This window comes from Candoia aspera, chromosome 17, assembly GCF_035149785.1.
Source record: "Candoia aspera isolate rCanAsp1 chromosome 17, rCanAsp1.hap2, whole genome shotgun sequence".
In the NCBI taxonomy this organism is placed as follows: Eukaryota; Metazoa; Chordata; class Lepidosauria; order Squamata; family Boidae; genus Candoia; species Candoia aspera.
Genome location: NC_086169.1, coordinates 10,119,513 through 10,184,943, shown reverse-complemented (window position 1 = coordinate 10,184,943; position 65,431 = coordinate 10,119,513). Strand labels below are relative to the sequence as shown.

The 65,431-nt window shown below is 51.5% G+C and overlaps 9 protein-coding genes across 9 annotated transcripts; 7 read left to right on the top strand and 2 right to left on the bottom strand.

The window, feature by feature from the left end:
* Positions 1-10,016: 10,016 nt before the first annotated feature.
* On the bottom strand, positions 10,017-13,820 carry LOC134506504 (intelectin-1-like). Its single transcript, XM_063316723.1, has 6 exons — positions 13,676-13,820; positions 12,085-12,332; positions 11,811-11,969; positions 11,266-11,392; positions 10,871-10,974; positions 10,017-10,414 (listed from the first exon to the last, which is right to left on the bottom strand). Exons 1-6 carry the CDS (start codon positions 13,818-13,820, stop codon positions 10,262-10,264), a joined length of 936 nt encoding a protein of 311 aa, XP_063172793.1. The 3' UTR covers positions 10,017-10,261.
* Positions 13,821-14,393: 573 nt separating this feature from the next.
* On the bottom strand, positions 14,394-15,515 carry LOC134506503 (interferon-inducible GTPase 5-like). Its single transcript, XM_063316722.1, has one exon. It carries the CDS (start codon positions 15,513-15,515, stop codon positions 14,394-14,396), a length of 1,122 nt encoding a protein of 373 aa, XP_063172792.1.
* Positions 15,516-20,918: 5,403 nt separating this feature from the next.
* Positions 20,919-22,160, top strand: LOC134506502 (interferon-inducible GTPase 5-like). The gene has a single exon (XM_063316721.1). The coding sequence runs from the start codon at positions 20,919-20,921 to the stop codon at positions 22,158-22,160; it is 1,242 nt and encodes a 413-aa protein (XP_063172791.1).
* A 2,261-nt stretch (positions 22,161-24,421) lies between these two features.
* LOC134506501 (interferon-inducible GTPase 5-like) lies at positions 24,422-25,663 on the top strand. The gene has a single exon (XM_063316719.1). The coding sequence runs from the start codon at positions 24,422-24,424 to the stop codon at positions 25,661-25,663; it is 1,242 nt and encodes a 413-aa protein (XP_063172789.1).
* A 2,262-nt stretch (positions 25,664-27,925) lies between these two features.
* On the top strand, positions 27,926-29,167 carry LOC134506500 (interferon-inducible GTPase 5-like). The gene has a single exon (XM_063316718.1). The coding sequence runs from the start codon at positions 27,926-27,928 to the stop codon at positions 29,165-29,167; it is 1,242 nt and encodes a 413-aa protein (XP_063172788.1).
* A 2,262-nt stretch (positions 29,168-31,429) lies between these two features.
* Positions 31,430-32,671, top strand: LOC134506499 (interferon-inducible GTPase 5-like). The gene has a single exon (XM_063316717.1). The coding sequence runs from the start codon at positions 31,430-31,432 to the stop codon at positions 32,669-32,671; it is 1,242 nt and encodes a 413-aa protein (XP_063172787.1).
* A 2,261-nt stretch (positions 32,672-34,932) lies between these two features.
* LOC134506498 (interferon-inducible GTPase 5-like) lies at positions 34,933-36,174 on the top strand. Its single transcript, XM_063316716.1, has one exon. It carries the CDS (start codon positions 34,933-34,935, stop codon positions 36,172-36,174), a length of 1,242 nt encoding a protein of 413 aa, XP_063172786.1.
* A 2,262-nt stretch (positions 36,175-38,436) lies between these two features.
* On the top strand, positions 38,437-39,540 carry LOC134506497 (interferon-inducible GTPase 5-like). The gene has a single exon (XM_063316715.1). It carries the CDS (start codon positions 38,437-38,439, stop codon positions 39,538-39,540), a length of 1,104 nt encoding a protein of 367 aa, XP_063172785.1.
* A 1,819-nt stretch (positions 39,541-41,359) lies between these two features.
* LOC134506496 (intelectin-like protein) lies at positions 41,360-45,599 on the top strand. Its single transcript, XM_063316714.1, has 7 exons — positions 41,360-41,420; positions 42,021-42,146; positions 43,491-43,738; positions 43,854-44,012; positions 44,431-44,551; positions 44,849-44,952; positions 45,409-45,599. Exons 1-7 carry the CDS (start codon positions 41,360-41,362, stop codon positions 45,559-45,561), a joined length of 972 nt encoding a protein of 323 aa, XP_063172784.1. The 3' UTR covers positions 45,562-45,599.
* The last annotated feature ends 19,832 nt before the right edge of the window (positions 45,600-65,431 follow it).

Below are 65,431 nucleotides of genomic sequence, written 5' to 3'. Positions count from 1 at the left end.
AAGGCTCTGTGCTGAAGGAAGATGGCTGACCATCCCTTCCTTTGGGAGAGATTTGCTGAGATTACTCCTGTCGCCTCAGTCTTACCAGTGTTTGCCTTTATAAATATTACAATCTTCTTATACAGTTTTTTTTATGTTGGACACTGAACTAGAAATAAACTTTTGATTCAACGATTGTTGCTGTGTTAAAATTTATCTGAATGCTTCGTGTAACGGTCAGCATGCAGAGTAAACCTCTCAAGAGTGATGTTCCGATTAAATGCCCAAATGGTGTGGTTTTGAATGTAACTTGGGCTGCTTGTGTTCTAGAAATGGTTAAAACGAAGAAAGGCTGGAGCATGGTGTCAAATGAGGTGGCAAAGGGCTGTGTGTGTGAACATCCTGTCTTTCGGGGGGCGTCCCTCTCTCGTTCGCAACCGCCCTGATTTCTTATCCTTTTACAGTGTCCATTCCAAGCAAGGACATCAGGAGGAAACCCGGCGGTGGTGGGGGGTGCTTTTCCAAAGTTCGGCCCTAGGAAAAGAGGTTGAGCAGGTCTCCTTGCCCTGGAAAAATCCAGAAAAATCAACAAACTTGTTTCTCTCCTCTGCCCTCAAAATCAGCCCAACCCACAATCTATCTGAATCAGTTAATAAACTGAAACAATACAGTCTTATGATGACGCAACACAGTTCTCCCAGGCAAGTTCCAAAATGAAGGAAGTAGGACAAAATGATAGCTTTTGGGTGCAATTGCCCAATTTTGTCATTTGTCTCTTTGTAGCACAGCTTTAAAGTGGAATTGGTTCATTTCAAATTACATCAACATTACAGGCTGCGAGGTATAAAATTGACCTGAGCTACTGGGAGAGTTTCTTAGAACTCGGGCTGTATGAAGATGACAAATGTCATAATAAAATTGGCAATATAAAATGGCATGGGTCATAGTTTCAAGTGCTCCATGCTAACAAGGCATAGTTTCTCTGCCAAAGGAAAGGAATTCCTTCCTTCCTTCCTTCCTTCCTTCCTTCCTTCCTTCCTTCCTTCCTTCCTTCCTTCCTTCCTTCCTTCCCTCTCTCTCTCTCTCTTTCTTTCTTTCTTTCTTTCTTTCTTTCTCTCTCCTCCCTCCCTCCCTCCCTCCCCCCCTCTCCTTCAACAAGGCTGAAGAAGGAGCACAGAAATGGGCTAAGAGGAACACCCTGATGTCACTTAACATATCAACATATGTTAAGGTAATGGATATATATTTACAGACCTCTTTAGAGAAATGTAAGGAAAGTCCATTTAAATAGCTCCGTAATTTAAATAGGCTTTCCTTACATTTCCCTAAAAGGGTCTTAAAATACATATCCATTATCTCCCATCTTATTACCTCTTTTAGCTCTGGGGAGAATCCAAGGATTGCAGGACTGTTGTTAGTCTCCAAAGTGATCCTCCAATTGCGTGAAAGGCCTCCTGTAGAATCAAGAGACTAAGTCCTCCGGACAGGATGCAAATTTAAGCCAGTAAATGATCTTGGTTACTGTGAAGATGCCGTAACTAAAGATGAAGCAGGCATGGAAGCGGAGTGGACAAAAAGCCAGGAATCTGGTCTAAAATCTTGTTTCCTTCTTATCTACCAGGGAGGTAGATAAGAAGGGAAATAAGTCATTAAGGAAACAAACACAAAAATCTCACCTTAACTACACAAAGGAAGTTGGGCTGAGCAGATGGGAAACACCCCAATCCCAGCTAATCAGCAAAGCAAGAACTTGGGGGGATAAAAAGGGGTCCTGAAGCCCCCCCCTCTCCTGGAGTCGTCTTTGGGTCCAGACTTGCCGGCTTTCATCCCTCTAGCTCAGTGTTTCTCGGCCTTGCCGACTTGAAGATGTGTGGACTTCAACTCCCAGAATTCCCCAGCCAACATGTTTTCCTGGGGGGGGGGGAGTTTGCCTCTTTCTCGCCGAAAACGGTGAAATCTGCGTATTTGATTGGCAGTCCCTCTGGCATTGCCGTTTCTCTGTGCTCCGCCGTCGTTGTTGCCCCCCCCATGGCCGCTCGAGGGACCCTGTTCCCCGAAGGTGCTTGGTAACGCCCATCAGCAAACTTAATCTCTCTGGTTCTCCAGTTGATGACTGGGTTTTGCTTCACGAGCCATGGGATCCCCAGTATGAGTAGGGGTTGCCCCACCGGTGCCACGATGAAAGCCAATTTTTCCTCATGGCTGCCGAGCCTTAGCACGGTTTCTCCAGTGTATTGGGTGACCGGGTCCCCTCCCGCTGCAGATCCATCGAGCTGCGAGAACACCAATTGGTGCTGAAGTGGATAGCAGCGGAGGTTAAGCGCGGCTGCCAGGTCTGGGTGCATTAGGCTTTTGGAGCAGCCAGAGTCAATTAGTGCCCAGACCTTTTCAGTTTTATCCCCATGGGTGAGGGTGACACGGATGTAGAGGGTGGGGCATTCCTCACTCACCCCTTTGTCATTGCGCCTGTCACTGTCCTCCACCTGTCCTTCGGCGCCCCTTAGGCCAGGTGGTTGTCGTTTCCCGTCGGCTCGGGGTTGCTTCCCTCCTCCTCTGAACTGTAGGGGACGTATCTGCGTCGGTACTCCCCCTTCACTGCTGGTCGCTTTCTTGGCACTGGGGTTGGTGCGGTTTGTGCCCTCCTCGGGGTCTCTCTGGGTGTCGATTTGGGGCATGCTGCTGCTTTGTGATCTTCCTTGCCGCACGTGAAGCACTGCCCTTTAGCGAAGCGTCTGTCCTGTTCCTCCTTCCATAGTTGGGGTCTCACCTTCCCCTGCCTTGTGCTAGTTCGTGGGGGTCTCGCTGCCTCCGTCTGCTGCGTTTCCCTCTTTGCATGGAGGAACGTGTCGTGAGCGTTCTCTGCTTCCCCCGCCAGCTGGATCCATCCCGTCAGGGAGTTGGGGTTGTCTCGGCCGAGTGCCCACCGGAGAACGTTTAAGTTGAGCCCGTGTTTGAATTTCTCAATCAGAGTCGATTGAGAACAGGTGTCCACTTTTCCGGCTAGGGCTTGGAACTCCATGGCATACTCTGCCACGGAGCGCGGGCTTTGTCTGAGTGTTTCCAGCACCCTTTTCGCTTTTTCTTGCTCCAGGGGGTCCCTGAAGTGTAGCTCCAGTGCCTGCAGGAATTCTGTGCTGTCCTGCAGCGCCCGTGCACCTGATTGGCACAACTGGACGTACCAATCGGTGGCCCGACCTTTTAGCTTAATGGCTAGGGCATTGACTTTGCCCCTTTCAGTTCTGAAACAGAGACCCCATTCCTCGAGGTAGTACCTCGCGTTAGTCAGGAAAAAGGAGAGTTTAGAGGGGTCCCCGTCAAACTTTATGCCAAAGTCCTTGGCAGCTGTCCTGGTTTGGCTCCCGATGCCCTCTGTGCCATGTCTCGGGCTCTGCGGGGGCTGATGTGGGTCGGATTGTCTCCAGTCTTCTTGCGGTGTTTGTGCCTCTCTCTGGGTCTCCTCGCAAGTCCGTCGACCCGCCGTCCGGGGGGGAGGGCGGGGCGTTCTCCCTCGGTCGGGCTCCTGGATCCAGGCTCCGCTGTCACCGCCGCTGTACGCCGGGTCGTCCCTCCGCCTCTCATCCTGGTGCGTCTCCAGTCGTCGGGTGGGCTCCTGGGACCGAGCTCCGCCGTAGTCACCACCGTCTGGGTATCCGCTCCGTCTCACATCCGGGCACGCCTCCGATCGGTGGGTGGGCTCCTGGGGTCGGGCTCCGCCGTAGTCACCACCGTCCGCTGGGTATCCGCTCCATCTCTCGTCCCAGTGCGCCTCCGGTCGTCAGGTGGGCTCCTTGGGCTGGGTTCCGCCGTCGCCACCACCACGCTCGCCCCGCCGCCGCTCGTACGGGGGTGCCTCTGCGCTGTTTCCGCCTCAGGGTCCCTGCGCTGCCGTCAGTTGTAGCATCAGCCGCATCGCCTGCATCCCTTCCTCCAGCGCGTCGAGCCTCGCCGCCGTCCACAGCTTCCCCCTGGGGTGCTTGCCACTCCGCTCGTCCTCGCCGGTGGCCGTTGTGGAGGACGGACCTTCCCTTGGTCCCTCCACAGTGCCAGGCGCACCCTCGCCTCCGTGCGCCCAGGGTGGCGGTTCGTCTCGCGCTTCCTCCGGGGTTGCCTGTGAGTCTGGAGAGGGTCCCCTCGTCTCGCCCCTGGTGCCCCGCGGGCTCCAGGCCGCCGGGGTGGGTCCCTCCCCCACCGCTTCCCCCCAGCTGGGTCCCATACTTACCGGGGCGTTACATCGCCCGGACCTCAGCTGCATCCCGCCCAGTGGGAGCGGGGCTTCGTCGCCGGGCGCCGAAGGGTTGCGCCGCCTCGTTTCCTGGTTTTCCATACCTAGCTGGGTCCCTCACAAGCTTGTTGGATGGGTGCTAGGTGAAAAATTTTTTGGGTTCCCGTTTTTATGTCAGGGTCAGTCTCGCTTCGCAATAAGACACAGACTCACTTAATGGGTATTAAGGATTTCTGGTTTATTGGAATGATAGCTGACAGAACGAAAAACGGGAACGGGGTTGGTGGTGCGGAGGTGCCCCTTTTATACCCTCTTGTATTGCCCCGGGCTTCCCCACCCTGCATTGTCCCGATCCCTCTTGATGGGACCCTTGATGGCTGCCTGGGCGTTTTCCCGGTGTCTTCCTTTGTCTCCCAGCGTCGGTTGTGTCCTCCGGGGCACCAGGTGCGGCTTATCTCCGTTCCTCCGACGCCCTTCTTTTCAGCTGCCTATGGGTCCATGGGTGTGGGTGCTTTTGGGTGCTTGTGTTAATCCCTAGTTTGATTATCTCCTTCCTCTATTTCTTAATGATCATGATCTACGTTGTGAGGCTCTTTGTGCCTTGCAACGAGGTCATGACACACTGATTTTTCTGCATGGTGTACACATGATTTGGAACAAGTTTTTGTTGTGCCCTGTGTTTGGTAGAGCTGCGAAAAATGATGCCTCTAGCTCAGTGTTTCTCAGCCTTGGCAACTTGAAGATGTGTGGACTTCAACTCCCAGAATTCCCCAGCCAACATGGCTGCTGGGGAATTCTGGGAGTTGAAGTCCACACATCTTCAAGTTGCCAAGGCTGAGAAACACTGGGCTAGCTTGTACCTGGCCGCCTACTTAAGAAGGACGTGGGTGAGTGTGTCTGTGTGCGTGTGCGTGTGAGAAAGAGCAAATGTACAGTGTAAACGGTAAAGTTTTGCGGCTACTTTAAACTCACCAGGTCTCTCTCTATTCCAGAGAACCTGGGGTGCTTCTGTGCTGGGTCGGAAGGGATTTGTGGCTCTCCCTAGTTATTATTCCCCGGCTGCTGACCAGGGCTGTGCGTCTTGCCTGCTGGAGCCTCCCCTCTCTGGAAAGCCAGGCAGAAAGCCAGGGGGGCTGACAAGGTCCGCCTGCTCAACAGGCTGTGAGTGTGCAAGTGAGTGGCCATAAGCCGAAGCTGGGAGTGTGTGTCACAACAGCACCCCTGAACACACCCCAGTGTTATTGCCATTGGAGTGCCCCAGTTGTTCACACGAGAGTAAATGGGATCTCACACAGAAGAAGCTCAAGGTTGGACTGCAGGACCCCCAGTAAGGACGTCAGAGCCTGGTCCAAGGTTAAAAAACCTTCCAAACAATGTAGAGCCCACGATCCAGAGAGAGGCTGGGCTCCCCTGACCAGATTGCGTCAGCCTTCCCAGGTAGACCAGGCAGGAAACACGGCCAGATGAGCTAATGCTACGTTATTGTAAGGCTACGTTGACAGAATCTTGCAAGTCTGAAAGTACAAATCTCCCGCCGTCTCCTTTACGGCCTGAGAAACCAGGGAGGGTCCTTCTGAGCCTCTTGCTTTGCCTGTTATGCAGCTGCAGGCTAAGCCCCCTCTTACCCGACCGTTCCCTCGGCAGCATCTCTTCGCTGTTGAGGTTTTCCTACTAATAGATTAAGCTACTATTATACCTAATCATTTGGCCGGGTGAAAGGTTGCAAGTGATTGTCTCCTCTCACGTGCTTCATGCAAAATAGCCTGGGGGGAGGACCTGCCCGGACTTGTTCCTCACTTCCTTTTTTTCTCTCTGCTGGAAATGTAGCTCAGCAAGGCTTGCTCCAAAAAAGGGAGCTAGGTCCTTTAAATGTTTTGCTTTTGTTTTTGTTTTCTGTAAATAAATTATTTTTATAGAAATGCTTGGTGTGTGACTTTTTTGACCTCTCCTGGGCTAAAGGCTTTCCCAGCATTCTGCAACAGGTTATGTGCCCAGTAAACAACGCAGTAAAACCCAGAGAGAAAAGAGAGGTCAGCTCCACACCTCATGCACAATTTAAAGGCAGGTAGCAAAGACCTGTGAAGATTTTCTTTGGAGCCACCTGGAGATTTTCCAGCAACTGCCGGTCTGCAGGACTTAGAAGCTAGCTGAGGTGACTTGCAAAAGAAGGAAGAAGCCATGGCTACCTCCCAGCCCTCAGCGATGCCTCTGGAGCGCCTATCAGAGACCAACTATTTGAATTGGGCCCTGAAGATGGAAATGTATCTTCGCAGAGAGGATCTTTGGCTGCAAATTGGTGAGCAAACCCCCCAAAATCCCAGTGCTGAATGGCTGAGACAGGATGAGCGGGCTAGAGCCACCATTATCTTGGGAGTTGAGGACAATCAGCTAGTCCACGTGCGAGGCATGCAGTCTGCAAAGCAACTTTGGGACGCTTTGAGAGACTTATATGTAAAGGCAACAGCAGGGAGTAAAGTTACTCTGACGAAAAAGCTGTACAGAGCCTACCTTGCAGAAGGAGATAGCCTTCCTGAGCACCTGCATTATATTCAGCAGCTGTTTGTTGAGTTGCAGGAGAGAGGAATGGAATTTACACCTCTCACAAAATCCTATATCCTCCTCTCCTCACTAAATGCAACGTGGGACACGCTGATTTGTACCCTGGAGGCTATGCCTGAAGCAGACCTCACCCCATCGTATGTTACACAGCGCTTACTCGCTGAATGGGAGAAGAGAGAGGAAAGATCCCCCCCCATCTCTTCTGGAAAGCTGCAAGACCAGAAAATGAGGGAAAAGAAGGGAAAGGAAACTGAGGCCACAGCGCTAGCAAGCCAGCGATGCTTCACTTGTGGTTCAGCTGGACATTTGCAAAGAGACTGTGCCATGAGACCCAAGGGTAGAAAGACAGAGCAGAAGAACACAAGGGCAACACAGAAGAAGGCTCTTCAGACAACCCAAATTGCACAGGTTGCTGAGAAGGGTAATTCTGATGTATGGGTGATAGATTCTGGGGCCAGTTGTCATTTATGTAATTGTAAAAGCTCTTTTGTGTCACTGTCTAAAACTGAAAGACAAAGTGTATCTTTGGCTGATGGGTCTGTGACCAAAATTATGGGACAAGGTGACTTGTATTTATCCTGCTTAGGAGAAACTGTAAAAGGTGTGTTGTATGTGCCAAATTTACAATCAAACCTTTTATCTGTGGCACAATTGGCTGCAACAGGGTATATCATAACATTTAAGAAAAATGGTTGTGAGATACGTAAAAATGGGAAATTGTGTGCTACTGGTATGTTAAAAGACTCCTTGTACATTGTGCAAAATGCAATGAAGCCAAGCTGCAAGGCTGCAGTTGGCAACACTCCATATCATGACCAATGTGTACACCTGATGCACAGGAGACTTGGTCATGCTAATTTCAAGTATATAGCACAAATGCCACAGCTGTGTGCTGACCTAAAGATAAAACCCTGTAATAAGTACTTAGACTGTGTAGTTTGCAAAGAATGCAAAACACTAAAAGCTCCTGTGAGTAAGCACAGTGACAGAGTTACAACTAGACCTTTGGAAATTGTACACTCTGATATTATTGGTCCTTTTGCTCCAAGTCTTGGACAAGCAAGGTATGCAATGACCATCATTGATGATTTCTCAAGATACACATTTATCTACATCTTAAAACATAAAGATGAGGCATTTGAGAAATTTAAAAGTTTTGTGACATGGGCAAATGGAAAATTCCCTAGGCCTGTATCTGCACTCCAATGTGATAGAGGAGGAGAATACCTTTCTCACAAATTCAGAAGGTTCCTAGTGGAAAAAGGGATAGAACAAATTCTTTCTAACCCGTACACCCCTCAGCAAAATGGTGTTGCTGAAAGAAAGGGCAGAACCTTGCAAAATGCGATGGAATGCATGTTAAAAGATTCACGATTATGTTTTAAGTTCTGGGGAGAAGCTTTAACGACTGCTTGTTATGTTCAGAACAGGTTGTATAACTCTATGATTCAGGACACTCCATTCCATTTGTTTTATGGTGTGAAACCAAAGGTAAGCCATCTTAGAGTGTTTGGTAGCACTGCATGGGTTCACATTCCAAAACAGCAGAGAAGGAAAGGAGGCCCCACAACAAAGAAAGCCATCTTTGTTGGCTATGAACAATGCCAGAGGAGCTACAGGTTCATAATGGGAGAGAAATTAATAATTAGCAAAAGCGCTTCTTTTGCTGAACAAAACTGGGGGAGATTAAATTCTAGCTCTCCAGTTGAACTGACCACCACAAGAGAACAGCAAGGACTTGCTGATGGTGATCTTTTGCCTGATGAGGACATTAAACCAGAAAAGCAAATTGAAGATCTGTCTGATGAGATAGATGCTTCTCAGGAAAGTGATAGGAGTCAAAATTTAAGCCCTGTATTACCTCGCAGATCTCAGAGGAGTAATAAAGGCGTTCCTCCATCACGTTTTCAGGCTGAAACAGTAAAGGCTTTTCACATATTTACAGAACCTGAGTCTTTAGAACAAGTGAATGCTTTACCACCTGAGACTGCACAAAATTGGCATTCTGCCATGCAACAGGAATTAGCATCCTTGAAAGAAAATAAAACATGGAAACTGGTAAATCTACCTCCCAATGAACGCTGTCTGGGTTGTAGGTGGGTTTTCAAACTGAAAAGGGATGCTGATGGCAAAATCCAAAAATATAAAGCAAGGTTGGTTGCAAAAGGGTTCACTCAAAGGAAAGATTTAGACTTTGACAAGACTTTTGCACCAGTTACTAAAGGTGAATCAATTAGATTACTGTTAAAAGTTGCTGCACTCAAGGGAATGTCAGTTAACCACTATGACATTCAAACTGCATTTCTCTATGGTGATTTAGACCACAGATTATACATGCAGCAACCCCCTGGCTATGAAAAAGGGGAGAATTTAGTCTGTGAACTGCAGAAGTCAATCTATGGGTTAAAACAAGCTGCTAGATCCTGGAACCAAAAAGTAGATGAAAAACTGCAGAATTTTGGTTTTGAAAAAGGAAAAGCAGATCCCTGTGTATATATGAAGAAGGACAAACAAGGCTGTATGTATCTGTGCATTTATGTTGATGATTTGCTGCTATTCACATCAACAGAAAAACAAAGGCTTGATTTTGAAGCCTGCATAAAAAGCCATTTCATATTAAAAAGCCTTGGAGTTGTGACCAATTACCTAGGTTTGGAAAAACACAGGAAGAAGAATGGTAGCTTTCTGTTAAACCAAAGGGGAGATAATGGTAAAGTAATGTGAATGGAAAGACATATAAAGTCAGAGAAGATTGGTATGCATCTTAATCTGTAGTGTAAAAAGGGGAGTGTTGAGGTTTTCCTACTAATAGATTAAGCTACTATTATACCTAATCATTTGGCCGGGTGAAAGGTTGCAAGTGATTGTCTCCTCTCACGTGCTTCATGCAAAATAGCCTGGGGGGAGGACCTGCCCGGACTTGTTCCTCACTTCCTTTTTTTCTCTCTGCTGGAAATGTAGCTCAGCAAGGCTTGCTCCAAAAAATGGAGCTAGGTCCTTTAAATGTTTTGCTTTTGTTTTTGTTTTCTGTAAATAAATTATTTTTATAGAAATGCTTGGTGTGTGACTTTTTTGACCTCTCCTGGGCTAAAGGCTTTCCCAGCATTCTGCAACATTCGCCCCGTCTCCCAAGGTCTTTCCCACATACCATTACACGTGCACGCAAAGGGGGCTCTCGACCCAGGACTCACCACTTCTCCATCCAAAGCCCCTGCGTCTTTAACTAATTTGCGGTGGCAAGCCCTTGTCCCTTATTTGGAACTACTGGGGTCGGCACTAGCAATGCCACCGGGATCATCTCGAGGTGACCCACCTTGGAAGACCGTGTCCCTTTAACTATTGAAAAAACAGAGGCCAAACTTTAACGCGGTGCTTTTATTTTTGTTCTGCAGCCTTGTGGCCCTGCGTGTTGCAGTAGGTTTCTCTGCTCCTGGAAAGGCACCTCCGTCTCAGGTGACAGCCGCGCGTGGAGGCACACGGTCCAGCCCCTCCGGCCCTCGATCAGCGGTAGAAGATCAGGACAGTGGAATCCACCATGGCTTTGGAAACGCTCCAGCCACGGTGGGTCCCGTAGCCGTCCCAGTCAAAACTTGTGAAGTCACCACACTGGTGTGGGGATGCTTCTGCGAAATATCCGCCGCCCCCAATGCAGTGCTAGGGAAGGAAAAAAGGGGTTAAGCATCCCATGAACATCCCACTGGGAAGGTGCCGGGAGAATTCCCAAGAGTGCTGTGTGCGTGGGTGGCGGGGTGCACCACCGTGACGCAAACAACATCCAGCAAAGGCAAAACTGAATTCTGGGAATGAAAAGCGCAGCTCAAAGGGATGGAAAGGGTTCGGTCATGAATTCTGCTACAAAAGAATTTGGCTATCAGTTCCCGGCAGACCCTGGAAAGGGATGAACACGAGCATCAAGCAAAGCCCAGCGTTTCCATGCGCAACCTCGGCAACCCACACCCCCTCCGAACAGGGCGTGCTCCAAAAAGTGTTAGGCAGACAGGATAACGCAGACGTATTTCAAGAGAGGGGAATTCTGGGAGTTGAAGTCCACACCTCTGGAAGCGGCCAGAGCTGAAAAACACCGTCCTGAGGGGAGGCCGGGATACTCACATGTTCTGTGTTGCACCCGGTGACTTTGACTCCAGAGCACAGCGCCATGGCCGCCTTTTCATTATTAAACACTCGGAACTGGACAAAGCCAGCGGTAAATTCACCTGAGAAAAACCAAAGAAACAATTGAATGCAGTTTTGGGGGACTGCAACTATTTCCGCAATCTTGGCAGATGACAATCAGCAGAAGAACAAGCCTGGCTGGGTGAAGCTGCACCCAGAGGACTAGCTGGGTCCACGTGACATGTTAGGTCAATGTCCTCCCACCTTGGCCTTCCTCCTTCCTCGTCGTCCTCCTGAGTCTTCATTTACTCAGCTTCAACCAGTTCCTGCCTAGGAGCCTCTGGTAGTTCAAACACCCTCATCGGGTGGCCCCACCTGGCCGAGGAGAGGACCCTTATCCCGTCCGTGGGGAGAGTAATACTCCGAAGTCTTCTGGGCATCGCCGGCATCATACACAACAGGGATGGCAGGGCCATTATTGGCTAGGCAGGTACCAGCATTGTATTTCACAGGGTATTTCTGAAAAGCAAACCACAGCTTGATCATTTCCGGGCACTGATGGTCCCTTGGCAAGGACACAGAAGGAAGGTGAAGAGGTCTTATGGGCTCCTCTCTGACCCTGCGGTAGGACTCTGAGGAGAGCCGAGGCTCAGTCATCAAAACTGAGCATAAATCGTGGTGCCTTCTTGGACACCTCCTTGACGTTTCCTTGGCAACCGCATGGAGGGCGCTTGCCTTTCCCCTCTTCTGAGATGTCGTCTTAACCTCCCAGATCTAAGAGACAGCTGTGGGATTGCTGGGGCTCTCTCAACCAAGCACTTACTAGGGGTTTAGCATTGTAAGATCAGCCAGGTCAGACGCGAGAGACGGTGATGCTCCCGTTCTCTACCGTATTTGGAGAGTCAGCAGGCAGAAAGGCCAAGCCAGTTTCCCTCACCTGGTAGAGCCGGAGAAGGTTGCCCCCTTCCTCGGCCAGGAAGCCTTTCTCGGTGTGGTATCTCAGGATGGAAGCGTCCCGCCATCTCTTCATGGGGCTGTTGTTGGGAGCGTGCCAGATGGAGATATCCTGTGCTTGAAGAGCATAGTAGCCTGGGTTCTGGAAAAGAAGAGACATCCTTGAGAGAGGTGGAAGGCAATTTGAGGGCCCAACAAATGGCCCAATTTTTTCAAAAAATCTCTTTTTTCCCCCCTCTCAGACTAGTTCTTCTCACCTTGTAGTCATCGCTGGTTGCTGCTATGGCTGACCCAAAGGTGGTATTGCTGGACCAGTTTCCATCTCCGTCGGGGTAGTTGGCATCGTTGCCTTGCTGGCTGGACCAGCGATCCCCAATGGTGCATTTCCCAAAGATGTTGTTTTCATGCACGCTGGCCACCAAAGTCCAGCCCCCTCCATGGGTGGACATGTCACAGAAGGTCTGGTAGACCTCACCGTCTTCGCTGGTCAGGAAATACAATCCATCTGCCGAAACCCAGACAGATCGGTCGATTCTAAGTCACTGGCATTTCCAAATAAGCAATTTACATCAATGGTAAAAGATGATGCCAGTTTTAACGGTAATGGTAAAAAGAGTTATAACGATTCCGAGGTATATAATCACATATGATCAAGATCTACGTAGGCTATGCATCCAGTCACTTAATAGAAATTAGGGTTACGAAGATCGAGCCGGATGACGTCTGTGGAAGCTGAAGCGAACCCACAGGTAAGAATAGTGCAGTATTGGTGGTGTGCGTATAGGCAGACCTCAGAGCTTGTAGAATAATAAAAGTGTTGATGACAAAGAGCAGTGGAAATTCCCCTGGGAGCTATAATAGTTTTCTTAGGAATGAATGACTGTGCTGCGACTTCAGTGATTCCTGAAGCTGGTTGCGAACTTAAGAGCAGCGGAAGTACGGACAGCTGAATAGTCCAAAGGAGACAGAAGAAGAAACACAGAGAAGATTCACTGGGATGTTAAACACCGGCCTTTAATTCCATGTCTTAAATGAACACAGTAGATTGGAACAGAGGCTAAAGAAGTAACAATAGTTTTAGAAGTGAATGCTGTCGGCTTTTGCTGTCGGCACGATAAATGGGGCCGAAGGAACGCCGACCCTGCAGACTTGGGCTGCCTTCAGTATGTGGGAAAAGTCCTGTGAAGTTGGGCAGGGCCTTGCCTTAAGGGAGGAGCAGACGGAGCATCGCAGGGTGTCCACGGGGAGGGGGCTGCTCCAGTCCCACATGTGTGGCCACCATCCTGACGTGTTTGACCCTCTCCCGGCTGACATCCTGCCGTGCTCCCAGCGCACACGTTCTCAGAACACTTGACTGGACTCGCCTGCACGCTTCATTCAACACGGGGCTTCTTCTGGCGAGCTGGAGGAAAGGGAGGGGGAGCATCCTGCAGTGTGACATCACTTTGCTTGGACTACCTGGGCCTGCCAAGGTCACCTGCAAAGAGCCCTGGGGACAGCTGCACACGCTTACCCTAACTGGCACGAGCGGGAGGGGGGGACCCGAGAGGAGAAGGGGGGGGCGAATTTGAAGTCACTGGAGATGTTTAGTGAGGAAGCAGCACCGGCTTTTCCAGTGGCAACTTTTCCTCCTGTACTGGATGCTACCCACCAATAAAGAGAATTCTCAGTAATTACTTATGAGTCGGATCTCATGGGAAGCTGACTATTATTATTGTATAGGCGGGATAAGGCGGAACAAGGACACAGGGTTCATCCTGAATATAAAGGACGAGCAGCAATATTAAGAAGCCGAGAGATTTGACGGGACTGAGAAGCCCTCCTGAGACAAGCTGCAGTTTTGCTCACCGGCAGCATCTGCATTCGAATCCTTGATATCTCGGCAACTGTCGGGGTCTGGATGTTCCCAAAAGCAGGGGGAATCTGCTTCAGATTTTTCCAGCTTGTTGGTTTTGCTGTTGCAGCTCCTGCTGCCTACTGATACAAGAGTCATTCAGCGTCAGAAGTCTTTCCAAAGAGACAATAAAAGAGCTACGGAGGAAGCAAAAAGACCAGAACGGGTCCTCCTCTTACTCACCCATCCCTCCAGCCACCACCTGAAGAGGCCTCACTGCCTGTTTTTCAGGGATGTGTCCTCACCTTTCGTTGTTCTACTGTTAAATTGGTGTTTTTGCTCTTCTTTTTTAAAATAAATTTTTACTGAAAGTTTTTACATACATAAAAGACTACAAGCAGAAAACACTACCCTGATCAAGGAACTGCCAAGGAGAAAACCACACCCACCCACCACTGGTGAACCACCAAGCTCAGAGAGCACCAAGGTTTCCACAAGACAGTGCTACTCCGCATCAGGAGACCGGTTTGTGCATTGATTCAAAGTGTGTCTTTTGCGTATCAGGATTGCACTCGGGCCCCTTTGCTCCTCACCTCTGGCACTCAGCCTGGCTAGCCCAGAGGGAACGCTTCCCCTGCTGACCCTGCCCTGGGAGGGAGCCCAAGGCCGCCTGTGGATGAGGGAACGCCCGTCTTCTCCCACAGCCCGCTTCCCACCGAGCCCACCCGTTCTTCACTCACACGAAGGTTGGTCTCCTGCGGAGACAGCCAGGAGAATTGTGGCCATGGGGACAAGCTGCTTGGGCAGCCTGGGGGCTTTGCTGGCTGCTTGGATGAGCAGCTCCACCACCCGTCCTTTGGTGATTGCAGGAGCCAGTGGGGACCTAATTAGGGCTTTCAACCGTTCAAAGGGCTGCTCCACGTGTTGGGCGGTCCTCCTCAAGGAGTCCTCTTCCAGGCCAAAGCTGAGGCAGAAACCTTGCATGGTCCTGACGAGCAGGTCCACGTCACACTCCACTGAGATCTCTGGGACAGCTTCCGTCTGGATCCCACAGGCCACCAGAGCAGCCAGCCACAAGTGTTCGGTCATCGTGTCCTTCTTCTTCTGCAGGATGCGATGGGAGATGTTGGGGGTGGCAAGGAGGAAAGAATGGCTCTTTTGTAGGTCCAGGTTCTTCCCAATCGTCTCTCCCAGGAGGTAGAAGTCATACTTGCTGAGTAAAATGTTGGAAATAAGGAAGATCTTGGGGGACGTCACTTGCTCAGCTTGAAGGTCCGGCACACAGCCTTCCCGGACCTTCTCCAGCGTGGCAGTCTCACTGAAGCTGGATGGACTGTTCTGATGGGCCGATTCTAGATCTGCATCCACTTTGGAGCGGACAAAATAGCAGTCTTTGCTTGCTTGCTTGATCTTCTCAGCCAGCTGAGCATGGAAGGCACTGAAGTGCTGAGAGGCAATAATTAAAAAGAAGTCATAGCAGGCCACATCCATCTGCTCTACGTAACTTTTGGCATCGAAATCTGCGTTCCCAATATTGGGCAGATCCCAGAGGATTACGTTGGGATACTTGGGGTGTGGATGAGCCACAGCAGTTCTATTGGCATCCACCTTTCCAGAAGGAGCTGCCCCTTCATCTTCCTCACAGAGGTCCCGAAAGGTGTTGATGAAGGTTGATTTGTCTCCTTCGGACTCTCCAACGACTCCCACGTTCAAGCGGACGTCCTCCAGCGAGCGAAAAGCTTCTTGCAGGCGTTGCGCCAGCTGAGCAAAATTCCCTGTCTCAAAGGCAGTCCTGAGTTCTTGGATTTGTTCTTCAGTTAGACTAATTTTGTTGCCCTCATCCTTCGCTGCCATTGCTTCGATAACTTGCCTCTGCGGGTCAACCTAGGCAAAAAGATCTGAAGAACCAGGTGAAGAACACTGCATTAGTGGAGGCCTTGGGATAAAACAGAGGCCTGCATGTATATCTTTTTCACAAGCAGGTTGCCCAACAGTGATCTTCTAGCTGGGTGGCCTGGCCTGGATGGCCCCCAAGAGGCTCACAGATGTCACGTGAACCTCCACCAACCAGAAGACAGGGATCCTCATTCGTTGGCCTTCCCCAGAGCAGGGGTTGATCACTTTTTCAGGTGCCATTACTGACAGTTGGACATAATTCTGAAAATGCCAAGGGATTGCAGTAATATCCCCTCCAAAATCTCATGAGACTTCAGAGTTCTCACTCAAAGTCCATGAGATGTTGACGGTCTTGCCCGAAATCTTATGAGGATTCAGCGTTCTTCCCAAAGTCTGAGCAGAGTACCAGGGCAGGGCAAGACCTGGTGCTCTGGACAGATTGCAGCAATGGGATGGTACGTGTGTATAATTGGAGGCTGCCCACGAGCGAAACATCGCAACCTTTGCCAGAGTGATGAATTCAAGGCGATTTGTGCCACCGGTCCAGGGAGTACCTCCTAACAATGTTCTATGGCAAAAGTGACAGGCAGGCCCCCAATGGGGGGGGGGCAAGCGGGGCACGTGCCCCGGGCACCGCATGGGGGGGGCGCCAAAATGGGCACGGAATCCACCTCTGCCCCTGGTGACTCAGACCCCAGTTGCGGGCCTGGTGACAGGGACGTCCCGTATCCAAAGCGACTGGGAAGCTGCGCGTCGTTATGATGGCCAGCAACGACGCTCTCAAGGGGTCCTTCGCTGGCCTTAAGCAAACCGTTCCTTCCAGGACCTAATTAGGGCTTTCAACTGTTCAAAGGGCTGCTCCACGTGTTGGGCGGTCCTCCTCAAGGAGTCCTCTTCCAGGCCAAAGCTGAGGCAGAAACCTTGCATGGTCCTGACGAGCAGGTCCACGTCGCACTCCACTGAGATCTCTGGGACAGCTTCCGTCTGGATCCCACAGGCCACCAGAGCAGCCAGCCACAAGTGTTCGGTCATCGTGTCCTTCTTCTTCTGCAAGATGCGATGGGAGATGACACACAGCCCTGGTCAGTTAGGGACACCCACAAATCCCTTCCAACTCAACATGGAGGCACCCCAGGTTCCCTGGAATGCACAGAGACCCAGTGAATTTAAAGTAGCAGCAAAACTTTACTGGCTGCAATGTACATTTGCTCTTTCTCACACACGCACACACAGACACACTCACCCACGTCCATCTCAAGTACAAGCTAGAGCAGTGTTTCTCAGCCTTGGCAACTTGAAGATGTGTGGACTTCAACTCCCAGAATTCCTCAGCCAGCCATATTGGCTGAGGAATTCTGGGAGTTGAAGTCCACACATCTTCAAGTCGGCAAGGCCGAGAAACACCGAGCTAGAGGGATGAAAGCCGGCAAGTCTGGACCCAAAGATGACTCCAGGAGAGGGGGGGGCTTCCGGACCCCTTTTTATCCCCTCAAGTTCTTGCTTTGCTGATTAGCTGGGATTGGGGTGTTTCCCATCTGCTCAGCCCGACTTCCTTTGTGTAGTTAAGGTGAGATTTTTGTGTTTGTTTCCTTAATGACTTATTTCCCTTCTTATCTACCTCCCTGGTAGATAAGAAGGAAACAAGATTTTAGACCAGATTCCTGGCTTTTTGTCCACTCTGCTTCCGTGCCTGCTTCATCTTTAGTTACGGCATCTTCAGCCTGGTCACACAGGAGAAGGCTTGCCAGCATTCCTCGGAAACCAGGCTTCAATCCGGAGTCATCTCTGCCAGGGCAGAATTAAAGGGAGCCTTTAGACACTTAGCTCGAGTAACTGCCTAAACACTAAAAGCCAATTAATCAACTGGGAAAGGCTATATAAAAACATGAATTAAAATGGAAAAAAACAGAGCTTTGCCCCGGTGAATTGGGAGCACCTTTTTCAAGCTATAAGGAGTACGAACACCTCTCTATTCTGGATATTGATTCCCTGCTCCAGTTTCCCAGTTGGAGATTTTGAAATTAATAAATCAGTTGCAAAGCAGGAAAGCCCTTGGCAGTGATCAGATACCACCTGAGTTGCTGAAGGGGGACGCTGGCCGGTGGGCTCCTGACCCGGCCTCCCTCTTCACCCACATTAACAGCACATTCCAAATGCCAGGGGATGGGAACCTGTCCATAACTAGAGTCCCTATCCCTGAGACAGGCAACAGGACAGATCCCCTCCATTACCATCCAGGTGGCCTTCTTTCTGGCCCGCAGCAATGTTGGATGGGAGGGTTCATGAGGGAAACTGCTCCCGTGGCCAGAAAGAACCTGGGATCTTCGTGCGCATATTTCTGTGCTGTTCCTTTTGCGAGGACTTATGCGCTGACGGAGCCGTACCTCCTTCTGATCAGGGACAGGAAGCCAAGTTCTGCTTCTCCGACCAGAACCCCTGGATCACGAACGGAGACACCGAGTTCTCATTTATTTATTTCTCTAGCTCGGGCTGGCTTCCAAACAGAGTAACGATGAAAACCGTACCACCATACAAAAGCGTCAGACATAAATAATGAGAAAAAATGAAAAACAAGAACATAAAGGAACAAAAACTTTAAAGAGCTCTTGGACCGGCTGGCCGTCCGCTCATCCTTCTCCTAATTCAGTGGTGTTTTTTGAGGCCCTGTTTGGAAGTTGCAATCAAATAAGGGGCAGCTGATAGAAACACGCCTTTCTTTTCCAGATCTACATGCTCTGGAACCCGCCACCGTTGCAGCACAGGGGCATGCCAGGTGAGGCTGTTCCGAGGGCCCAGGATCCCCAAGGCTGAGACAGCAGAATCCAAACTCGGCAATCTGTGCTTCTTACTGCAATCCTGTGCCGCCTTGAGTTATTTATAAAAATAATAAAGGTGGGATGGGATAATAAATAAATAAATACATAAATCCTGAGCAGCTGGTAGACCAGACTGATCAGTGATTTGGCTCTTTTTCAAGCATAGCCCTTGAGGAGGAACGGAAGTGTGGGAAGCCACAGAGCCTGCAGACCATTGGAGAATATTGTGCAATGGAAGTCACACTTCTCCTTTCAACGAAATGCGGAAAGCATTTTTGTTTTCCTTGCACTGAGTAAGAATTGCAGAGAAAAAGGAGGAGAGAATTTCTTTGCGGGTATTCTCCTGAATCTCTGTTTTTTTTATCCTACTTGGCTTATTTTTTTATTTTGGAGAAACGTGGCAGTCTTGGGCAGAGATATTTTTCTGCCTGTCTTTTCTCTTTTCAAAATATTGTGTTACGGTATTATAAGATGCAAGTAAGACATTCGATTCTTTTGCCTCTCTTTTCCATCACACATCAAGAGTGATGGATGTGCTTTACTTTCAGCCTCCCCCAACCCCAGCAATGCTTCTGGGCTGTAAAGTATGCAGATCTTCCTCATTACTTCAGCTGGCTTTATTTCTGCTTATGGCCTCATTGCTGACATCACGCGGGGAGAGTCAGCTTGGCCACCTGGCTTTCGGCATCAATGGCAGCCACTCCAGAAGCAAGGAGGCATTTGCGTCCATCAAGCCAAAGAGCTATGAACTAAGTTGGTCTTCCCAGGACTTCGCAAGCACGGTGGCCACCTGGGGCCTCAGACATGGACTCCCGGGGTTCTGGGCCATACACAATCAGGCAAGGACGTAAAGCAGGTTTGGGTGCTGCCCTGGAAGGTGGGGAAAAACCAGGGGAAAGGAGAACTCGGGTGAGTTATTCCTATCAGCCCGGTTACGAGTTCCGCTACTGCCTTCCTTCCAGCCCCGTGTGTTTGAACGAGCCCAGTCGAGCGGCCTTGCGCTTTTCCTTGGCTGTTTCGCACATAAATCTGCTGCCAGATGTCAAGGGGAAGCTAAGTGGAGCTGAGCAGAGCCGTTTCACTCACTCACTCAATGGTCAAGTGGCAGGCAGTGTTCAACGTGATGGCGAGAGTCCAGAGCGCCTGCTGGAATGGGCTTCCTGGTGCGGAGTGGCGATTGATCCAACGCAGCCCTGGGGTGCAGTGAGGCCCCTGGCTCTGTGCCATTCACACCCGTTGCGCAAGACTCTTCCTCAGGCTGCTGACCGCAGCTGGTCTGCCTCAGAGCTCTGAGAAACCAGCATAGCTGTTGGGAAACCCAACGCTGCGAGCCCAACACAGAAACTCCCCTGTGGGGAAAGCCGCCCCAGAGGAGAGAGAGGGCACAGCTCCCCTTTTCGGCCTCTGGATTTTCCTCCAATAATGCTCATACCTGGGAAAATGGCAATGGGATTACAAGGAAAGGTAACAAGGAAAAGAGCTGAGCTGAGGGTCCTGTGGGAGAAAGTCACTAAGGCAAACATCCTTTCATCCGGGGTTTTAGAAAGCCCAAAGCCTGGGACCAAAAAGGTTCTTCATCCTTGTGGTCCGTAACAAAAACAATAATACTCTTTGTAGGGCATTGTACGTGCCTAGAAGGTTTTATACCCTCACCAGGCGGGTCTGCCATGCGTATGGCAGGACCGAGACCTGGAAGGAATGGTTTGCTTAAGGCCAGCGAAGGACCCCTTGAGAGCATCGTTGCTGGCCATCATAACGACGCGCAGCTTCCCAGTCGCTTTGGATACGGGACGTCCCTGTCACCAGGCCCGCAACTGGGGTCTGAGTCACCTGGTGCAGAGGTGGATTCTGTGCCCATTTTGGCGCCCCCCCCCCATGCGGCGCCCGGGGCACGTGCCCCGGTTGCCCCCCCCCATTGGGGGCCTGCCTGTCACTTCTGCCATAGAACATTGTTAGGAGGTACTCTCTGGACCGGTGGCACAAATCGCCTTGAATTCATCACTCTGGCAAAGGTTGCGATGTTTCGCTCGTGGGCAGCCTCCAATTATACACACGTACCATCCCATTGCTGCAATCTGTCCAGAGTGCCCTGCCCTGGTACTCTGGTCAGACTTTGGGAAGAACGCTGAATCCTCATAAGATTTCGGGCAAGACTGTCAACATCTCATGGACTTTGAGTGAGAACTCTGAAGTCTCATGAGATTTTGGAGGGGATATTACTGCAATCCCTTGTCATTTTCAGAATTATGTCCAACTGTCAGTAATGGCACCTGAAAAAGTGATCAACCCCTGCTCTGGGGAAGGCCAACGAATGAGGATCCCTGTCTTCTGGTTGGTGGAGGTTCACGTGACATCTGTGAGCCTCTTGGGGGCCATCCAGGCCAGGCCACCCAGCTAGAAGATCACTGTTGGGCAACCTGCTTGTGAAAAAGATATACATGCAGGCCTCTGTTTTATCCCAAGGCTCCCACTAATGCAGTGTTCTTCACCTGGTTCTTCAGATCTTTTTACCTAGGTTGACCCGCAGAGGCAAGTTATCGAAGCAATGGCAGCGAAGGATGAGGGCAACAAAATTAGTCTAACTGAAGAACAAATCCAAGAACTCAGGACTGCCTTTGAGACAGGGAATTTTGCTCAGCTGGCGCAACGCCTGCAAGAAGCTTTTCGCTCGCTGGAGGACGTCCGCTTGAACGTGGGAGTCGTTGGAGAGTCCGAAGGAGACAAATCAACCTTCATCAACACCTTTCGGGACCTCTGTGAGGAAGATGAAGGGGCAGCTCCTTCTGGAAAGGTGGATGCCAATAGAACTGCTGTGGCTCATCCACACCCCAAGTATCCCAACGTAATCCTCTGGGATCTGCCCAATATTGGGAACGCAGATTTCGATGCCAAAAGTTACGTAGAGCAGATGGATGTGGCCTGCTATGACTTCTTTTTAATTATTGCCTCTCAGCACTTCAGTGCCTTCCATGCTCAGCTGGCTGAGAAGATCAAGCAAGCAAGCAAAGACTGCTATTTTGTCCGCTCCAAAGTGGATGCAGATCTAGAATCGGCCCATCAGAACAGTCCATCCAGCTTCAGTGAGACTGCCACGCTGGAGAAGGTCCGGGAAGGCTGTGTGCAGGACCTTCAAGCTGAGCAAGTGACGTCCCCCAAGATCGTCCTTATTTCCAACCTTTTACTCAGCAAGTATGACTTCTACCTCCTGGGAGAGACGATTGGGAAGAACCTGGACCTACAAAAGAGCCATTCTTTCCTCCTTGCCACCCCCAACATCTCCCATCGCATCCTGCAGAAGAAGAAGGACACGATGACCGAACACTTGTGGCTGGCTGCTCTGGTGGCCTGTGGGATCCAGACGGAAGCTGCCCCAGAGATCTCAGTGGAGTGTGACGTGGACCTGCTCGTCAGGACCATGCAAGGTTTCTGCCTCAGCTTTGGCCTGGAAGAGGACTCCTTGAGGAGGACCGCCCAACACGTGGAGCAGCCCTTTGAACGGTTGAAAGCCCTAATTAGGTCCCCACTGGCTCCTGCAATCACCAAAGGACGGGTGGTGGAGCTGCTCATCCAAGCAGCCAGCAAAGCCCCCAGGCTGCCCAAGCAGCTTGTCCCCATGGCCACAGCCGGGTTGTCCTTCGCTGTGGTGTACAGCATGCTGACAGCCTTCGTGGAGGATGTGGCCGCTGACGCCCACAGGGTGCTGGTCAAAGTGTTTATGAGCCACAAGGGCACGCGGGAGTCCAAGGCCACCCTGTCAACAGCCTTGGAGAACCAGGGCCATTCTTAGCGGGGTTCCAAGGGGCTTCACCTCCAACCTGGACCACCGAAGCGTTCTAGAACAAGGAACTGCATCAGATCCTACTTGGCTTACTTTTTTATTTTGGAGACACGTGGCAGTCCTGGGCAGAGACATTTTTCTGCCCGTCTTTTCTCTTTTCAAAATATTGTGCTGTGGTATTATAAGATGCAAGTAAGACATTCGATTCTTTTGCCTCTCTTTTCCATCACACATCAAGAGTGATGGATGTGCTTTACTTTCAGCCTCCCCCAACCCCAGCAATGCTTCTGGGCTGTAAAGTATGCAGATCTTCCTCATTACTTCAGCTGGCTTTATTTCTGCTTATGGCCTCATTGCTGACATCACGCGGGGAGAGTCAGCTTGGCCACCTGGCTTTCGGCATCAATGGCAGCCACTCCAGAAGCAAGGAGACATTTGCGTCCATCAAGCCAAAGAGCTATGAACTAAGTTGGTCTTCCCAGGACTTCGCAAGCACGGTGGCCACCTGGGGCCTCAGACATGGACTCCCGGGGTTCTGGGCCATACACAATCAGGCAAGGACGTAAAGCAGGTTTGGGTGCTGCCCTGGAAGGTGGGGAAAAATGAGGGGAAAGGAGAACTCGGGTGAGTTATTCCTATCAGCCCGGTTACGAGTTCCGCTACTGCCTTCCTTCCAGCCCCGTGTGTTTGAACGAGCCCAGTCGAGCGGCCTTGCGCTTTTCCTTGGCTGTTTCGCACATAAATCTGCTGCCAGATGTCAAGGGGAAGCTATGTGGAGCTGAGCAGAGCCGTTTCACTCACTCACTCAATGGTCAAGTGGCAGGCAGTGTTCAACGTGATGGCGAGAGTCCAGAGCGCCTGCTGGAATGGGCTTCCTGGTGCGGAGTGGCGATTGATCCAACGTAGCCCTGGGGTGCAGTGAGGCCCCAGGCTCTGTGCCATTCACACCCGTTGCGCAAGACTCTTCCTCAGGCTGCTGACCGCAGCTGGTCTGCCTCAGAGCTCTGAGAAACCAGCATAGCTGTTGGGAAACCCAACGCTGCGAGCCCAACACAGAAACTCCCCTGTGGGGAAAGCCGCCCCAGAGGAGAGAGAAGGCACAGCTCCCCTTTTCGGCCTCTGGATTTTCCTCCAATAATGCTCATACCTGGGAAAATGGCAATGGGATTACAAGGAAAGGTAACAAGGAAAAGAGCTGAGCTGAGGGTCCCGTGGGAGAAAGTCACTAAGGCAAACATCCTTTCATCCGGGGTTTTAGAAAGCCCAAAGCCTGGGACCAAAAAGGTTCTTCATCCTTGTGGTCCGTAACAAAAACAATAATACTCTTTGTAGGGCATTGTACGTGCCTAGAAGGTTTTATACCCTCACCAGGCGGGTCTGCCATGCGTATGGCAGGACCGAGACCTGGAAGGAACGGTTTGCTTAAGGCCAGCGAAGGACCCCTTGAGAGCATCGTTGCTGGCCATCATAACGACGCGCAGCTTCCCAGTCGCTTTGGATACGGGACGTCCCTGTCACCAGGCCCGCAACTGGGGTCTGAGTCACCCGGGGCAGAGGTGGATTCCGCGCCCATTTTGGCGCCCCCCCATGCGGCGCCCGGGGCACGTGCCCCGCTTGCCCCCCCCCCCATTGGGGGCCTGCCTGTCACTTCTGCCATAGAACATTGTTAGGAGGTACTCTCTGGACCGGTGGCACAAATCGCCTTGAATTCATCACTCTGGCAAAGGTTGCGATGTTTCGCTCGTGGGCAGCCTCCAATTATACACACGTACCATCCCATTGCTGCAATCTGTCCAGAGCAGCAGGTCTTGCCCTGCCCTGGTACTCTGGTCAGACTTTGGGAAGAACGCTGAATCCTCATAAGATTTCGGGCAAGACTGTCAACATCTCATGGACTTTGAGTGAGAACTCTGAAGTCTCATGAGATTTTGGAGGGGATATTACTGCAATCCCTTGGCATTTTCAGAATTATGTCCAACTGTCAGTAATGGCACCTGAAAAAGTGATCAACCCCTGCTCTGGGGAAGGACCAACGAATGAGGATCCCTGTCTTCTGGTTGGTGGAGGTTCACGTGACATCTGTGAGCCTCTTGGGGGCCATCCAGGCCAGGCCACCCAGCTAGAAGATCACTGTTGGGCAACCTGCTTGTGATAAAGATATACATGCAGGCCTCTGTTTTATCCCAAGGCTCCCACTAATGCAGTGTTCTTCACCTGGTTCTTCAGATCTTTTTACCTAGGTTGACCCGCAGAGGCAAGTTATCGAAGCAATGGCAGCGAAGGATGAGGGCAACAAAATTAGTCTAACTGAAGAACAAATCCAAGAACTCAGGACTGCCTTTGAGACAGGGAATTTTGCTCAGCTGGCGCAACGCCTGCAAGAAGCTTTTCGCTCGCTGGAGGACGTCCGCTTGAACGTGGGAGTCGTTGGAGAGTCCGAAGGAGACAAATCAACCTTCATCAACACCTTTCGGGACCTCTGTGAGGAAGATGAAGGGGCAGCTCCTTCTGGAAAGGTGGATGCCAATAGAACTGCTGTGGCTCATCCACACCCCAAGTATCCCAACGTAATCCTCTGGGATCTGCCCAATATTGGGAACGCAGATTTCGATGCCAAAAGTTACGTAGAGCAGATGGATGTGGCCTGCTATGACTTCTTTTTAATTATTGCCTCTCAGCACTTCAGTGCCTTCCATGCTCAGCTGGCTGAGAAGATCAAGCAAGCAAGCAAAGACTGCTATTTTGTCCGCTCCAAAGTGGATGCAGATCTAGAATCGGCCCATCAGAACAGTCCATCCAGCTTCAGTGAGACTGCCACGCTGGAGAAGGTCCGGGAAGGCTGTGTGCAGGACCTTCAAGCTGAGCAAGTGACGTCCCCCAAGATCTTCCTTATTTCCAACCTTTTACTCAGCAAGTATGACTTCTACCTCCTGGGAGAGACGATTGGGAAGAACCTGGACCTACAAAAGAGCCATTCTTTCCTCCTTGCCACCCCCAACATCTCCCATCGCATCCTGCAGAAGAAGAAGGACACGATGACCGAACACTTGTGGCTGGCTGCTCTGGTGGCCTGTGGGATCCAGACGGAAGCTGTCCCAGAGATCTCAGTGGAGTGTGACGTGGACCTGCTCGTCAGGACCATGCAAGGTTTCTGCCTCAGCTTTGGCCTGGAAGAGGACTCCTTGAGGAGGACCGCCCAACACGTGGAGCAGCCCTTTGAACGGTTGAAAGCCCTAATTAGGTCCCCACTGGCTCCTGCAATCACCAAAGGACGGGTGGTGGAGCTGCTCATCCAAGCAGCCAGCAAAGCCCCCAGGCTGCCCAAGCAGCTTGTCCCCATGGCCACAGCCGGGTTGTCCTTCGCTGTGGTGTACAGCATGCTGACAGCCTTCGTGGAGGATGTGGCCGCTGACGCCCACAGGGTGCTGGTCAAAGTGTTTATGAGCCACAAGGGCACGCGGGAGTCCAAGGCCACCCTGTCAACAGCCTTGGAGAACCAGGGCCATTCTTAGCGGGGTTCCAAGGGGCTTCACCTCCAAGCTGGACCACCGAAGCGTTCTAGAACAAGGAACTGCATCAGATCCTACTTGGCTTACTTTTTTATTTTGGAGACACGTGGCAGTCCTGGGCAGAGACATTTTTCTGCCCGTCTTTTCTCTTTTCAAAATATTGTGCTGTGGTATTATAAGATGCAAGTAAGACATTCGATTCTTTTGCCTCTCTTTTACATCACACATCAAGAGTGATGGATGTGCTTTACTTTCAGCCTCCCCCAACCCCAGCAATGCTTCTGGGCTGTAAAGTATGCAGATCTTCCTCATTACTTCAGCTGGCTTTATTTCTGCTTATGGCCTCATTGCTGACATCACGCGGGGAGAGTCAGCTTGGCCACCTGGCTTTCGGCATCAATGGCAGCCACTCCAGAAGCAAGGAGACATTTGCGTCCATCAAGCCAAAGAGCTATGAACTAAGTTGGTCTTCCCAGGACTTCGCAAGCACGGTGGCCACCTGGGGCCTCAGACATGGACTCCCCGGGTTTTGGGCCATACACAATCAGGCAAGGACGTAAAGCAGGTTTGGGTGCTGCCCTGGAAGGTGGGGAAAAATGAGGGGAAAGGAGAACTCGGGTGAGTTATTCCTATCAGCCCGGTTACGAGTTCCGCTACTGCCTTCCTTCCAGCCCCGTGTGTTTGAACGAGCCCAGTCGAGTGGCCTTGCGCTTTTCCTTGGCTGTTTCGCACATAAATCTGCTGCCAGATGTCAAGGGGAAGCTATGTGGAGCTGAGCAGAGCCGTTTCACTCACTCACTCAATGGTCAAGTGGCAGGCAGTGTTCAACGTGATGGCGAGAGTCCAGAGCGCCTGCTGGAATGGGCTTCCTGGTGCGGAGTGGCAATTGATCCAACGTAGCCCTGGGGTGCAGTGAGGCCCCTGGCTCTGTGCCATTCACACCCGTTGCGCAAGACTCTTCCTCAGGCTGCTGACCGCAGCTGGTCTGCCTCAGAGCTCTGAGAAACCAGCATAGCTGTTGGGAAACCCAACGCTGCGAGCCCAACACAGAAACTCCCCTGTGGAGAAAGCCGCCCCAGAGGAGAGAGAAGGCACAGCTCCCCTTTTCGGCCTCTGGATTTTCCTCCAATAATGCTCATACCTGGGAAAATGGCAATGGGATTACAAGGAAAGGTAACAAGGAAAAGAGCTGAGCTGAGGGTCCCGTGGGAGAAAGTCACTAAGGCAAACATCCTTTCATCCGGGGTTTTAGAAAGCCCAAAGCCTGGGACCAAAAAGGTTCTTCATCCTTGTGGTCCGTAACAAAAACAATAATACTCTTTGTAGGGCATTGTACGTGCCTAGAAGGTTTTATACCCTCACCAGGCGGGTCTGCCATGCGTATGGCAGGACCGAGACCTGGAAGGAACGGTTTGCTTAAGGCCAGCGAAGGACCCCTTGAGAGCATCGTTGCTGGCCATCATAACGACGCGCAGCTTCCCAGTCGCTTTGGATACGGGACGTCCCTGTCACCAGGCCCGCAACTGGGGTCTGAGTCACCCGGGGCAGAGGTGGATTCCGCGCCCATTTTGGCGCCCCCCCATGCGGCGCCCGGGGCACGTGCCCCGCTTGCCCCCCCCCCCCATTGGGGGCCTGCCTGTCACTTCTGCCATAGAACATTGTTAGGAGGTACTCTCTGGACCGGTGGCACAAATCGCCTTGAATTCATCACTCTGGCAAAGGTTGCGATGTTTCGCTCGTGGGCAGCCTCCAATTATACACACGTACCATCCCATTGCTGCAATCTGTCCAGAGCAGCAGGTCTTGCCCTGCCCTGGTACTCTGGTCAGACTTTGGGAAGAACGCTGAATCCTCATAAGATTTCGGGCAAGACTGTCAACATCTCATGGACTTTGAGTGAGAACTCTGAAGTCTCATGAGATTTTGGAGGGGATATTACTGCAATCCCTTGGCATTTTCAGAATTATGTCCAACTGTCAGTAATGGCACCTGAAAAAGTGATCAACCCCTGCTCTGGGGAAGGACCAACGAATGAGGATCCCTGTCTTCTGGTTGGTGGAGGTTCACGTGACATCTGTGAGCCTCTTGGGGGCCATCCAGGCCAGGCCACCCAGCTAGAAGATCACTGTTGGGCAACCTGCTTGTGATAAAGATATACATGCAGGCCTCTGTTTTATCCCAAGGCTCCCACTAATGCAGTGTTCTTCACCTGGTTCTTCAGATCTTTTTACCTAGGTTGACCCGCAGAGGCAAGTTATCGAAGCAATGGCAGCGAAGGATGAGGGCAACAAAATTAGTCTAACTGAAGAACAAATCCAAGAACTCAGGACTGCCTTTGAGACAGGGAATTTTGCTCAGCTGGCGCAACGCCTGCAAGAAGCTTTTCGCTCGCTGGAGGACGTCCGCTTGAACGTGGGAGTCGTTGGAGAGTCCGAAGGAGACAAATCAACCTTCATCAACACCTTTCGGGACCTCTGTGAGGAAGATGAAGGGGCAGCTCCTTCTGGAAAGGTGGATGCCAATAGAACTGCTGTGGCTCATCCACACCCCAAGTATCCCAACGTAATCCTCTGGGATCTGCCCAATATTGGGAACGCAGATTTCGATGCCAAAAGTTACGTAGAGCAGATGGATGTGGCCTGCTATGACTTCTTTTTAATTATTGCCTCTCAGCACTTCAGTGCCTTCCATGCTCAGCTGGCTGAGAAGATCAAGCAAGCAAGCAAAGACTGCTATTTTGTCCGCTCCAAAGTGGATGCAGATCTAGAATCGGCCCATCAGAACAGTCCATCCAGCTTCAGTGAGACTGCCACGCTGGAGAAGGTCCGGGAAGGCTGTGTGCAGGACCTTCAAGCTGAGCAAGTGACGTCCCCCAAGATCTTCCTTATTTCCAACCTTTTACTCAGCAAGTATGACTTCTACCTCCTGGGAGAGACGATTGGGAAGAACCTGGACCTACAAAAGAGCCATTCTTTCCTCCTTGCCACCCCCAACATCTCCCATCGCATCCTGCAGAAGAAGAAGGACACGATGACCGAACACTTGTGGCTGGCTGCTCTGGTGGCCTGTGGGATCCAGACGGAAGCTGTCCCAGAGATCTCAGTGGAGTGTGACGTGGACCTGCTCGTCAGGACCATGCAAGGTTTCTGCCTCAGCTTTGGCCTGGAAGAGGACTCCTTGAGGAGGACCGCCCAACACGTGGAGCAGCCCTTTGAACGGTTGAAAGCCCTAATTAGGTCCCCACTGGCTCCTGCAATCACCAAAGGACGGGTGGTGGAGCTGCTCATCCAAGCAGCCAGCAAAGCCCCCAGGCTGCCCAAGCAGCTTGTCCCCATGGCCACAGCCGGGTTGTCCTTCGCTGTGGTGTACAGCATGCTGACAGCCTTCGTGGAGGATGTGGCCGCTGACGCCCACAGGGTGCTGGTCAAAGTGTTTATGAGCCACAAGGGCACGCGGGAGTCCAAGGCCACCCTGTCAACAGCCTTGGAGAACCAGGGCCATTCTTAGCGGGGTTCCAAGGGGCTTCACCTCCAAGCTGGACCACCGAAGCGTTCTAGAACAAGGAACTGCATCAGATCCTACTTGGCTTACTTTTTTATTTTGGAGACACGTGGCAGTCCTGGGCAGAGACATTTTTCTGCCCGTCTTTTCTCTTTTCAAAATATTGTGCTGTGGTATTATAAGATGCAAGTAAGACATTCGATTCTTTTGCCTCTCTTTTACATCACATATCAAGAGTGATGGATGTGCTTTACTTTCAGCCTCCCCCAACCCCAGCAATGCTTCTGGGCTGTAAAGTATGCAGATCTTCCTCATTACTTCAGCTGGCTTTATTTCTGCTTATGGCCTCATTGCTGACATCACGCGGGGAGAGTCAGCTTGGCCACCTGGCTTTCGGCATCAATGGCAGCCACTCCAGAAGCAAGGAGACATTTGCGTCCATCAAGCCAAAGAGCTATGAACTAAGTTGGTCTTCCCAGGACTTCGCAAGCACGGTGGCCACCTGGGGCCTCAGACATGGACTCCCGGGGTTCTGGGCCATACACAATCAGGCAAGGACGTAAAGCAGGTTTGGGTGCTGCCCTGGAAGGTGGGGAAAAATGAGGGGAAAGGAGAACTCGGGTGAGTTATTCCTATCAGCCCGGTTACGAGTTCCGCTACTGCCTTCCTTCCAGCCCCGTGTGTTTGAACGAGCCCAGTCGAGCGGCCTTGCGCTTTTCCTTGGCTGTTTCGCACATAAATCTGCTGCCAGATGTCAAGGGGAAGCTATGTGGAGCTGAGCAGAGCCGTTTCACTCACTCACTCAATGGTCAAGTGGCAGGCAGTGTTCAACGTGATGGCGAGAGTCCAGAGCGCCTGCTGGAATGGGCTTCCTGGTGCGGAGTGGCGATTGATCCAACGTAGCCCTGGGGTGCAGTGAGGCCCCTGGCTCTGTGCCATTCACACCCGTTGCGCAAGACTCTTCCTCAGGCTGCTGACCGCAGCTGGTCTGCCTCAGAGCTCTGAGAAACCAGCATAGCTGTTGGGAAACCCAACGCTGCGAGCCCAACACAGAAACTCCCCTGTGGAGAAAGCCGCCCCAGAGGAGAGAGAAGGCACAGCTCCCCTTTTCGGCCTCTGGATTTTCCTCCAATAATGCTCATACCTGGGAAAATGGCAATGGGATTACAAGGAAAGGTAACAAGGAAAAGAGCTGAGCTGAGGGTCCCGTGGGAGAAAGTCACTAAGGCAAACATCCTTTCATCCGGGGTTTTAGAAAGCCCAAAGCCTGGGACCAAAAAGGTTCTTCATCCTTGTGGTCCGTAACAAAAACAATAATACTCTTTGTAGGGCATTGTACGTGCCTAGAAGGTTTTATACCCTCACCAGGCGGGTCTGCCATGCGTATGGCAGGACCGAGACCTGGAAGGAACGGTTTGCTTAAGGCCAGCGAAGGACCCCTTGAGAGCATCGTTGCTGGCCATCATAACGACGCGCAGCTTCCCAGTCGCTTTGGATACGGGACGTCCCTGTCACCAGGCCCGCAACTGGGGTCTGAGTCACCCGGGGCAGAGGTGGATTCCGCGCCCATTTTGGCGCCCCCCCATGCGGCGCCCGGGGCACGTGCCCCGCTTGCCCCCCCCCCCCATTGGGGGCCTGCCTGTCACTTCTGCCATAGAACATTGTTAGGAGGTACTCTCTGGACCGGTGGCACAAATCGCCTTGAATTCATCACTCTGGCAAAGGTTGCGATGTTTCGCTCGTGGGCAGCCTCCAATTATACACACGTACCATCCCATTGCTGCAATCTGTCCAGAGCAGCAGGTCTTGCCCTGCCCTGGTACTCTGGTCAGACTTTGGGAAGAACGCTGAATCCTCATAAGATTTCGGGCAAGACTGTCAACATCTCATGGACTTTGAGTGAGAACTCTGAAGTCTCATGAGATTTTGGAGGGGATATTACTGCAATCCCTTGGCATTTTCAGAATTATGTCCAACTGTCAGTAATGGCACCTGAAAAAGTGATCAACCCCTGCTCTGGGGAAGGACCAACGAATGAGGATCCCTGTCTTCTGGTTGGTGGAGGTTCACGTGACATCTGTGAGCCTCTTGGGGGCCATCCAGGCCAGGCCACCCAGCTAGAAGATCACTGTTGGGCAACCTGCTTGTGATAAAGATATACATGCAGGCCTCTGTTTTATCCCAAGGCTCCCACTAATGCAGTGTTCTTCACCTGGTTCTTCAGATCTTTTTACCTAGGTTGACCCGCAGAGGCAAGTTATCGAAGCAATGGCAGCGAAGGATGAGGGCAACAAAATTAGTCTAACTGAAGAACAAATCCAAGAACTCAGGACTGCCTTTGAGACAGGGAATTTTGCTCAGCTGGCGCAACGCCTGCAAGAAGCTTTTCGCTCGCTGGAGGACGTCCGCTTGAACGTGGGAGTCGTTGGAGAGTCCGAAGGAGACAAATCAACCTTCATCAACACCTTTCGGGACCTCTGTGAGGAAGATGAAGGGGCAGCTCCTTCTGGAAAGGTGGATGCCAATAGAACTGCTGTGGCTCATCCACACCCCAAGTATCCCAACGTAATCCTCTGGGATCTGCCCAATATTGGGAACGCAGATTTCGATGCCAAAAGTTACGTAGAGCAGATGGATGTGGCCTGCTATGACTTCTTTTTAATTATTGCCTCTCAGCACTTCAGTGCCTTCCATGCTCAGCTGGCTGAGAAGATCAAGCAAGCAAGCAAAGACTGCTATTTTGTCCGCTCCAAAGTGGATGCAGATCTAGAATCGGCCCATCAGAACAGCCCATCCAGCTTCAGTGAGATTGCCACGCTGGAGAAGGTCCGGGAAGGCTGTGTGCAGGACCTTCAAGCTGAGCAAGTGACGTCCCCCAAGATCTTCCTTATTTCCAACCTTTTACTCAGCAAGTATGACTTCTACCTCCTGGGAGAGACGATTGGGAAGAACCTGGACCTACAAAAGAGCCATTCTTTCCTCCTTGCCACCCCCAACATCTCCCATCGCATCCTGCAGAAGAAGAAGGACACGATGACCGAACACTTGTGGCTGGCTGCTCTGGTGGCCTGTGGGATCCAGACGGAAGCTGTCCCAGAGATCTCAGTGGAGTGTGACGTGGACCTGCTCGTCAGGACCATGCAAGGTTTCTGCCTCAGCTTTGGCCTGGAAGAGGACTCCTTGAGGAGGACCGCCCAACACGTGGAGCAGCCCTTTGAACGGTTGAAAGCCCTAATTAGGTCCCCACTGGCTCCTGCAATCACCAAAGGACGGGTGGTGGAGCTGCTCATCCAAGCAGCCAGCAAAGCCCCCAGGCTGCCCAAGCAGCTTGTCCCCATGGCCACAGCCGGGTTGTCCTTCGCTGTGGTGTACAGCATGCTGACAGCCTTCGTGGAGGATGTGGCCGCTGACGCCCACAGGGTGCTGGTCAAAGTGTTTATGAGCCACAAGGGCACGCGGGAGTCCAAGGCCACCCTGTCAACAGCCTTGGAGAACCAGGGCCATTCTTAGCGGGGTTCCAAGGGGCTTCACCTCCAAGCTGGACCACTGAAGCGTTCTAGAACAAGGAACTGCATCAGATCCTACTTGGCTTACTTTTTTATTTTGGAGACACGTGGCAGTCCTGGGCAGAGACATTTTTCTGCCCGTCTTTTCTCTTTTCAAAATATTGTGCTGTGGTATTATAAGATGCAAGTAAGACATTCGATTCTTTTGCCTCTCTTTTACATCACATATCAAGAGTGATGGATGTGCTTTACTTTCAGCCTCCCCCAACCCCAGCAATGCTTCTGGGCTGTAAAGTATGCAGATCTTCCTCATTACTTCAGCTGGCTTTATTTCTGCTTATGGCCTCATTGCTGACATCACGCGGGGAGAGTCAGCTTGGCCACCTGGCTTTCGGCATCAATGGCAGCCACTCCAGAAGCAAGGAGACATTTGCGTCCATCAAGCCAAAGAGCTATGAACTAAGTTGGTCTTCCCAGGACTTCGCAAGCACGGTGGCCACCTGGGGCCTCAGACATGGACTCCCGGGGTTCTGGGCCATACACAATCAGGCAAGGACGTAAAGCAGGTTTGGGTGCTGCCCTGGAAGGTGGGGAAAAATGAGGGGAAAGGAGAACTCGGGTGAGTTATTCCTATCAGCCCGGTTACGAGTTCCGCTACTGCCTTCCTTCCAGCCCCGTGTGTTTGAACGAGCCCAGTCGAGCGGCCTTGCGCTTTTCCTTGGCTGTTTCGCACATAAATCTGCTGCCAGATGTCAAGGGGAAGCTAAGTGGAGCTGAGCAGAGCCGTTTCACTCACTCACTCAATGGTCAAGTGGCAGGCAGTGTTCAACGTGATGGCGAGAGTCCAGAGCGCCTGCTGGAATGGGCTTCCTGGTGCGGAGTGGCGATTGATCCAACGTAGCCCTGGGGTGCAGTGAGGCCCCAGGCTCTGTGCCATTCACACCCGTTGCGCAAGACTCTTCCTCAGGCTGCTGACCGCAGCTGGTCTGCCTCAGAGCTCTGAGAAACCAGCATAGCTGTTGGGAAACCCAACGCTGCGAGCCCAACACAGAAACTCCCCTGTGGAGAAAGCCGCCCCAGAGGAGAGAGAAGGCACAGCTCCCCTTTTCGGCCTCTGGATTTTCCTCCAATAATGCTCATACCTGGGAAAATGGCAATGGGATTACAAGGAAAGGTAACAAGGAAAAGAGCTGAGCTGAGGGTCCCGTGGGAGAAAGTCACTAAGGCAAACATCCTTTCATCCGGGGTTTTAGAAAGCCCAAAGCCTGGGACCAAAAAGGTTCTTCATCCTTGTGGTCCGTAACAAAAACAATAATACTCTTTGTAGGGCATTGTACGTGCCTAGAAGGTTTTATACCCTCACCAGGCGGGTCTGCCATGCGTATGGCAGGACCGAGACCTGGAAGGAACGGTTTGCTTAAGGCCAGCGAAGGACCCCTTGAGAGCATCGTTGCTGGCCATCATAACGACGCGCAGCTTCCCAGTCGCTTTGGATACGGGACGTCCCTGTCACCAGGCCCGCAACTGGGGTCTGAGTCACCCGGGGCAGAGGTGGATTCCGCGCCCATTTTGGCGCCCCCCCATGCGGCGCCCGGGGCACGTGCCCCGCTTGCCCCCCCCCCCATTGGGGGCCTGCCTGTCACTTCTGCCATAGAACATTGTTAGGAGGTACTCTCTGGACCGGTGGCACAAATCGCCTTGAATTCATCACTCTGGCAAAGGTTGCGATGTTTCGCTCGTGGGCAGCCTCCAATTATACACACGTACCATCCCATTGCTGCAATCTGTCCAGAGCAGCAGGTCTTGCCCTGCCCTGGTATTCTGGTCAGACTTTGGGAAGAACGCTGAATCCTCATAAGATTTCGGGCAAGACTGTCAACATCTCATGGACTTTGAGTGAGAACTCTGAAGTCTCATGAGATTTTGGAGGGGATATTACTGCAATCCCTTGGCATTTTCAGAATTATGTCCAACTGTCAGTAATGGCACCTGAAAAAGTGATCAACCCCTGCTCTGGGGAAGGACCAACGAATGAGGATCCCTGTCTTCTGGTTGGTGGAGGTTCACGTGACATCTGTGAGCCTCTTGGGGGCCATCCAGGCCAGGCCACCCAGCTAGAAGATCACTGTTGGGCAACCTGCTTGTGATAAAGATATACATGCAGGCCTCTGTTTTATCCCAAGGCTCCCACTAATGCAGTGTTCTTCACCTGGTTCTTCAGATCTTTTTACCTAGGTTGACCCGCAGAGGCAAGTTATCGAAGCAATGGCAGCGAAGGATGAGGGCAACAAAATTAGTCTAACTGAAGAACAAATCCAAGAACTCAGGACTGCCTTTGAGACAGGGAATTTTGCTCAGCTGGCGCAACGCCTGCAAGAAGCTTTTCGCTCGCTGGAGGACGTCCGCTTGAACGTGGGAGTCGTTGGAGAGTCCGAAGGAGACAAATCAACCTTCATCAACACCTTTCGGGACCTCTGTGAGGAAGATGAAGGGGCAGCTCCTTCTGGAAAGGTGGATGCCAATAGAACTGCTGTGGCTCATCCACACCCCAAGTATCCCAACGTAATCCTCTGGGATCTGCCCAATATTGGGAACGCAGATTTCGATGCCAAAAGTTACGTAGAGCAGATGGATGTGGCCTGCTATGACTTCTTTTTAATTATTGCCTCTCAGCACTTCAGTGCCTTCCATGCTCAGCTGGCTGAGAAGATCAAGCAAGCAAGCAAAGACTGCTATTTTGTCCGCTCCAAAGTGGATGCAGATCTAGAATCGGCCCATCAGAACAGCCCATCCAGCTTCAGTGAGATTGCCACGCTGGAGAAGGTCCGGGAAGGCTGTGTGCAGGACCTTCAAGCTGAGCAAGTGACGTCCCCCAAGATCTTCCTTATTTCCAACCTTTTACTCAGCAAGTATGACTTCTACCTCCTGGGAGAGACGATTGGGAAGAACCTGGACCTACAAAAGAGCCATTCTTTCCTCCTTGCCACCCCCAACATCTCCCATCGCATCCTGCAGAAGAAGAAGGACACGATGACCGAACACTTGTGGCTGGCTGCTCTGGTGGCCTGTGGGATCCAGACGGAAGCTGTCCCAGAGATCTCAGTGGAGTGTGACGTGGACCTGCTCGTCAGGACCATGCAAGGTTTCTGCCTCAGCTTTGGCCTGGAAGAGGACTCCTTGAGGAGGACCGCCCAACACGTGGAGCAGCCCTTTGAACGGTTGAAAGCCCTAATTAGGTCCCCACTGGCTCCTGCAATCACCAAAGGACGGGTGGTGGAGCTGCTCATCCAAGCAGCCAGCAAAGCCCCCAGGCTGCCCAAGCAGCTTGTCCCCATGGCCACAGCCGGGTTGTCCTTCGCTGTGGTGTACAGCATGCTGACAGCCTTCGTGGAGGATGTGGCCGCTGACGCCCACAGGGTGCTGGTCAAAGTGTTTATGAGCCACAAGGGCACGCGGGAGTCCAAGGCCACCCTGTCAACAGCCTTGGAGAACCAGGGCCATTCTTAGCGGGGTTCCAAGGGGCTTCACCTCCAAGCTGGACCACTGAAGCGTTCTAGAACAAGGAACTGCATCAGATCCTACTTGGCTTACTTTTTTATTTTGGAGACACGTGGCAGTCCTGGGCAGAGACATTTTTCTGCCCGTCTTTTCTCTTTTCAAAATATTGTGCTGTGGTATTATAAGATGCAAGTAAGACATTCGATTCTTTTGCCTCTCTTTTACATCACATATCAAGAGTGATGGATGTGCTTTACTTTCAGCCTCCCCCAACCCCAGCAATGCTTCTGGGCTGTAAAGTATGCAGATCTTCCTCATTACTTCAGCTGGCTTTATTTCTGCTTATGGCCTCATTGCTGACATCACGCGGGGAGAGTCAGCTTGGCCACCTGGCTTTCGGCATCAATGGCAGCCACTCCAGAAGCAAGGAGACATTTGCGTCCATCAAGCCAAAGAGCTATGAACTAAGTTGGTGTTCCCAGGACTTCGCAAGCACGGTGGCCACCTGGGGCCTCAGACATGGACTCCCAGGGTTCTGGGCCATACACAATCAGGCAAGGACGTAAAGCAGGTTTGGGTGCTGCCCTGGAAGGTGGGGAAAAATGAGGGGAAAGGAGAACTCGGGTGAGTTATTCCTATCAGCCCGGTTACGAGTTCCGCTACTGCCTTCCTTCCAGCCCCGTGTGTTTGAACGAGCCCAGTCGAGCGGCCTTGCGCTTTTCCTTGGCTGTTTCGCACATAAATCTGCTGCCAGATGTCAAGGGGAAGCTATGTGGAGCTGAGCAGAGCCGTTTCACTCACTCACTCAATGGTCAAGTGGCAGGCAGTGTTCAACGTGATGGCGAGAGTCCAGAGCGCCTGCTGGAATGGGCTTCCTGGTGCGGAGTGGCGATTGATCCAACGTAGCCCTGGGGTGCAGTGAGGCCCCAGGCTCTGTGCCATTCACACCCGTTGCGCAAGACTCTTCCTCAGGCTGCTGACCGCAGCTGGTCTGCCTCAGAGCTCTGAGAAACCAGCATAGCTGTTGGGAAACCCAATGCTGCGAGCCCAACACAGAAACTCCCCTGTGGAGAAAGCCGCCCCAGAGGAGAGAGAAGGCACAGCTCCCCTTTTCGGCCTCTGGATTTTCCTCCAATAATGCTCATACCTGGGAAAATGGCAATGGGATTACAAGGAAAGGTAACAAGGAAAAGAGCTGAGCTGAGGGTCCCGTGGGAGAAAGTCACTAAGGCAAACATCCTTTCATCCGGGGTTTTAGAAAGCCCAAAGCCTGGGACCAAAAAGGTTCTTCATCCTTGTGGTCCGTAACAAAAACAATAATACTCTTTGTAGGGCATTGTACGTGCCTAGAAGGTTTTATACCCTCACCAGGCGGGTCTGCCATGCGTATGGCAGGACCGAGACCTGGAAGGAACGGTTTGCTTAAGGCCAGCGAAGGACCCCTTGAGAGCATCGTTGCTGGCCATCATAACGACGCGCAGCTTCCCAGTCGCTTTGGATACGGGACGTCCCTGTCACCAGGCCCGCAACTGGGGTCTGAGTCACCCGGGGCAGAGGTGGATTCCGCGCCCATTTTGGCGCCCCCCCATGCGGCGCCCGGGGCACGTGCCCCGCTTGCCCCCCCCCCCCATTGGGGGCCTGCCTGTCACTTCTGCCATAGAACATTGTTAGGAGGTACTCTCTGGACCGGTGGCACAAATCGCCTTGAATTCATCACTCTGGCAAAGGTTGCGATGTTTCGCTCGTGGGCAGCCTCCAATTATACACACGTACCATCCCATTGCTGCAATCTGTCCAGAGCAGCAGGTCTTGCCCTGCCCTGGTACTCTGGTCAGACTTTGGGAAGAACGCTGAATCCTCATAAGATTTCGGGCAAGACTGTCAACATCTCATGGACTTTGAGTGAGAACTCTGAAGTCTCATGAGATTTTGGAGGGGATATTACTGCAATCCCTTGGCATTTTCAGAATTATGTCCAACTGTCAGTAATGGCACCTGAAAAAGTGATCAACCCCTGCTCTGGGGAAGGACCAACGAATGAGGATCCCTGTCTTCTGGTTGGTGGAGGTTCACGTGACATCTGTGAGCCTCTTGGGGGCCATCCAGGCCAGGCCACCCAGCTAGAAGATCACTGTTGGGCAACCTGCTTGTGATAAAGATATACATGCAGGCCTCTGTTTTATCCCAAGGCTCCCACTAATGCAGTGTTCTTCACCTGGTTCTTCAGATCTTTTTACCTAGGTTGACCCGCAGAGGCAAGTTATCGAAGCAATGGCAGCGAAGGATGAGGGCAACAAAATTAGTCTAACTGAAGAACAAATCCAAGAACTCAGGACTGCCTTTGAGACAGGGAATTTTGCTCAGCTGGCGCAACGCCTGCAAGAAGCTTTTCGCTCGCTGGAGGACGTCCGCTTGAACGTGGGAGTCGTTGGAGAGTCCGAAGGAGACAAATCAACCTTCATCAACACCTTTCGGGACCTCTGTGAGGAAGATGAAGGGGCAGCTCCTTCTGGAAAGGTGGATGCCAATAGAACTGCTGTGGCTCATCCACACCCCAAGTATCCCAACGTAATCCTCTGGGATCTGCCCAATATTGGGAACGCAGATTTCGATGCCAAAAGTTACGTAGAGCAGATGGATGTGGCCTGCTATGACTTCTTTTTAATTATTGCCTCTCAGCACTTCAGTGCCTTCCATGCTCAGCTGGCTGAGAAGATCAAGCAAGCAAGCAAAGACTGCTATTTTGTCCGCTCCAAAGTGGATGCAGATCTAGAATCGGCCCATCAGAACAGCCCATCCAGCTTCAGTGAGATTGCCACGCTGGAGAAGGTCCGGGAAGGCTGTGTGCAGGACCTTCAAGCTGAGCAAGTGACGTCCCCCAAGATCTTCCTTATTTCCAACCTTTTACTCAGCAAGTATGACTTCTACCTCCTGGGAGAGACTATTGGGAAGAACCTGGACCTACAAAAGAGCCATTCTTTCCTCCTTGCCACCCCCAACATCTCCCATCGCATCCTGCAGAAGAAGAAGGACACGATGACCGAACACTTGTGGCTGGCTGCTCTGGTGGCCTGTGGGATCCAGACGGAAGCTGTCCCAGAGATCTCAGTGGAGTGTGACGTGGACCTGCTCATCAGGACCATGCAAGGTTTCTGCCTCAGCTTTGGCCTGGAAGAGGACTCCTTGAGGAGGACCGCCCAACACGTGGAGCAGCCCTTTGAACGGTTGAAAGCCCTAATTAGGTCCCCACTGGCTCCTGCAATCACCAAAGGACGCGTGGTGGAGCTGCTCATCCAAGCAGCCAGCAAAGCCCCCAGGCTGCCCAAGCAGCTTGTCCCCATGGCCACAGCCAGGTTGGCCCCTTTTTATAAATAACTGACAGTGATGAACATTCCTAACACTCCTTCCTCCTCCTCTTTTCCCCACAACAACACCACTGTGAGGTGGGCTGGGGTGAGAGAGTGCGACTGGGCCAAGGCCACCCAGCCGGCTTTCGTGCCTGAGGCGGGACTAGAACTCCCAGCCTCCTGGTTTCTAGCCGAGCATCTTAACCACTAGACCAAACTGGCTCTCATAATAATATAATAATCATAGCAATAATAATAATAATAATAATAATAATAATAATAATAATAAGCAAGTAATAATGGCATTTCCATTCAGAATCTATGTCTGGATGAGTGACTGATGTTAAAAAGCAGAATCTCCAGGCTGTAAAGATCACCCTGGTGAACATGATGGTTTCATCACTCAGATGCACCTTCTACGAAAGGAGGAACTATCAGCCACCACCCTGCTGCCTCTGGTGGGACCAGGCTGGCCAAAGATATCCTATTTACTGACTTCTGCATTGGCCCAATGTTTTCATGGAAACTCTTTCACCCTGTGTGTTATTTCAGAGTTTCCTGCTTTTCACTTCCTTGTTTGGGTGGGGAGACAAATTTCGTAATTGAGCTGCCTAATAAAGGTAGAGCAAGATGCCCAGACGGGCTAGAGCATCCACCTTTCTTCAGCGAAAGTGGACCTCCTGATCCAGGTAAGAAAAACTTGCGCTCAGCGCATTATCAGGCGACACCCACTGAGGACCAGAAATTTGCCATGGGTGAGAATGGGAATCCAGTGTTTGTGTGCACAAGGAAAGCCCAGGACCAAGCCTGGACTTCTTAGAGTTTGTTTGAAGGGCAGAAACGGGAGCCTGGAGGTGACGGGTGCGCTTCTCAGGGGTTCTGCAACACAAAATGCTTGGGTGAAGCCTGCCCTTCTTTTTTGTAGCAGAAAATGGAGAAATCTGCAGTTGTCCATCTAACTGGGGACCATAGGTGGGTTTTCACAGCACGCTGAACCAGATAGCTAAAGAGGAGTTGAAGACCGGCATTCACAAGTTTCTTAATAGTAACCTTCATTAGGTTTTTTCTGACTTCACATATAGTGTGACCTCTGTCCCCACCGCTTTGGTTAATGTATTCCTCATAGAACCGCACAATTCCAGAACTGCGTTGATTTGGCCATCAGATTAAGCAAAGGCTGAGGATGAAGCCGCAGAATCACAGATCTGGAAGGATCCTTGAGGGCATCAAGGCCAACCGCCTTGCCTCTGCTTGAACACATCCAGCAAAGGATGTGTCACAAGGACACCGTTACTCTGAGTTAGGAAGCTCTTGTTCACATTCAGGGGGAGTTAGCAGATCCTGGAGTTCCTTTCTGATAGCACAAAAGCTGAGCACCCATTGCCTGGCCTGCCTGGTGGGAGCCTCGCCGGCTACAGGTGCTCAGATTGCCCCACAGCTGGGCCAGCGCGCCTCTACTGTATCCAGGGGACGTATCTGGGGTGAGGCTCCCGTAGTAGCTGAAGCAGATGAACTGAGACAAAGGAGGTAGGACGTTGTGTGGATTTACGGGGCTGGTTGTTTTCTTTTCCACGTTGACTTGTGATGATCCTTCTTGCTGCTGTTTCTAAAAGCCTGGCCGGACTCTGGAAATGACGGAGCTCTGTTTATGGAAGGTGGCAGGAGGGCGGAGTAGGCTTCAGAGGCAAAGTTCGACTGAACAACAGCAATTAAACAATAGCAATAGCATGCCCTTCTGTGGCCATAAACCATCGAATCCCACATCTGGCTATCCACAGATTCTTGAAGGCCCCGTCTCTGCCACCCCTCCACGGACGGTCTCATCTCCCTGCAGAGGCAGATCCAGCATGAAGCCCTGGGCTCTTCTGTCGCTGCTCCTGGCTGTCTCCGCAGGAGACCAACCTTCGTGTGAGTGAAGAACGGGTGGGCTCGGTGGGAAGCGGGCTGTGGGAGAAGACGGGCGTTCCCTCATCCACAGGCGGCCTTGGGCTCCCTCCCAGGGCAGGGTCAGCAGGGGAAGCGTTCCCTCTGGGCTAGCCAGGCTGAGTGCCAGAGGTGAGGAGCAAAGGGGCCCGAGTGCAATCCTGATACGCAAAAGACACACTTTGAATCAATGCACAAACCGGTCTCCTGATGCGGAGTAGCACTGTCTTGTGGAAACCTTGGTGCTCTCTGAGCTTGGTGGTTCACCAGTGGTGGGTGGGTGTGGTTTTCTCCTTGGCAGTTCCTTGATCAGGGTAGTGTTTTCTGCTTGTAGTCTTTTATGTATGTAAAAACTTTCAGTAAAAATTTATTTTAAAAAAGAAGAGCAAAAACACCAATTTAACAGTAGAACAACGAAAGGTGAGGACACATCCCTGAAAAACAGGCAGTGAGGCCTCTTCAGGTGGTGGCTGGAGGGATGGGTGAGTAAGAGGAGGACCCGTTCTGGTCTTTTTGCTTCCTCCGTAGCTCTTTTATTGTCTCTTTGGAAAGACTTCTGACGCTGAATGACTCTTGTATCAGTAGGCAGCAGGAGCTGCAACAGCAAAACCAACAAGCTGGAAAAATCTGAAGCAGATTCCCCCTGCTTTTGGGAACATCCAGACCCCGACAGTTGCCGAGATATCAAGGATTCGAATGCAGATGCTGCCGGTGAGCAAAACTGCAGCTTATCTCAGGAGGGCTTCTCAGTCCCGTCAAATCTCTCGGCTTCTTAATATTGCTGCTCGTCCTTTATATTCAGGATGAACCCTGTGTCCTTGTTCCGCCTTATCCCGCCTATACAATAATAATAGTCAGCTTCCCATGAGATCCGACTCATAAGTAATTACTGAGAATTCTCTTTATTGGTGGGTAGCATCCAGTACAGGAGGAAAAGTTGCCACTGGAAAAGCCCGTGCTGCTTCCTCACTAAACATCTCCAGTGACTTCAAATTCGCCCCCCCCCTTCTCCTCTCGGGTCCCCCCCTCCCGCTCGTGCCAGTTAGGGTAAGCGTGTGCAGCTGTCCCCAGGGCTCTTTGCAGGTGACCTTGGCAGGCCCAGGTAGTCCAAGCAAAGTGATGTCACACTGCAGGATGCTCCCCCTCCCTTTCCTCCAGCTCGCCAGAAGAAGCCCCGTGTTGAATGAAGCGTGCAGGCGAGTCCAGTCAAGTGTTCTGAGAACGTGTGCGCTGGGAGCACGGCAGGATGTCGGCCGGGAGAGGGTCAAACACGTCAGGATGGTGGCCACACATGTGGGACTGGAGCAGCCCCCTCCCCGTGGACACCCTGCGATGCTCCGTCTGCTGCTCCCTTAAGGCAAGGCCCTGCCCAACTTCACAGGACTTTTCCCACATACTGAAGGCAGCCCAAGTCTGCAGGGTCGGCGTTCCTTCGGCCCCATTTATCGTGCCGACAGCAAAAGCCGACAGCATTCACTTCTAAAACTATTGTTACTTCTTTAGCCTCTGTTCCAATCTGCTGTGTTCATTTAAGACATGGAATTAAAGGCCGGTATTTGACATCCCAGTGAATCTTCTCTGTGTTTCTTCTTCTGTCTCCTTTGGACTATTCAGCTGTCCATACTTCCACTGCTCTTAAGTTCGCAACCAGCTTCAGGAATCACTGAAGTCGCAGCACAGTCATTCATTCCTAAGAAAACTATTATAGCTCCCAGGGGAATTTCCACTGCTCTTTGTCATCAACACTTTTATTATTCTACAAGCTCTGAGGTCTGCCTATACGCAGACCACCAATACTGCACTATTCTTACCTGTGGGTTCACTTCAGCTTCCACAGACGTCATCCGGCTCGATCTTCGTAACCCTAATTTCTATTAAGTGACTGGATGCATAGCCTACGTAGATCTTGATCATATGTGATTATATACCTCGGAATCGTTATAACTCTTTTTACCATTACCGTTAAAACTGGCATCATCTTTTACCATTGATGTAAATTGCTTATTTGGAAATGTCAGTGACTTAGAATCGACCGATCTGTCTGGGTTTCGGCAGATGGATTGTATTTCCTGACCAGCGAAGACGGTGAGGTCTACCAGACCTTCTGTGACATGTCCACCCGTGGAGGGGGCTGGACTTTGGTGGCCAGCGTGCATGAAAACAACATCTTTGGGAAATGCACCGTTGGGGATCGCTGGTCCAGCCAGCAAGGCAACGATGCCAAGTACCCCGACGGAGATGGAAACTGGTCCAGCAATACCACCTTTGGGTCAGCCATAGCAGCAACCAGCGATGACTACAAGGTGAGAAGAACTAGTCTGAGAGGGGGGAAAAAAGAGATTTTTTGAAAAAATTGGGCCATTTGTTGGGCCCTCAAATTGCCTTCCACCTCTCTCAAGGATGTCTCTTCTTTTCCAGAACCCAGGCTACTATGCTCTTCAAGCACAGGATATCTCCATCTGGCACGTTCCCAACAACAGCCCCATGAAGAGATGGCGGGACGCTTCCATCCTGAGATACCACACCGAGAAAGGCTTCCTGGCCGAGGAAGGGGGCAACCTTCTCCGGCTCTACCAGGTGAGGGAAACTGGCTTGGCCTTTCTGCCTGCTGACTCTCCAAATACGGTAGAGAACGAGAGCATCACCGTCTCTCGCGTCTGACCTGGCTGATCTTACAATGCTAAACCCCTAGTAAGTGCTTGGTTGAGAGAGCCCCAGCAATCCCACAGCTGTCTCTTAGATCGGGGAGGTTAAGACGACATCTCAGAAGAGGGGAAAGGCAAACGCCCTCCATGCGGTTGCCAAGGAAACGTCAAGGAGGTGTCCAAGAAGGCACCACGATTTATGCTCAGTTTTGATGACTGAGCCTCGGCTCTCCTCAGAGTCCTACCGCAGGGTCAGAGAGGAGCCCATAAGACCTCTTCACCTTCCTTCTGTGTCCTTGCCAAGGGACCATCAGTGCCCGGAAATGATCAAGCTGTGGTTTGCTTTTCAGAAATACCCTGTGAAATACAATGCTGGTACCTGCCTAGCCAATAATGGCCCTGCCATCCCTGTTGTGTATGATGCCGGCGATGCCCAGAAGACTTCGGAGTATTACTCTCCCCACGGACGGGGTAAGGGTCCTCTCCTCGGCCAGGCGGGGCCACCCGATGAGGGTGTTTGCACTACCGGAGGCTCCTAGGCGGGAACTGGTTGAAGCTGAGTAAATGAAGACTCAGGAGGACGACGAGGAAGGAGGAAGGCCAAGGTGGGAGGACATTGACCTAACATGTCACGTGGACCCAGCTAGTCCTCTGGGTGCAGCTTCACCCAGCCAGGCTTGTTCTTCTGCTGATTGTCATCTGCCAAGATTGCGGAAATAGTTGCAATCCCCCAAAACTGCATTCAATTGTTTCTTTGGTTTTTCTCAGGTGAATTTACCGCTGGCTTTGTCCAGTTCCGAGTGTTTAATAATGAAAAGGCGGCCATGGCGCTGTGCTCTGGAATCAAAGTCACCGGGTGCAACACAGAACATGTGAGTATCCCGGCCTCCCCTCAGGACGGTGTTTTTCAGCTCTGGCCGCTTCCAGAGGTGTGGACTTCAACTCCCAGAATTCCCCTCTCTTGAAATACGTCTGCGTTATCCTGTCTGCCTAACACTTTTTGGAGCACGCCCTGTTCGGAGGGGGTGTGGGTTGCCGAGGTTGCGCATGGAAACGCTGGGCTTTGCTTGATGCTCGTGTTCATCCCTTTCCAGGGTCTGCCGGGAACTGATAGCCAAATTCTTTTGTAGCAGAATTCATGACCGAACCCTTTCCATCCCTTTGAGCTGCGCTTTTCATTCCCAGAATTCAGTTTTGCCTTTGCTGGATGTTGTTTGCGTCACGGTGGTGCACCCCGCCACCCACGCACACAGCACTCTTGGGAATTCTCCCGGCACCTTCCCAGTGGGATGTTCATGGGATGCTTAACCCCTTTTTTCCTTCCCTAGCACTGCATTGGGGGCGGCGGATATTTCGCAGAAGGACCCCCACACCAGTGTGGTGACTTCACAGGCTTTGGCTGGGACGGCTACGGGACCCACCGTGGCTGGAGCGTTTCCAAAGCCATGGTGGATTCCACTGTCCTGATCTTCTACCGCTGATCGAGGGCCGGAGGGGCTGGACCGTGTGCCTCCACGCGCGGCTGTCACCTGAGACGGAGGTGCCTTTCCAGGAGCAGAGAAACCTACTGCAACACGCAGGGCCACAAGGCTGCAGAACAAAAATAAAAGCACCGCGTTAAAGTTTGGCCTCTGTTTTTTCAATAGTTAAAGGGACACGGTCTTCCAAGGTGGGTCACCTCGAGATGATCCCGGTGGCATTGCTAGTGCCGACCCCAGTAGTTCCAAATAAGGGACATGGGCTTGCCACCGCAAATTAGTTAAAGACGCAGGGGCTTTGGATGGAGAAGTGGTGAGTCCTGGGTCGAGAGCCCCCTTTGCGTGCACGTGTAATGGTATGTGGGAAAGACCTTGGGAGACGGGGCGAAGAGATGCTGCCGAGGGAACAGTCGGGTAAGAGGGGGCTTAGCCTGCAGCTGCATAACGGGCAAAGCAAGAGGCTCAGAAGGGCCCTCCCTGGTTTCTCAGGCCGTAAAGGAGACAGCGGGAGATTTGTACTTTCAGACTTGCAAGATTCTGTCAACGTAGCCTTACAATAACGTAGCATTAGCTCATCTGGCCGTGTTTCCTGCCTGGTCTACCTGGGAAGGCTGACGCAATCTGGCCAGGGGAGCCCAACCCCTCTCTGGATCGTGGGCTCTACATTGTTTGGAAGGTTTTTTAACCTTGGACCAGGCTCTGACGTCCTTACTGGGGGTCCTGCAGTCCAACCTTGAGCTTCTGTGTGAGATCCCATTTACTCTCGTGTAAACAACTGGGGCAATCCAATGGCAATAACACTGGGGTGTGTTCAGGGATGCTGTTGTGACACACACTCCCAGCTTCGGCTTATGGCCACTCACTTGCACACTCACAGCCTGTTGAGCAGGCGGACCTTGTCAGCCCCCCTCATGAGCACCGTTGAGCTGAATGCATCAGCACAACGGCACACATAACAATACCACGGAAACAAGAGCAAGGGATTAAAAGATAAGAAAGCGACACACAACAACAGACACAGACCCCGAGGAGAAGGGAACAACCCCGGCCGGAAAAACCAGTCAAGAGAACATAAAGGGGGAAGAAAGAGCGACAAAGACAGGGCGGATCACGAGGCACACCTGAAGCTGTCAGCAGGAACGCAAAGGATATCGCCCAGCTGAAAGCAATCACCGGCCGGAGGAAGAAAACGATTATGAGAGAAGCCCGGGCCACCAGCAGGGGCCCCGCGACCCCTCACCTACCAGCAACGAAGCGTACAGGACTTGGGGGGATGGCACAACCCAAGGTGAGGGGGCCGCTGACCGGCGCAAGCTATTTAAACCCTGTACCGGCGCGCTCCCTTCACTTTCAGCTTTTTCTAGCTATGCACTATGCTGAAATAAACCAGAACCTGATCTTCCCTGAATTAGTGTCTGTGTTTTATTCAGTAGTAGGCAGCGCATGACATAAAGCTGAGAGTCATAAACTCAGCCTCGCCAAGCCCCACCGGACAACAACGAGCCGCGGGAGGAACAGACGGCGAGAAGAACATGAGCGGAGAGCGATGGAGCCGACGCGTCGCAGCCAGGACGGGCGAGCCGCACGGCGAGAGGCGGAGGAGAACCGACAGAGGCCAGAGGCAGCGCGGACCCCAGGAGCCACGGACACCCTCCCGGCCCATCCCGAGCCCCAGCCCCACCCCTGGAGGGAGGCGGAGGCGACCTGACCATGGGAGGGAGCAACATGCCTCCCGAGACCCGCGGAGACCTCCCCGCCCCACATCGCACCCCAGCCACAGGCGTGGAGCTTCAGCCCAACTGCAAGAAACGCGGTGGAGGATGGAGGGACGAACCAGCCGATTCGCTCCCAAGTCGAGGGAGCTGACCAGCGGACGGAAACGCCTGACCCCCACCGGTGGCCCAACTACGCGGAGACGCCGACCAGTCCGATCACAGCTGCGGCGGGGACCTTGGACCGAGAAACGCAAGCCAGACTCACGGCCATGGAAGCCCAACTAAGGGACCTCGGGACCATGCTGCAGTCGCTGATGTCCTCCATGCCTCACATGAACATACCCGTGCAGGTACACACCCCTATTCAAACCCCGAGCAGGTCTTGGCATCCCCATAGGCCAAATGCTAACAGGCACACTTCCCCGGCGGAAGAAGCCATGGGACAGGATGCGAGGAGAGGGGATCCACCGAACACCAGGGCCCCAAAGGACTTCCCCATTTTCTTCGACGGGAACCCCGCAAAGCTGTCGTTTTTCGTCACGAACGCCAGGGAGTTCATGGGGCGGCACGGACACTCCTTTGACTCCGAAGCGGACAAAATCGCAGCCGTGGCAATCAAGTTGCAAGACAGGGCGGCGGACTGGTACGTCCAAATGTACGAGTCCAATTCCCCAGCCCTCTCTGACTTCCACGCCTTCATCACTGAGATGAAGCACTATTTTGAGGACCCGCTAGCCAAGGAGAGGGTTAAAAGTGCGCTTCAAGCCCTCAAACAGGGCGCACGAACTGTCGCGGACTACGCCCTCGAATTTAAAGCCCTCGCAGGGAAGATTAACGACTGGTCCGAGACTACCCTGCTAGAGATGTTCAAAAGGGGCCTCAGCCATGAGGTACTCCAATGGGCACTCTACCGGGATGACCTGGAGACACTGCAAGGCTGGATCTACCTAGCGGGGAGAGCGGAACACGCTCATCGCACGTTCTTAATGACGACGGCTGTCCTGATTACCAGGAAACACACTGAGACAATGACTTGGTCTCTAATATTTATTAGTAGTACTTAACAAGAATCCTAACAAACTGAGGAAGCGTGGGAAAACCCAGCCATATAAACCCCAAAGGTTAAGGCGGTCCCGATCTGTGTCTGTAATGATTGCCCTAGCCCCAAATACTCAGACTCACAAGAGGATGCTAAATGAAATCTGATTTATTAGAGTACTAAAGACAAATACAGAGAAAGCTGAGAATGAGCAAAAGCGCGCCAAATACAAACTTAAACCCTTGCTTCAAACGTATCCCGCCTCCCTCGTAACAGCCCCGCCCGGCACAGGTGCCAGCAATCGTCAGAGTTGCTAGCCTGGGAAAGTAACCTTGAGCGCAGTAGATAACACAAATACATTCCAAAGCATAGCCAAAATATAATCGTTCCCATCCTCCCTAGACAAATGAAACACGCATCCAATTAATGACATGCGAAACGTTACGATGCATCAAATACATTGAAACGGCGCACATGACATACCGCCCTCCTAAAAGACCCCTAGGGACCCGGTTTCGAGGGATAAGCGGAGTGGAAACGGGCCACCAGAACCGGGGAAGCCACATCTGGTGCAGCGACCCACTCAGGATGAGGGAAATGCTTCCAACGAACTAAATATTGCAAAGTATTGCGAAGGCGTCTAGAGTCCAAAATTTCTTTAACTTCAAAGTGTTGCTGACCATCAATCATGATGGGGGTGGGAGGTGGAGGTTGCCGATGCCAGCGATCAGAAGGAATAGTCGGTTTGAGTAAGCTGCAATGAAAAACAGGGTGTAAGCGTTTAAGGTTATGAGGCAAGTCAAGTTTAAAAGTCACAGGGTTAATTTGAGCGACAATTGGGAAAGGACCCACAAATTTAGGCGCCAGTTTCTTTGAAGGTTGTGCAGACTTGATAAACTTGGTAGAAAGGTATACCGAGTCCCCAACTTGGAACGCAGGTTGTGGGGCTCGCTTCCGATCAGCATACAGTTTATAATCTGCCTGTGCATCAGCCAATGCCTTTTGAATCATTGGCCAAGAGTCAGCCAGTTGTGTTGACCAATCATCTGTAGTGACTGCACCTGCAGGAGGTTGTGGGAGATCAGTGATAGGTACAAAGTCTTTACCCTGAGCCACCCGAAACGGGGTTTGCCCAGTGCTTTGATGCACTGCATTGTTGTAAGCCACTTCAGCAAATGGTAGGAGGTCTACCCAATTGTCCTGCTGATAATTCACAAAAGCGCGAAGGTACTGCTCTAGAGTAGAGTTAACCGCCTCAGTGGCCCCATCCGTCTGAGGATGCCAAGCCGTGGACAGGGCTTGCTTCGTGCCTAACAGCTTGAGAAACGCCCGCCAAAACTGCGAGGTAAATTGTGTACCTCTGTCCGAAATCAAGCGGGAGGGACATCCGTGTAGCCTGTACACGTGTACAAGGAATAGGCGGGCCAATTGACGCGCTGACGGAATGGACACGCAAGGGATAAAGTGAGCTTGTTTGGAGAAATAATCCTTGACCACCCAAATGACCGTTTTGCGTTGGCTGGGTGGTAGCTCTACAATAAAATCCATGGAGATTTCTTCCCAAGGGGAAGAGGGGGCTGCTACCGGCTGCAGCAGCCCTTGGGGCTTGCCCATCTTGCGCTTGGACATTGCACAGACAGTGCAGGAAGCAATGTAGTCTTTGACATCTTTACGTAATGTGGGCCACCAGAATTGCCTCCGAACGAGGTGCAAGGTTTTTACAAACCCGAAGTGACCTGCGAGTTTGTCATCGTGTGAACGTGTTAACACATCTTTTCGGAGGTTTTCAGGAACGTAGAGGCGGTCGGATTTCCAAGCGAAGCCTCTGTCAAAAGTAACATTGTCTTTATTCGCAAGCAACCAAGTATCCGTTTTTAGTTCTTTTAAAAACTTTTGTTGCAACTGGGAGGGAATTGACAAAGTGCTTGGCTGAGCAGCGCTTGTGGGCGGTTGCTGCGCGCGCGTTTGGCTTCGCGTCACAGCCTGCATGCCCAATTGGGGCGCCGACCATAGGGTGCTTACCACATCTGGCGCCGCCCCAGAGTCTTGAGGTTGCCTTGACAAGGCATCAGCCAAGAAATTCTTTTTCCCTGGAATAAATTTGAACTGAAAATTGAATCGATTGAAAAATTGAGCCCAACGAACCTGTTTAGGGCTCAGCTTTCGAGGGGTACTAAGTGCCTCCAAGTTTTTATGATCAGTCCATACCTCAAAGGGATGATTTGCCCCTTCCAACAGATGCCGCCAAGCTTCTAATGCAGCTTTTACTGCAAATGCCTCCTTTTCCCAAACATGCCAACGCCTCTCAGTCTCAGAGAACTTGCGGGATAGATAGGCACAGGGCTTGAGGCATCCTGCCTCGTCTTTTTGCATCAACAATGCGCCAATAGAATAATCGGAGGCATCTGCCTGTACAACAAAAGGCTTTGAGGGATCAGGGTGTTGTAAAATGGGCTCTTTGACGAAAGCTGCTTTCAGCCGCTCAAACGCTGTTTGACAAGCAGGCGTCCACCTCAACAGCGCTCCGGGATTCTTGACTCTCCTAGTATCTCCCACCCCTTTTGTTCGAAGCAGGTCCGTTAGGGGCAAGGCAATCTCAGCGAACCCCCTTATGAATAATCTGTAGTAGTTGCTGAACCCCAGGAAACTTTGAAGTTGCCTGCGGGTACGGGGACTCTCCCAGTCCATGATAGCCTGCACCTTGGCAGGGTCCATTTCTATACCTTTATCAGAAATCCTATACCCCAAGTAGTCAATTTGGGTCTGATGAAAGGCACATTTCGATAGCTTTGCATACAATTCAGCAGATCTGAGTTTACACAAGACTTTCTTTACCACAGCTACATGCTCTTTCATGGTTTCCGTATAAATCAACACATCATCCAAATACACCAGTACACCTTTAAACAGATGTTCATGCAAAACTTCATTGATTAATTGCATAAATACCCCAGGGGCCCCAGCCAACCCAAACGGCAACACCTTATACTGGAAGGCTCCCAACGGGCAATTGAATGCAGTTTTCCACTCATCACCCTCCTTGATTCGTACACGATAGTAGGCTTCTCTTAAATCCAGTTTAGAGAAGATCTTGCCTTTGGCCAGATGTGACAACATGTCCTTTATCAATGGCAAGGGATATTTGTTGGAAATTGAGACGGCATTTAATCCGCGGAAATCCGTACAAAGTCTCAATGTCCCATCCTTTTTTGGGCGAAAAAGAACCGGCGCCCCCACGGGTGAATTCGCCGGCTCAATGAATCCGCGCGCCAAATTTTTGTCCACAAATTCCCTCAACAGAGTCAGTTCCTTTTGCGTCATGGAATAAATTTTTGGTTTAGGTAATTGAGTGTTGGGCAGCAGTTCTATGGCACAGTCCGTCTTTCGATGGGGGGGCAACTGGTCAGCTTCCTTTTCACCGAATACATCAGCAAACATCCTGTACTCGGCCGGCAAGCCTTCCAGAGGAGAGGCCGGGTAAGGCGGAGTCGCAGCTGCCGCAACCCCCACCATCTCCTCTGGGGTACCCTTCCCCTCTGCCTCTTGATAAAACCCATCCCTAAATGTGATGGTCCGGTAAATCCAGTTTATTTGGGGGTTTTGCTGCACCAACCATGGTACCCCTAACACCACCAATGGCCCCCCTACGGGAGCCACGACAAAAGACAACCCTTCCTGGTGACTGCCCAGTTGCAAGGCTACCCGCCCTGTAAAATGGGTGACCGGTTTGCCCCCTGCCATGGACCCATCCAATTGAGTAAATGCGATGGGTCTTTGTAGAGGGAAAGTGGGGAGCTCCAAAGCTGCCACCACGTCGGGGTGCATCAGACACCGGGAACACCCCGAATCAATCATGGCCCATACTTCCACCGTCTTGACTTGGGAACCCAATTTCAATTTCACCATGAGTATGCGGTAAGTGCCACTCACCGATGGAGGCTCGCGCCCGTCCTCTACCACCTGCCCAGCGGCGCCCTTTAGAGCAGGTGGCTGGCGTTTCCCGCCGGCTGCGGGATTTCGGTCTCCCCTTCAATTTCGTAGAACATCACATCGTCTCCCTCGGTCTCAGCCACCGCAGCTTTCTGTTTCCTCGGCAACGCAGGGGACTTCGCCGGCGGTTTTCCGGGCCGTTCCTCTACCTTTGCCTTCGGGCATGCTGCCACTCGATGCCCCTCCTTACCACATCTCAGACACAAGCCTTTTGCGTACCGCTTCTCCCGCTCCTCGTCCCAGGGTCGTTGTCCCGGTTTCCCCCCGGTGGTCGATGGGCGGCTGGGCTTCACCTCCCGCCCCGACTTGGCGGTCTTCCGCTGGGCAAAGATCTCTTGGGCATGTTCAGCCCTTCCTGCCAGCAGGATCCACTCATACAGCGTGTATGGGTCGTCCCTCCCCAGGGACCAGCGCAGCACCTCTGTATTCAAGCCATCTTTGAAGAGCTCGATAATCGTTGCTTGGGACCAGTCATCCACCTTCCCAGCTAGCGCTTTAAACTCCAAAGCATAATCGGCCACTGATCGGGACCCCTGCTTGAGTTCCTTCAGGGCTCGCTTTGCTCTCTCCTTTGCTAAGGGGTCCTCGAAGTGTTGCTTCAACGCCCAGAGGAACTCCTCGAGATTTTCCAGTTCAGGCGCTTCCGACTGGCACATCTGGACATACCAGTCTGCCGCCCTCCCCTTCAGTTTGGTGGCAATGGTGATGATTCTTGCCTTCTCCGATTGGAAAACCGCCCCCCATTCCTCCATATAGGCTTTCGCATTTGTCAGGAAGAACGAGAGTTTGGTCGGGTCCCCATCAAACTTGACAGGGAAGTCTCGCATGCCGCCTCCCGCCGGGCTGCGCCCCACCACCGGGGCTGCGGCGGCTGGTGCTTCCCTGACTCGGGGCGGCACGGGGCCCCGGGGCGATCGCCCGGGCGATGCTGCAATTTCCATCTGGACCGACTGGTCCCCTTCGCGCCTCCGCACCACCCGTCGCCGTTCCGGGGTCAGCCCCTGGGAAGAAGGGGTTGAATGCCTCTGGCTTGATTCTTCCCGGACCTCTCGCATCGAGGTTACATCCAAGCTCAGCTGTTTCAGGATAGCCTCCAACGAATCCATTTTCGACTCCAGCACTCGGATCCGATCCGGAGTGGGTGAGCCCTCCGTTGGCTGCACCTGCACCACGTTGGGGGATAAGGGGTATCTCTGCCTCCAGGATGGGCCCCCCGCTGCTGTGGCATCTCCTCGGGTCTCATCCCAGGTGAGCAGCTCGCCCGGAGAATTCACGGTGGTCTCCGGGGCCGTTTTCAGCCCCCCGGCTTCGCTCTCCGACCCGGAGCTCGCCTCCTCTCTGATGGCGGACAGCTCCCCACCTTGGGACGGTCGGCCGGACGGCCTCACGGTCGAGTCCGGTTCCCCTTCCTCCATCATCACGATGTCGGGTTCGGTCATCGCGGGCTCTCTCCCTCACAGGTTAGACGCTTGTCTTTCCTGGACAGGGGCCAGCGGAGTTAGGAACTGAGATTCTCAGCTTTATGTAATGATTGCCCTAGCCCCAAATACTCAGACTCACAAGAGGATGCTAAATGAAATCTGATTTATTAGAGTACTAAAGACAAATACAGAGAAAGCTGAGAATGAGCAAAAGCGCGCCAAATACAAACTTAAACCCTTGCTTCAAACGTATCCCGCCTCCCTCGTAACAGCCCCGCCCGGCACAGGTGCCAGCAATCGTCAGAGTTGCTAGCCTGGGAAAGTAACCTTGAGCGCAGTAGATAACACAAATACATTCCAAAGCATAGCCAAAATATAATCGTTCCCATCCTCCCTAGACAAATGAAACACGCATCCAATTAATGACATGCGAAACGTTACGATGCATCAAATACATTGAAACGGCGCACATGACAGTGTCTCTTTGAATGGCTGAACAGTTCCTCAGTGCTACGCATGCGCTTGACAGTCTGGGTGGGAGCCCCCTGCTCGCCATCCTTACTCATGACAACGGCAGAGGACAAAACAAGCACCAGCCCAAAGGTACCCGCGCCACACTTGGGGCCGGCCGGTCCCACGTACCAAAAGAAGAAGTTTGCTCGCGGACCCTGCGTGAAGTGCGGGAAAATGGGGCACAAAGCGGCAGACTGCTTCTCCAACAGAACACTAACTAACACTCCCAAACCCGCACCGAAAACAACGTTCAAACCAACTAACCCACTGCCGCCCCCCCACCGCCGGATGACCGGAGCCACAGCGACACTGGACGAAGACTTGGACACTTACTGGGCGGGGGAGGATGCCAAAGTCCCAGACTGGCTGGCGGGAAACGCTCCCCGCCTGCCTTAAAATGCGCCGCGAGGCAGGCGGTGGGACAGGGGCGCGAAACACATAGACAGAGCGACGAAAGCTCCGTAATAATGGGGACAATCAGGCTTTCCTTCGGCAACAGAGCCACCACGGCTGCGGCACTAGTGGACTTGGGGTGCTCCAAGAACCTGATCCACCCCGACATCGTCGCCAAGCTCGACCTGCCTTGCCTCCCCCTCCCCACACCGCTGGCTTTCCACCAACTGGACGGCTCAACAGCGGGAGGGAAACCAGCCACGACGCAGACCGAGCCTGTCACCCTGCAAATGGGCACCCACACCGAGCGAACATCTTTTGTGGTAACCCACATAGGGCGACCCATCATAGTACTAGGAATACCGTGGCTCACGACCAACAACCCGCGCATTAACTGGAAGACCCGCACCTTCCAATTCGACGACGGCGCGTACCGGGCGCCAGTTCCGGCGGGCAGGATCAACCCCACAGTGGGATGGGCAGAGGCAGCAGCCCAGGACAACACAGCAACCCCAGAAGACCTACCTGAACAATATGCTGATTTCTCAGAGGTCTTCGGGGAAGAGGAGGCGGACCAACTACCCCCCCACCGCAAGACGGACTGTAGAATTGAGCTGCTTCCCGATGTCCCCTTACCCAGGCCGAAGATTTACTTGATGACCCCGAAGGAGATGACAACCCTCCGGGAGTTCATTGATAAAAACCTGGCTAGGGGTTTCATAGAGCCAGCATGCTCACCAGTCGGAGCGCCCATCCTATTCCGAGAGAAAAAAGACGGCACCTTACGGCTCTGCACCAACTACCGGGGCCTCAATGCGGCGTCCCTATCCAATAAATACCCTCTACCCCTCGTGAAAGACATGCTCGCCCACCTGTCCACGGGAAGAGTATTCTCCAAACTGGACCTCCGCGAGGCTTATTACAGGATCCGAATCAGGGAAGGGGACGAATGGAAAACAGCGTTCAACTGCCCCCTAGGCGCCTTTCAGTACAAGGTACTGCCATTCAGACTAGCGGGGGCCCCGGGAGTGTTCATGCAGCTCATCAATGAGGTACTGCATGAACACCTGTTCAAAGGGGTACTAGTTTACATAGATGACGTCCTCATCTACACCCAGACGCACGAAGAACACGTAACCCTAGTCAGGCAAGTCCTCGAAAAGCTAAGAAGGGCGAAGCTCTATGCCAAACCATCTAAGTGCAAATTCCATAAAGCACGCCTAGACTACCTGGGGTACCGAATCTCCGGCGAAGGCATAGAAATGGACCCCGCAAAAGCCGAGGCGGTGGTGAATTGGGAACGCCCACATAACAGGCGCCAACCTCAAAGCTTCCTCGGCTTCGCGAACTTCTACAGGTCATTCGCACGGGGGTTCGCGGAGATAGCCCTCCCCCTAACAGACCTCCTCAAAACTAAAGGAGTTGGGGACACACGGCGAGCCAAGAACCCAGGGACAGTACTAAATTGAACTCCCACGTGTCAGACAGCGTTCAACAGACTGAAAGCGCTGTTCACGACGGAGCCAATCCTCGCACATCCGGACCCAGAACAGCCGTTCGTGGTCCAAGCCGACGCCTCAGACTTCTCCCTGGGGGCCATATTGCTCCAAAAGGACCCTGCAGGAATCCTGAAACCATGCGCCTACCTGTCAAGGAAATTCTCGGAGACGGAAAGGCGCTGGCACGTATGGGAGAAGGAGGCGTTCGCGGTAAAATCGGCGCTAGAAACATGGAGGCACCTACTGGAAGGAGCCACCCAACCATTCAAGGTCTGGACAGACCACCGGAACCACGAGGCCCTCCGGACGCCCAGACGCCTCAGCCCGAAACAGGTCAGATGGGCCCAATTCTTCAGCCGCTTTAACTTTCAACTGAAGTTCATACCGGGCAAAAAGAACTTCCTGGCTGATGCCCTCTCCCGACTGCCCCAAGATGAAGAGCCTGTCCCAGATATGATTGGGACAGTCCTATCCGCCTCCCAGCTGGGAATGGCAGTGACCACCCGAAGCAGCACTCAGAAACAGCTCAACCCCACGTCTCAACCGACGGCAAGCCAACCAGCGACCAGACGGCGCCACCCGCGACTGCCAGGAGGAATACGCGCGGACCTCACCGCTGCCCTCAAAACCGACCCCTGGCTACTAGCAAACCCCGACAAGGTGACAATGGAACAGGACTTAGCATGGGGGGAAGGCAGAATATATGTCCCGGACTCGCAGCGCCAGGCAATCCTGTGCAGATCACACGACAGCAAACAAGTGGGACACTTCGGGTTTCTAAAGACCCTGCACCTAACACGATGACAATTCTGGTGGCCCACATTGAGACGGGACGTGAAGGCCTACGTAGCATCCTGCCCGATATGCGCTATGGCCAAACGGGCACCGGGTAAGCCCCCGGGACTACTACAAACGGTGGCGGAGCCCTCCCGACCATGGGAGGAAATCTCCATGGATTTTATAGTAGATCTACCACCCAGCCAGAAGAAAACAACCATTTGGGTGGTGAAAGACTACTTTTCTAAACAAGCACACTTCATCCCCTGCTCATCAGTCCCGTCCGCCCAGCAGCTGGCTAAACTTTTCCTCATACACGTGTACAGGTTACACGGATGTCCCGTACGCGTGGTGACCGACAGGGGCACACAATTCACCTCGAAATTCTGGCGGGCTTTTCTAAAACTGATTGGGACCCAACAAGCCCTATCCACAGCCTGGCGTCCCCAGACGGACGGAGCCACAGAGATCCTCAATGCCACACTAGAACAATTCCTACGCTCATATACCAATTACCACCAAGACGACTGGGTCGACCTGCTTCCGTTTGCAGAAGTCGCCTACAATAACGCCATTCACACGAATACAGGGAAAACCCCGTTCGAAGTAGTCTCCGGGCGCGAGTTCGTACCCATACCAGAGCTACCGCAACCCCCGGGACCCCAAGTGGGTGCTAGTGACTGGGGACGGAAGATAGCGGAATCATGGCCAATAATCACGGCAGCGCTGAAGGACGCACAGTCCGCCTACAAAGAACAGGCCGACAAGCACCGGCGCCAGCAACCGACATTCCAGGCAGGGGATATGGTCTACCTATCCACCAAATTCATGAGATCACCTCAACCCTCGAAGAAACTGGGGCCTAAGTATATCGGGCCGCTTCGAGTAACACAGATAGTGAACCCAGTGGCAGTACGCCTGGACCTGCCGCACAATCTAAGGAGACTCCACCCGGTATTCCACAGCAGCCTCCTGAAACCAGCAACCACCTCCCGATGGCACCCAAGCATGCCTCTGCCCTCCCCAGTGATGATCGATGGCCAACAACATTTCGAGGTAAAAGAAATACTCGATTCCCGCCGTCAACGGGGCACACTATACTATTTAGTGAAATGGAAACACTTCCCCCACCCAGAATGGGTGGCGGCTCAACACGTTAAGGCACTGGACCTGACCCGAGCATTCCACACGACGTACCCCGACAAACCAAGGGGGCGCCCAGCCGAACCGGCCCCTAGGACACACTTCCCCCCTCGGGCCTCCCCCCCCCACGTCGCCCCCAGGGGAAGGGACCCCCCAAGCCTGCGACTTGAGTAGACCTCCTCCCCCCTGAGACTCACCCTCCCCCCACCCTCTCCGGGCCCATTGGGGAGGGAAGATTGGTCATAGGTGCATCGCCAGTGGGCAAATGGCCAGGATGCACACATTACAACTCGACAAACATCAAACAAAACAATCAACAAAACAAAAAGATAAGGATCCTACCTGGAGTTGAAACAGCACCCGACCAGCCACGCCTCCTCTCACGACGAACTGAGCAAGAACGAGCAGGGTGTGGTCGAGGCATGCGCACTCGGAACACACCCAAAGATGGAAACGAGGTAGAGGGCGGAGCAAGGGGAGGGGTAAAAGCACTCCGGCGGGAAATACAAAAAAAAAAAAAAATTTTTTTGACAGCTCTCCCGGAAAAAAAACCCGGAATGCCAGGGGGGGCTACCATTCGAAAGGGGGGCAGTATGTCATGAGCACCGTTGAGCTGAATGCATCAGCACAATGGCACACATAACAATACCACGGAAACAAGAGCAAGGGATTAAAAGATAAGCAAAGCGACGCAAAACAGACACAGACCCCGAGGAGAAGGGAACGACCCCGGCCGGAAAAACCAGTCAAGAGAACACAAAGGGGGAAGAAAGAGCGACAAAGACAGGGCGGATCACGAGGCACACCTGAAGCTGTCAGCAGGAACGCAAAGGATATCGCCCAGCTGAAAGCAATCACCGGCCGGAGGAAGAAAACGATTATGAGCGAAGCCCGGGGCACCAGCAGGGGCCCCGCGACCCCTCACCTACCGGCAACGAAGCATACAGGACTTGGGGGAATGGCACAACCCAAGGTGGGGGGGGGCGCTGACCGGCGCGGGCTATTTAAACCCCGTACCGGTGCGCTCCCTTCACTCTCAGCTTTTTCTAGCTATGCACTATGCTGAAATAAACCAGAACCTGATCTTCCCTGAATTAGTGTCTGTGTTTTACTCAGTAGTAGCCAGCGCATGACACCCCCTGGCTTTCTGCCTGGCTTTCCAGAGAGGGGAGGCTCCAGCAGGCAAGACGCACAGCCCTGGTCAGCAGCCGGGGAATAATAACTAGGGAGAGCCACAAATCCCTTCCGACCCAACACAGAAGCACCCCAGATTCTCTGGAATAGAGAGAGACCGGGTGAGTTTAAAGTAGCCGCAAAACTTTACCGGTTACACTGTACATTTGCTCTTTCTCACACGCACACACACACAGACACACTCACCCACGTCCTTCTCAAGTAGGCGGCCAGGTACAAGCTAGCCTAGTGTTTCTCAGCCTTGGCAACTTGAAGATGTGTGGACTTCAACTCCCAGAATTCCCCAGCAGCCATGTTGGCTGGGGAATTCTGGGAGTTGAAGTCCACACATCTTCAAGTTGCCAAGGCTGAGAAACACTGAGCTAGAGGCATCATTTTTCGCAGCTCTACCAAACACAGGGCACAACAAAAACTTGTTCCAAATCATGTGTACACCATGCAGAAAAATCAGTGTCAGCCCAACAAGCCAGAGGGGTACAGCTTATTCCAGCAGTGCTGAAGTTATATTTAGCTAAGGCACCTACAGAACTTTTATGTGGAGCTCAGCTGGGGCCGTATTGTTCTTTTGCCCCTCTAGAAAGGGTTCAGTCTAAGTCCTTGAGGACTTTATTCCAAGTGGCCTTGTGCACACCTAACCCGGTACCAAGGAAGAAGGCTGGACAGACCCAGCTAAAGAAAGCATATGGATTATTGTCCACTGGCTAAAGTTATTTTTTTCTTCAGGTCTAGGTTCTTTGAATGCAGTACAGGTAGTTCTTGCTTAACAACCACGACTGAGACTGGAATTTCGATTGCTAGGCAAAGCGGTCATTAAGCGAACCTGACCCGATTTTATGACTCTTTTTGCAGTGGTTGTTAAGCAAATCACTGCAGGCGTTAAACGAACCACGTGGCCATTAAGTGAATCATGACGTTCCCCATTGATTTGTTTGCCAGAAGCCAGCCGGGAAGATCGAAAACGGTGATCACATGACCGTGGGACACTGCAATGGTCATAAATGTGAACCGGTTGCCAAGCGCCCCAATTGTGATCGTGTGACCTCAGGGATGGTCATAAGTGTGAGGACCGGTCATAAGTCTTTTTTTCAGCACTCTTGTCAGTCTGAACCATCACTGAACAAATGGTTGTTAAGCCCGGACTATCCGTAGATAATTACACATCAGTGTGGAAAATACATGCAAAAACTGCAACACTCTGGGTTCTCAACAGAGGCTATTTTGGGGTTGAGCTACGATCAGGCGCGCTCTGTGCTCAAGCCACGTGCTCGAGGCTTAGAAGGCCCGTTGGACCAAACTGCCCAACCAGGAATGTGTCTTGGACCGGTAGCCCTTTTTTTGAGGGCGGCAAGAAATCGAAATGCAGTAACTGCACCCAACCTCCAAAGAATTAGCGAGTTTTAGTGGTTCTCCAGGGGGCGTATGAAAAAGTTCTTCTGAGCTAAGACGGTCTAGTGGTTGTGGAGAAGGACCCATGGAATCCATAGCTCATGCTCTGTTCTATTGCACTTCTACATGGATGGGAGGGAGCTTCCCACCGCCCTGTTTGTTGAAATGCCCAGAGAATTCTGACCTATTTTCTCTACCGCTATTCCTGTCCGACCGGTACGATTCTGTTTCCTTGAATATAACGACGTTTTTAAGCACTCCTTGTAAAACCTGATGCGCCCTGATCATCCTGATGGTCCAGCTACAATGTCATCTTTGTCTTTATATTTATTTTACTTGAAATGGAAGGTTAGCTTCATACGACCTGCGAAGCCTAGGCTAAGAAGACGTCCTGACTCTGCTCGCAGGACAAGCATATACATATACTGTTTGGTTTTAGGTATTTTTATTAGAATATGTGTTTTTGTAAAGTTTTTCTTGGTTTGGCTCTTGACTTTTCCTTCATAAAGCAAAGCTGTCCACGTGAACAATTACAATTCTTCATCCTTACGAACCTCTTTCTGATTGGCCCCTTTTTCAAGTTTGTCCTTTATTTTTTCCAAGAAAACACAGTCACCATAGTAATAGGGATTTTATGATCTGCTAGAAGATAGATGTACCAGCAGTGGTCTTTCCTTGGGAATTCCTTTATGAAGGTCTGAATTAGTATATCACCAAGTTCAAATAAAAACTCCAATGCAACAAGGCACATCCTCTATGGCAGGGTTTCTCAACCTCGGCCACTTGAAGATGTGTGGCCTAACAACCACAACTGGGACTGGAAGTTAGGTCACTAAGCGATGTGGCCATTAAGCGCATCTGGACCTGATTTCATGAGCATTTTTGCAGTGGTCGTTAAGCAAATCATGCGGTTCCCTGTTGATTTTGCTTATCGGAAGTGGGCTGGGAAGGTGGAAAATGGCGATCACGTGACCATGGGACGCTGCAACCATCATAAATGTGGGACAGTTGCCAAGCTCCCGAATCGCAATCACGTGACCGTGGGGATGCTGTGACGGTTGTAAGTTTGAGGAACAGTCGTAAGTCATTTTTTTCAACGCTGTTGTAACTCCGGATGGTTGCTAAACAAACAGTTGTTAAGTGAGGACTACCTGCAGGAGGGAGCACACGAAGACCCCTCCCCCATGCTATGGACAGCAATAGAATAGGGGGGTCTTCTTCTCACTTGATAGGTGATCCTGGGTGCGAAGGAAGGGGAAGCCACCACATCCCTCCGTGGCTTCCCTGAAATTGTCCTACATTAAATCTGTAAGGACAGCAGAAGTCCTCGGCTTCATTGCTGAGGGGGCAATGCAAAGGATTCCACCCGCTTTTCTGACACTTCAGGGCAGTAGGAATGCGCGTGAACGCGGCGAAAGGAAGCGCCCCTGGTCCGCACAAGCACGGAGTGGTGCCCAGAAGGCCTCGTGGTTTGATGAGGGGGAGATTGTAGGCAAGGAAGAGAGTCGGAAGCCCTGCTCCACTCTTAATGGGCCTCCCCTGGGATCTTCCTTCCCTTCGAAAGGACCCTGACATCTTATTACAGGTTAATCTTGCTCCTTGTGGCTCCATTCACGTACATGAACTCCTCCAATCAAATTTTGGATAATGCAAGGCAAACCATTTGCGAACTGTTGTCAAGAAAAGCACACGGACGTGGCTGGAAGATTTGGAGAAGCGTCCAGATAATGAGACTGCCAGATCAAAAGGTATGCCCCTAGGTCAGCGCTTTTGCAAACTGGGCACCTTGGAGATGGGTGGACTTCAACTCCCAGAATTCTATGCTGGCTGGGGAATTCTGGGAGTTGAAGTCCACACCTCTTAAAGTGGCCAAGGTTGAGAAACCCTGCTGTAGAAAGCTGAACCTTTACAAGTAGATCTGGAGGGGATGATGTGGCCAAATCAAAGCCCTGTCATGTGAAGACAGCCAGGAGTATTTTCTGAAGCGCAAAAGTGAACCTAGAAACAAATTTCCGGCTTAACAATTCAATAAGAAGCGTTTTAGACAGACATCTTTGTCCTCTCCCCAGAGTCACCTCTGCGAGATGGGCAGCCCTATCGATGACTTAAAATACATCCATTCTTAAGAATCTCTTTCAAAGAAAGATGTATCTGCATAGCTCAAGAACAGATAGACGGACCGTTTGCTAGAGAAGCAAAGGGGAGATTAATCTCAGTGAGGAAGACAATTAAATCAACGGTCCTTCCGGTGTTTATACTGAACACCGAGAAAGAATAATAAGATTACAGAGTTGTTCACGGAAGGGAACGTTTCAGTATTTACCATCAATGACTGCTGAAGGGAGGGTGTAAATGCTCCATGCTTGTTTATTAAGGACTGGCAATAATCCGCTGCTTTGGTGCTGGGCCGGTACCTTGCGGCCATCCTGTGTCAAGGATCTTCTCCTTCAGTGACCTTTTTGCTTGCTTGTATCCCATCCTTTGCACTGCCTCATTAGAGAAGCCATAGGCTGCCAGATTTCCTCCAACGGGTAGCTTCCATTATCCCTGTTAACCAGGAACGTCAGGCCCGTTGGGTTAAACAATAGTTTTAGCCAGTACAGGTGGTCCTTGGGTTACGACCACTTGTTCAGCAATTGTTCAAACTTGTGACGGCACCGAATCAGGGGACTTATGGCTGGACCTTGGAGTTCCACTCTTGCGGCATCCCGCGGTCACCCGATTGCCATTTCTGATGTTCCCTGTTGGCTTCCCATAAGCAGAGTCAATGGGGAAGCTGGCAGGAAGTCAGAAGTCATGGTCATGTGAGAGCCTCGCTTAACGACAGCAACCGGGACTGCTGGAACTGCCGTCACTAAGCAATGCGGTCATGTGACATCGCACTTCATGACTGTGTTGCTTAGTGACAGCAATTCCGGTCCTAATTGCCATCGTAACCTGGGGACTACCTGTAGTTAAAGATAACAGTCCAGATCCTGGTTTCTATCCTTATAATTCCTAGTCTAATTATAAAGTTATGTTTGAAACATGTACTATGTCCACTGAAAAAATTTAATTAGCATAAGCAGACAATAGACTTCCTTAAACAGAATCGGTGTCTGCTGAGAAAGAAGGGTAATACATTTGATTTGTGTCTGTGTCTGTGTGTAAGCATGCATGATCAGAAATCACCAATTTCATTTTTGACATACCTCTTATATTGGAAGGCCCAGATTTAAGAAGAAATTATAAAAAGAGGAAAATTGAGGGACAGAAAGATGCCATAATATTCCCAATTTTAAAATGTGTTTCAGACTCCAATTAGTCAAAAAGAAGAAAAAGGAAATCATTGTTGCAGTCAATGACCAGTGCATAATGCGAGGTAGACAGGGGTAAGTGCAGATCCTAAAATTAACTGGACACACCAATCAACTGACTGCACATTTTGCATGTGACTTAACAACATTTTAGCTAAAGTTACTTCGGCTAAAGTAACAGAATCACATGGATCTAAAAGTAAAAATTGTAAATTTAAAGGGGTGAAGGAGCTAGTCTGAAATATATCCTTGGGAAGAAATTCCTCTGACTGGATATCTTGCTTGCTTTTATTTTGGTTGTAGACCAGCATAAAACAAATTACAATCGTTCCAGAATAAAAGTAGAAGGAGTAAAATACCATATTAATAACATAAAATAAAAAATTATTAGCATGTAATTATAAAATATAAAACCAAGGAAAAAAACCTATAGAATTACGGTCTAAATGCTGTAACTATTTAAGCTAGATAACGATAAATAAATCCATAAGAAATACTAGGAACTATAAGACATTATAACAGTTTTAAAATATTGTGACTTGTGATGAGTTTAATACTTGCTGTAGCCCTACTAGGATTTGACTGGGATTATAGTATTGCAATTATAATTCAACCAACTACTGTAGAAGAAAAATAATAGCAAGATAAAACTTAATCAAACTGGAGTATCATGTGTTTACAGTTAGTAATTGGGACTAGAATTTCAGTCGCTAAGCAATGCGGTCATTAAGTGAAACTGACCCGATTTTATGACCATTTTTGCAGTGGTCATTAAGCAACCATGTGGTCGTTAAGTGAATCAGATGGTTCCCCATTGATTTTGCTTGCTGGAAGCCAGCTGGGAAGGTAAAAAATGGCAATCACATGACCGCGGGACACTGTGATGGTTGTAAATGTGAACCAGTCACCAAACACCTAAATCACGATCATGTAACTGCAGGGACGCTGCAACGGTCGTAAGTGTGAGGACTGGTTGCAAGTCAGGTTTTTAAGTGCCATTGTAAGTCTCAACCAATGCTAAACAAATGGTTGTTAAGTGAGGACTACCTGTACTAGGAAAGGAAAGGAAAGGAAAGGAAAGGAAAGGAAAGGAAAGGAAAGGAAAGGAAAGGAAAGGAAAGGAAAGGGTTAGGGACCGATCATGCCCAGAACATGCCTCCATCAAATTATTAGTAACATTCATCAATCTACCCACCAGGGTGCCAATGTGATGAGCAATCTGCTCAGCCAGCAGACGATTTGCCCTGGTCTTTATGCTGAAGCTGAGCAGGTTGCCTCAAGATTTTTTTTTATCCCACCTTTATTACTTTTATAAATAACTCAAGGTGGCAAACATCCCTAACTCTCCTTCCTCCTCCTATTTTCCCCACCACAACAACCCTGTGAGGTGGGCTGGGCTGAGAGGGAATGACTGGCCTAAGGTCACCCAGTGGGCGTTCGTGCCTGTCATGACCTCGTTGCAAGGCACAAAGAGCCTCACAACGTGGATCATGATCATTAAGAAATA

Coding starts and splice junctions, on each gene's coding strand:
- LOC134506504 (XM_063316723.1), bottom strand. CDS start 13,820: ATGACTCTTGTATCAGTAGGCAGCAGGAGCTGCAACAGCAAAACCAAC. Junction 11,970..12,084: donor CAACCAGCGATGACTACAAG/GTGAGAAGAACT, acceptor CTTCTTTTCCAG/AACCCAGGCTACTATGCTCT. Junction 11,393..11,810: donor ACCTTCTCCGGCTCTACCAG/GTGAGGGAAACT, acceptor TTTGCTTTTCAG/AAATACCCTGTGAAATACAA.
- LOC134506503 (XM_063316722.1), bottom strand. CDS start 15,515: ATGGCAGCGAAGGATGAGGGCAACAAAATTAGTCTAACTGAAGAACAA.
- LOC134506502 (XM_063316721.1), top strand. CDS start 20,919: ATGGCAGCGAAGGATGAGGGCAACAAAATTAGTCTAACTGAAGAACAA.
- LOC134506501 (XM_063316719.1), top strand. CDS start 24,422: ATGGCAGCGAAGGATGAGGGCAACAAAATTAGTCTAACTGAAGAACAA.
- LOC134506500 (XM_063316718.1), top strand. CDS start 27,926: ATGGCAGCGAAGGATGAGGGCAACAAAATTAGTCTAACTGAAGAACAA.
- LOC134506499 (XM_063316717.1), top strand. CDS start 31,430: ATGGCAGCGAAGGATGAGGGCAACAAAATTAGTCTAACTGAAGAACAA.
- LOC134506498 (XM_063316716.1), top strand. CDS start 34,933: ATGGCAGCGAAGGATGAGGGCAACAAAATTAGTCTAACTGAAGAACAA.
- LOC134506497 (XM_063316715.1), top strand. CDS start 38,437: ATGGCAGCGAAGGATGAGGGCAACAAAATTAGTCTAACTGAAGAACAA.
- LOC134506496 (XM_063316714.1), top strand. CDS start 41,360: ATGAAGCCCTGGGCTCTTCTGTCGCTGCTCCTGGCTGTCTCCGCAGGA. Junction 42,147..43,490: donor TTCGAATGCAGATGCTGCCG/GTGAGCAAAACT, acceptor GGGTTTCGGCAG/ATGGATTGTATTTCCTGACC. Junction 44,953..45,408: donor CCGGGTGCAACACAGAACAT/GTGAGTATCCCG, acceptor TTCCTTCCCTAG/CACTGCATTGGGGGCGGCGG.